This window comes from Heloderma suspectum, chromosome 2 (assembly GCF_057233095.1).
Source record: "Heloderma suspectum isolate Gila_16-S chromosome 2, 16-S_ref, whole genome shotgun sequence".
NCBI classification, from domain to species: domain Eukaryota; kingdom Metazoa; phylum Chordata; class Lepidosauria; order Squamata; family Helodermatidae; genus Heloderma; species Heloderma suspectum.
In genome coordinates this window covers 104,138,019-104,198,966 of record NC_139459.1, presented here as the reverse complement: position 1 = coordinate 104,198,966, position 60,948 = coordinate 104,138,019, and the positions used below count along the sequence as shown (strand labels likewise).

At 42.1% G+C, this 60,948-nt stretch overlaps 1 protein-coding gene across 3 annotated transcripts; it reads left to right on the top strand.

Moving 5' to 3' along the window:
* The first annotated feature begins 762 nt into the window (after positions 1 to 762).
* Positions 763 to 38,719, top strand: PUM3 (pumilio RNA binding family member 3). Of its 3 annotated transcripts, none has more exons than XM_084834402.1 (18): positions 763 to 838; positions 2,266 to 2,357; positions 3,654 to 3,836; positions 4,751 to 4,886; positions 5,751 to 5,826; positions 6,743 to 6,836; positions 6,918 to 6,984; positions 8,171 to 8,345; positions 11,178 to 11,281; positions 11,705 to 11,783; positions 12,772 to 12,870; positions 14,063 to 14,116; positions 17,327 to 17,407; positions 22,893 to 23,035; positions 25,062 to 25,284; positions 26,525 to 26,612; positions 28,026 to 28,116; positions 38,440 to 38,719. In XM_084834402.1, exons 2-18 carry the CDS (start codon positions 2,276 to 2,278, stop codon positions 38,567 to 38,569), a joined length of 1,905 nt encoding a protein of 634 aa, XP_084690528.1. In that variant the 5' UTR covers positions 763 to 838; positions 2,266 to 2,275; the 3' UTR covers positions 38,570 to 38,719. The 3 variants fall into 3 exon arrangements, with proteins under 3 accessions (XP_084690528.1, XP_084690529.1, XP_084690530.1); XM_084834403.1 differs by lacking the exon at positions 38,440 to 38,719 and adding an exon at positions 28,842 to 30,311; XM_084834404.1 differs by lacking the exons at positions 25,062 to 25,284; positions 26,525 to 26,612; positions 28,026 to 28,116; positions 38,440 to 38,719 and adding an exon at positions 24,668 to 24,972.
* The last annotated feature ends 22,229 nt before the right edge of the window (positions 38,720 to 60,948 follow it).

Here is a 60,948-nt window from a genome sequence, read left to right as displayed (position 1 = left end):
AGGCCTTCCTGTCCTGCGCTCTCTCCCGGAGCGTGCTCAAGTCCATATTCATTGCATCGGCGATGCTATCTAGCCATCTCATCCTCTGTCATCCCCTACTCCTTTTGCCTTCAGTCTTTCCCAGCATCAGGGTCTTTTCCAGGGAGTTTTCTCTTCGCATTAGGTGGCCAAAATATTGGAGCTTCAGCTTCAGTATCTGTCCTTCCAATGAGCACTCGGGGTTGATCTCCTTTAGGATGGACTGATTTGACCTCCTTGCAGTCCAGGGGACTTGCAAGAGTCTTCTCCGGCACCACAGTTCGGTTGCTCTCAGGAAAGTCCCAATTAGCTCTACGGACCTTACTCCTACGCAAGCCCGCCTGGGATGGTCCCCCCGCCCGGATAAAATGAAGATTTTCATGCCCCAATGAAGCCGGAAGCCGGGAGGCGGGCATTACTCTCCTCTTCTTTGTCAGTGGATGAAGCGCGCCGCAGCCTCGCCGAGACAAAGCAAGCACCGCCGGCCAAGTGATGGGCGCGTACCTGGGACCATAGAGCTTGCACACAACCCCCCCACTTCCGGTTCCATGCTGGGCAAGAGCCGGATGCGGAACAGGAGGAGGTCTCCCGCTCTGCCTTCAAATCTCTATGGTGCCGGCCTTGCTCTTTTGGTATGGCCCGGCGGAGAACCGGAAGTGCGGCCGTCTTTTCCTTGTTCCCCCAACTCCCACGGGCTGCTTTACGGCAACGCGCTCATGACACTGTCGCGCCCCCGAGCTTCCCGTGGGCCAACGGGGGAAAGCAGCCCAGAGAGGCGGAGGGCGGTGTTCGGCCAGAGGCGAGCACGTGCGGCCGGCGGGTGAGTTTTTCCGCGGGGAGACGACGCGTGCTCGGGGCTGGCGTGGCGGGTCGGGGTCGGGAGCCGCTCTCGTAGCCTAGAGAGCGCCGGGCGGGCCCTGCTCCTTCAGCCTGGCTGCGGCTGCCGCCCTACACGCCAGCCTAGCGCCTGTTGGATTATAACTCCCATAATCCTCCCTCCTAGCTAGCTGGGGGATTATGGGAATTGTAGCCGAACACCTCAGGTTGAGGAAAGCTGGTATTCCTGCTCCCCGGGGAGTACGCCCTATTGAGCTCAGTGGGGCTGCCTTCTGTGTCGCCATGTGCAGGCTGGCGCTGACGGTGAAGGGCTGTTAAACGCCACTTACGGGCACCTAGTGGGTCTCCTGGCAGCGTGTTTGGGTTAGTTTTCCTCCGCTTTCCAATCAGCCTGCCGTAAAGGGTGGCCACCTACGCGTTGTCCCAAAAGAGGACATGCATCACCGAAAGAGGACACCGTTTTGTGTAAAATGTGCAAGTACCAATTTTTATGTAGAAATGCAAACCTTGAAATACAACTGTAACTTGGGTAGAAATACAGTACATCTCACCGTAGCAGGGAGGGTGGTGACGACATGACCTGTTTACTTACCTGTGCAATCTGCTGCCTGGGTACTAACTGATGGACATCTTCGAGGCTCCTGCCTTCCCTTCGTCTAGTTCTTTTATCTTTAAACCAGACTTGGGCTGGAAAGCTCTTTCAGTAAAGGATGCCTCCAAACAGAGAACTGTACTCTGACAGCCCTTTGAACAGAGGACTGTGCTCTGTAAAGTGGGACATGTGCCCACCCTACAGTTTCGACCAACTAATGGCAAGTTCTGCTGGTGGCTGTCAAGGTGCAGCACTCCCCACACCCTTGTTGGGTAATAGGAAGCCTGTGGATCTTGGGGATCCAAACCTTCCCTGATCCACTCCCATGGAACACCCCCTTTTTCCTCTACCTGGGTCAGAGAAGCCAGGGCTGCCGATGATTCTGAAGCAGCTGAGAGGGGGGGTTGTGAGGTTGGACTTCTCTCTTTGCCCTCAGAGGGGGAGATCTGAAACATCCTATGGCCCCTATGTGCTTATAGTATCATGTTATTATTTTCTCCATCGCTTTCTGTTGTCTTAGTAGATTAGGGGTTTTTTTTTTGCCTTTTAAATTGCTTGTCACATCAGGTCAAAGATGCAGGTTCCTTTTCCAAGATACTGTAATGATTCACCGTTTCTCTCTCAGTAATTGAGATGCCAAATTCTTACAAGCAAAGGAAGAGGATTAGCTGCTAAAAACAGAAACAAAAAACAGTATTAACAGATATTTCAAATGAGCCATTGCGGCTTTAAGTTTATAAAATCTCTGCAGTCCTATACTGCATACATATGGGGGTAGGGTATCACAACCAATAACTAACATTTTCTATGTTTTGCAGCACTAACCAAATGGAAGCTAAAGGTAAAAGGAAATTTATAGGCAAAGGTGGAAAAGCAGGCCCTGGTAAAAAGAAGTTTAAAAAGAATAACGGTAAGACGAATACTATCTTTCCTAAAGATGAAACCTTCAGAAATCTTGCGTTCCACCACAAACCTTCAGAAATGCATGATGGACACCAGCAGATTCCCATGGCAAGCCACTGTGCACGAACAGTTTGTCATACGGACACAGCCACTATGGATAGCAATTTAAAGTAGCTTCCACATGGTGGCTGTTCCAGGTGCATTGGCAGTGGCTGAGAGCCTGAATTATTTTAGTTGTTGCTGTCCACTCCATATCCACCTATTGGTGTCTTACATTATCATCTAAGAATTAGTTGAATTAATTCTGTGTATTGCTTTTATTGCTTTTACTTTACCTGACTTTTATGGTTTTGAATGGTGTTTTGTATTTTATTGCTGTTAGCCCCCTTGAAAACTATATGTTGCAAAGGTGGGATACAAATGTAACACAAGTAGGAACAGGAAAGAAATGGTTATACTTTAAATGTGTGCCATTTATAGTCTCCCTGATATTTTCCTAGACCTTTTTTTGCCTTGCCAGAACTAGTGATGGCACTTTTTCCAGTTCTCTTCAAATATGTATTCATGGAAGTAAGTAAATCCAACCTATTTAATTGGAACTCTTTTCCATGTAAGTGTAGTAAATATTGCAGCCGTTTTATATGCTCTGTGTTGCTCATGATGAATAGATGTTGCTGACTGGTGGGAATTTGAATGCATTCCTGAAGACTGTGGGTAGTGAGTAAGAAAGCCATCTTTCTTCCTCTTAGAGTGCAGTCCTTTGCACCTTTAGACAGAAAAAAACTGTGCTGGCTGGGGGATGCTGGGAGTTGTAGGTCCTTTTTCTGTCTAAACATGCATAGGATTGCAGCCTTAACTGTATGTACAAATGGGGAAATGGAAGGCTGTTTGATATGAATTTGTCCACATAGCACTTCTATGTTCTCTAAGATATAACTGTTGTCTTAACCACACTAGCATAAGGAATAGAGGATGGCATCAGATGTATTCTCTGCAAAAACGTTCTCTAATATCATAACTGCATGTATTTAAGACCACCAAATGTTAAATCTTCTTTTTTATCCAACAATCTGAAGAGTCAAGAGGGTTTTCACTTTTTAAAAATGTGTATTAATATCTAAGTACAGTATGAATGTTAATACTTATGTACACTTAAACGTGTTAAATTTATGGGAAAATTAGAAGCAGTTCTGAATTACAATACCAATTATCAAGAGGGCTTGTAAGTATATAATAATCTTAGATATAAACAGGTACAGTTTTGGTTCTAGGATAATTTTTTAAAATTTAAACATTGAAATAGATCCTGGTTTTCCAAAGAGATTCAATAGAAAAGATGGGGAAGACACCAAGTCCAAGTTTAAATCTAAGACATTTGAAAGAGGAAACAAAAAGCCTGGTAAAACTGGTGTGAAACAATTCAAGAGTAAACAACTATCAGAAAAGTTATCCAAGAAGCGTAAACTTCAAGATGATAAAGAAGGAGGTGAGTTTTCTTCTCTTTAAAGTATGTTTATCAAAGGAAAATACACTTCAGTATAATAGTGGATACTACAACAACAACTGTCTTCATGATGCATTATTAAAAAATTATAAGCCTCAGCTGAGATTGTCCAGTGCCTCTCAACATAGCAGCCAAACAGTGACTACTTTGGCCATACTCTTGTACACCACCCTGGTGGTTTATAAATATTCTTAATAAATAATAAAGGTAATAAATCTCAAACCTTCCTCCTAACATTGGAGCTGAGGAGGGTGCAGTGACTGCCACTCAACTGCTGGGATGATCTCCCACCCACCTTTTCAGTTCCAAGACTGGGCCTTGTCATGTTTGTTAGATGGCAGCAGCAGGAGACTTGCCATGGCATGAGCCATGAGTCTCAAATTCAGATTTCAGTTCAAGCTCTTAATTTCCTGAACTTGTCTTGCGCAAGCTCACATCTTTAATATGGGCATGATAAAAGGGGCCAAAACTCAGTGATAAGAGCACATGCTTTGCATTCAGAAGGTTCCTCATTTTTTTGACTTCTGCATTTGATTTTTCTTTTTAAAAAGGCTTGGGTGGAAGAGTTGGGAAAGATCTTGGATACTTTCGGAGTAGACTTGGGCTAGATGGACCCATGGTTTGACTTGCCATGATGCTGCTTCATAAGTTGTAGTTACTGTTTCAAAATAAGCTGTTACAATCAAAAACTGATTCTTTCTTCAAGACTGAAATTGTTGGATTTGTAAGCAGAGGCAAAATGGATGAGAATTGATTAGAAGAGACTTGGTGTTGGATAAAATCCCATAAACAGAGTAGCCTGCACCAAATAATTGGCGCTGTTTAATTGGCTCAGATGGCATTTAATGCCTGTTCATGTGCTAGAAAAAAATTACATTCTAGTTTTTAATCATCAGGGTTGCAGCCTAAGAAGCCTAAGTGGGATGACATCAAGAAGAAAAAGAAGGAACTGAAGCAGAGCCGACAGCTGAATGACAAAACCAACTATGATGCAGTGCTGAAGGGAAAGCAGATTTGGGAAACTCTGCGACGGTAATAATGACATGAGTTGTATTTTCTCTTGCCTAACGCTGCACTTGGATTTCTGCCTTCCGCATCACTGTAGTGCATGTGCAGACCTTGTTTACTCCTGTATCTTATGGATGGACTATAGGATGCAAATTGGTATGTTTGTTTTGTTTTGCTTATTATTGATAAGCAAAGTAACATGTGTCAGGGTTTTAAAAAATGTAGGTAAAGTATTGCATACTGCAAGGAAAATTTTGGACAAGGTGATTATCTGTGAACTGAGCCTCCCGTGGGGTTGGCCATCTAACAGCACTACTGAGGGTTTGGCTTGAATGTTGGAAGCCCAGGTTCAAATCCCCGCTCAGCCTTGAAACTCTCTAGATGACCTTGGGCAAGTTACTGTCCCGTGGCTTGATCTACTTTGCAGTGTGGGTATCAGGATAAAATGAGAGCCCCCTCCCCACATCATTCACTTCATTGTACCAATGTGACAAATGTTGATTAAGACCTTTGTCATTAGTCACCCTGCAGATTTCACTGAAGTGACTGAACCTTCTTTTGTCATTAGAGTTGAAAGTAGAGGGTATGCAGCATTGCATCTTCAATACATTTGGCTATTAGCCGTCTTTCCTGGCATGTGTGTGTTGTCCCCAAATCATGATTTTTATTGTAAATTTTTGAGCTCTAGAATGGACAAAAAGCGAGTAATGAAATATTGTAATCTTTATACTGCTGACATATTGCTTTTTGCTTCTGAACAACGCTTTAACAATTTTTTAGAATGGTTTCCTAGCATTAGATGCCAACAAACTTCTTAAAGTTCAAGACATTCAGTTATCAAGAAGAAAATAATTATTGACTTTCCTTTGGATCTGCTTGTTTTGGTAGGAAAAACTGTGACAAGGAGAAGCGCAAGAAGCTGTTGGGTGAACTTCAGGAGCTACTTCGTGGGAAAATTAAAAATGTAAGAAGTGTAGCAACATTTACAAAGCAAAAAACAGCAACACAATTTTGTGGGTGAATAGTGAAAAAGTGTTTGTTGAGTTGCACTGCCCTTGCCCATATGATGATGGCTAGGATCCAGAACTGTCCCTTTTGCAAATAGAAGGTATTTCCACTTGCACAATTGTTTCTCTCTCCCCCCCCCCCATTTCATAGAATCGTAGGGTTGGAAGGGACCTACAAGACCATCAAGTCCAGCCCCCTGCTAAATGCAGGTAGCCTGATTCCCAGGCAGTGGCCCATCCAAGTACTAACCAGGGCTGACCCTGCTTAGCTTCTGAGATCAGACGAGATCATCCAGCCCTTTGCTCATTTCCACCAATTCTTTCCTCCTGTTGGAGCCTGTACCACATACCACATACCGTACCAGAAGGTCCCCAGCCCTGAGGCACAGCTTTCCAGGTGGGACAAGGGGCTACAGAGGTAGGAAAACCCTAATTCTCTGGATCACGCCCATTTTTTGCCCAGTACTTCACAGTTAATCGTGATCTTTGCAAAAGTAGATTCCATGATATCTCTTGGGGCGTGTAAGAAGAAGAAATGTGATACTATGTAACAAATGAGGTTATAACAGATATTTCTTTTATACGTATTGGTGGTAGATAACACTTGAAATGCCAAATACTGGAGTGGTGAAAATATTGAAGCAATTTTCTTCAAATTGGGTTAGCTTATTTCTCACCCAGGGCTTTACCACTCTAAGTGCGCCCATACTGTTTGTTTCTCTGTCGATGTATTATGTCGTTACAGCCCCAATTGGCTTTAGTCTCCTTTCAGGGATATCATTAATAGCTATCTATAAAGACAAATGTACTAAATTACACAGAATATAATGCTGCCTAAATGGCTTGAAGTAATGGGTTCATTTATCTCCACAGATGGCATTTGCACATGATTCAACCCGTGTCATCCAGTGTTACATTCAGTTTGGCGATGAGAAGCAACGGCAAGAAGTGTTTGATGAATTAAGAGGTATAATTTTCAGATATTTAGCCTTTGCATGCAGAGCGCTTCGTTATTGTTAGTTTCTCAGTGTGATTTCTCATCCCACAGAAAGCTTCACTGAACTAAGTAAGTCCAAGTATTCCAGAAATATTGTGAAGAAACTTCTTGTGTACGGGTAGGTATCTTGCATATCCATATACTCGATTCTTGTTTTGCTTGCGTGACTTCCTCTCCAGTTTGAAGTACCCAGGCCTGCCACAGAGACCCAGTGTGAAAGGACAGAATGTTGGAGTTGAACTTGGGATGCCTTTGTTCAAATCCTTGCTTGGCGAGCAAAGCTAATTAGAATGACTTGGCCCAAGGCTACCCATCTCCTTCTGACCTATGTTGGAGCAGTCTTGAGAGGCTTAAAATGGGCTTTGCTAGAACAGGAATTTGTAATCCACTTGTTCCATTTAATGATCCCGCTGAGGTCATAGCCACACTTTGGAAAATCCTTGTCTGTTCAAAGGCCTGTTGCTCAAGAAGGCAAATAATTTTTTTGGTCTCCTCCTAGTGTCTGGCTACTGCTAATGCCTGCGCTTGTCTGAAAAAAAAAAGGCTGGCTTAGTTTATATTAATAATTGAATTTATATTTCTAAAGCAGCTCCTCATAGCAATAGACATAATCTACTGCGGATCAATACGCAATGCAAATAAAACCCAGTTTGTTTGGCAAGGTTGTTTCTATAGACCAGAGATGGGCAACATGTGGCCCTCCAGGTACTGCTGAACCATCCCTCCCCATTGGCTCTGCTGGCTAGGGCTCATGGGAGTTGCAGTCCACCAACATCTGGAGGGCCACACATTCCCCGCCCAGCTTTCAGGCTGTGTTCACCCGTGCAGTCCTGCAATGACCAGGTCAGTATGGGAGACTGACAACCCCCCGCCCCATGTTGGTACATGTGCCAGCAGACTCCAGAGAAGGGCAGGCTTGATAACAAGAAGCCAAAAGTGATAGCTTGCTACTAAGCAGAGCCAAAGTGTGTGAGCCCTCGTCATTCTAGGATAGGCCTGTGATTTAGACCTGCTGAGTAGGGTGTGTGTGTGGGGGGGGCAATTTTGGGGGGATGTATTTAAAAAGTGATCACTTACAACAGTCTTCTGCAACCTGGCACCCTCCAGATGTGTTGCACTACAACTTGAGTCAGCCCCAGCCAGCATGGCCAGTGGTCAAGCATTGATAAGAGTGGTAGGCGAAAACATCTGGAGGACACTAGGTTGGGGAGCGCTGATCAAAAGTTGCTCACCTGCTTTTCTTTTCTTTTGTTCTGATCTGCTGGCTGTTCCTATCCATATATTCACACTTCTTTCTGGAACAGAACAAAGCCACAAATTGCAGAAATAATCAAAAGCTTTAAAGGTGAGGTGAGAAAGATGCTACGCCATGCTGAGGCATCTGCTGTGGTAGAGTACGCATACAACGACAAAGCCATTTTGGAGCAAAGAAACATGTTGACAGAGGAGCTTTATGGGAATACATTCCAAGTCTACAAGGTAATCTATTTTGACAGCTTGCTCTTTCACAAACGTTTTTGTAGCTTTTCCCCACATTATCATCTAAAAATAGGGCGAGTTATGAGAGAAAAAAGGAAGGTCAGGCAAATGTAAATGGAAAATGCAACAACTTAGTTCTGGAGCAGGAGTCCTGAAGGAGTGCCCATCTGTCTTTATTCAGTACATGCATCATCACTGGTGCCCATGTGACTTGCCCCACCCACAAAACTGTATTTCTCTCCTGCATTTTAGAACCCTTCTTGGAGTAGATAATTGTTGGGGCCAGAAGAGATCTGCCCAGTTTGTGCATTAGAGAGAGAATTCTCCATCCACCCTGCAAATAACTTTGCAGTGATGAAGACTAAGAGATCTTCTATTTTTAAAACAGATCTGTGGTTCACGTGATTCTAATTAATATCTTTGTACCTTCATTAAAGCTGTAGTGCGGTGCAGCCAGATGCATAGATACTTGGTGTGTGTGTGAGTGAGTGTATTTAAGGTAACTGTAACATGCCTATGGGGCCATGGTGGCTTAGTGGTTAAGACGCTGAACTGCAGACTGGAAGGTCGGCAGGACAGCAGTTCGAGACCCGAGTGCTGCATGACAGAGTGAGCTCCCGTCTTCAGTCCCAGCTCCTGCCAACCTAGCAGTTTGAAAGCAAAAAATTGCAAGTAGATAAATAGGCGGGAAAGGTAACAGGGTTCCATGCACCTTGGTGTTCAGTCACGCCGGCCACATGACCACGGAAGCGTCTTCGGACAGCACTGGCTCTTCGGCTTAGAAATGGGGATGAGCACCACACCCTAGAGTCAGACACGACTGGTTGGGGACACCTTTACCTTTAACATATGCCTGTTATATTAATGTATGTGTTTGCATTGTTAAATGCGACACAGATAAGATAGGATTAATAGAGTGTTAGAGAGTGAGTGAAAGGTGGGGGGGGGGCTGTGTGTGTGTATTCTGAGGATATAAAAAGAATGAACTGACAGAAGTCAGATAGGTCCTTGGGGATTGAGGAAACTACGTCTAGTGAGTGGGGTATTGGGAATAGGATTTAGAAGGGATGGAGTAGGCAGGGAGGTTAGGACCAAGGGTAGACTGATTAGTAATAATATATAATTCTTGTATTGATTACATTTTATTTGCTTGTTTTTAGTTTCAAAATCCCACGTATTGGTTTGTCTTACTGTGTTTCCATTAGAAACATATTTCCATGTTACTCCTCCTGTATTGGGTAGAGGGAGCCAGTTAGGCATATTGGGCGTCTCTTTAACCCAGAGCATAAAAAGGGCTGAAGCTTGGAATGTTAGTGAGAACAACTGACCCAGCAGAGGCAGACATCCCAAGGTGGTTTTCTTCTCAGTTTCATCAAGTGGAAGCTGGAAAAGGTAGAATCCAGGGCAGGAGCATCACAGTAATTACTTCAGAAATGTACTGGACTTTGAACCTATGCTGTGTTGCTCTTCTTTGGAGGTTGGCATTATTTGGCCTTGGTCCAAATTAATGGCAGAGGCTGACTTTCAAGGCTTGTACCTATATTTTAACTTGTCTGGTGTGAAATGTTCAATGCTAATCCTGCAGGCAGAAATACTGAAGAGTTAGGGAATTTTATAGTAGCATTTCATATTTATTTTTAGTTTCAGGTCATTTCAGGTCTGCCCCCCCACCGTGCATGCCGCCCCCCCCCCCCATTGATCAGAGTGTTCAGTTTTAAAGTTTTAAAAAGTAATCCTTGGTTTACATTCAATAAGGGGTTGATTTATTAGATATTTTAGTATTTGGGGATCTGAATAGCACTATTCTAATGTCTACTAGAATTTAAGGTTTAATGAAGTTCTTTGAAAAACTTTGAAACCATGAATACTAATGTGCCGTTACTGAAATTCTGCTTTCATTGTGTGTTTTATCATATTCTTCAAGAGCTATAGATTATGCTTTGTGGCTTTCTTTAATAAGAGACCAATTAACAGGAGTTCTACTTCGCACACTAATGAGAAACCATACCTTCCTTTGAAAATGGTAGCTATGAAAATGAATGTAATGAGTACTCAGACCTGCTGTTCTAACCTTTTAAAAAGCTGGATGAATAAAGGCTGCTTCAGCCACTTTAATAGGCACCACCCCACCCTGCTGATTCCATTTGCAGATTACAATGTGATCCCAAACGTACTTACATAGAAGTCATCTCAGTGTGACTTAATTCTGCATTGCCTAATTTGGAGTTCAGTGGGACGCTGTAATGTAAGCATAGGCTTTTTCGTTCAGTGCAGTTTCAGAGATGGCTCTCCTTAGTCTCTTGGGATATGTGTGTGGAGTTGCCCCCAGCATTACTCTTAGGAAACCGGTTTTCTTCAGAAGTCCTATGCATGTTCTGAATCGCTGAATTGGACTTAATGAAGTCACGATGCCACATTTAAGAATATCTGTCTGCAGATACAGGGCAAAATCCAGCAGGGCACTTAAGCCCCCACTGATTCGTTTTGCAAGCGGGGGGTCTGGGAAGTGGTGAGCAGAAATTTTCGTTTCTTGATTGGGGTACATCGGTAGATCTCCCTTATGCAAGCTCCGACCTACCCTGTTCCAGAAACAACCATTTTCGCTCATTTCCAGTTGCCCTAGAAGTGCTAAATTTTCCTTTCGCAAGCAGTGGGTCCTGCTTGTCGATGGAAATTGGTGAGGAGTAAGGGAATCAGAGCAGGCGTAAGCACCCCTTTAGATTCTGCCCAAAATTGTTTTATAGTGTGGTTAAATTTCTTCCTTCCTTGTCCCTTGGCTCCTGCAACTTTGATGTCATTAAAATTCAATATAGTGGTTTGTCTTCATTTCAGTCACCAGATCACCAGACTCTGAATGAAGTGTTGGAAGCTCAGCCTGAAAAGCGGGAGGCCATTATGGATGAAATGAAACAGATCCTTACCCCAATGGCTCAAAAGTAAGAACAACAACTTATGGCACGCTTCTCTCAGCCGATTGTGTGGGGCGCTTGTAAGGATACATTTGAAGTGGTGACATTTAAATTGGCAAAATCAGAATAATTCTTACCCTGGTGACTAATTAAACACATAAGCGCAACTTGCCCCTTTTAAGTTTGTGGTAAGACCCAAAGGTTCTTCAAAAAAACAAGCTCAAACTTCTTCCCCTTACTGTCTCTATCCCTACAGACAGACACTTGATACTCATAACTTAGCTAGGTCCTGCTGAGAACTTGTTTTTTTTGGCAAGCACAATCTTGAATACTACTGCAAATGACAGCCTAAGGCCTCTGGCAAATACAATTCCATGTGCTGTTGAATGCCAATATTTCACATTACTCTGTAAATACAAATGCCTGTTTACTTTTTTCCTTATCTTACAGAGAAGCTGTAATAAAGCATTCATTGGTACATAAAGTTTTTTTGGACTTCTTTACTCATGCAGTCCCTAGACAGAGATCTGTAAGTAATGGTACTTTGACTTTAGTTGTTGGGTGGTATAGAAATGAAATAAATAAATAAATAAGTAAAATTTTAATGATCTGTTTTCACATTAATGAATAAACTGCGGAGTTGGGCACCAAGTATTCAGTGCCATCTTGTTATTTGGGCATTTTAACCAACAACTTGTCCACTCTGATCCAACTAAAGAGATCTGTGTGGATTAGCAGGTTTTGTGCATTCTGCACCGGCTGGGTTAGGCATTAGTGATCAGCATGCCTATCGTGTCTGGTAGAATGGAAAAAGATGAGTTGGGCTGCCACGGTAATGAGTAAGATCACAAGTTATAAGTTGCTATGGGAGGGAAGAATGAACTCCATCCAGACTTTCCAAAGAAGTTGGATACCATTTATCAATTATTGGAATAAGTTATGACCAGGTTATTTAGCAACTGTAGAGATGCTATATATGTGTTAAGTTGAAGTATTGAATTATGGTATTGGGAAACAAAATTTTAAAAATTATATAATTAAAAAGGAATCGGCAGTGTAGCTTTAATGCACATGCGAGTATAGATATAGCCTTACCTCCATTGTTTTCAGTGGGATGCACATCCTTATCCTCTTTCTTGCACAGCTAGTCATGAATAATATAATCTTTAACCATGACTAGAGTTGAATCAGGGTGGTCACCTGCATTTATTCCGTTCTGGTTGTATTTGGATATCTGAAGTTAGAAGTTCTTATTTACTGCAGGCTGCTATCAGTGTAATGACAAGGAAAAGAACACACTTGCATTTTTGGTAGTAATCGTTACAGAAGACAAACTCTCCTCTGTGTTAAAAATGGGATGCTGAGTTCTAGGAATTTGAAGTATTTTTCCAGTCCTGGTTGTAAGAAGAGGCAATGCAGGTTACAGATCAGATCAAATCGTGTTCATATTATTGTAGATTGTGTGTTTTTGTTACATTTCTCAATCCATCTCCTTAAAGTTATTGCTCTTTGTCTAGGAAATGATTGAAGCATGTAGAGAAGCTGTAATCTACTTGGCGCACACACATGATGGAGCTAGAGTAGCCATGCATTGCTTGTGGCATGGGACCCCCAAGGTACTGTATGAGAAGTAGCTTGTCTGTGTCAAAGTCCTACTCTAATTAATGTGAGTCGGTTGAATAAAAATGTGTGTGGCCTCCCTCTAAAAACTTGCACTAGGGAGCCTTTTCCCAGACACGAGGAAGCCATTTCCCTAACAAAGTCAACTGTGCCTGACTTTGGCAAATGTGATTGTGGTGCAAGGAAGTATGGAATCACCTACCCATTTTATTATAGTATTTGAGAGATCCTAAGGATTATAAACTAGTTTTGGCAAATATTACATGGTAGTCTTTATCATGGTGCCCTATAGGCATGCTGTAAATCCAGACTAGAGAGAGATTTGTCTTCCTTCTGTAAATTACTTAAAAGCTGAACCTTGTATGTAAACTGTGGTACTGTCGGGATATGTGGTCCAGCTTTTCCAGAGCTGGAGAGGGGGTTGGTGGGGAGAGAGAGTTCTCAACACAACTCCCTGTTGCTTGCTTTTATGGCAGGCCAGCACAGCATAAGACCTGCAGGCTGATTGCACCTCCCTCCCGTGTCTATTACTAATCCCTTGAGGGAATTCAAAATACATCTTTGTGGGACGTGTGATTTGAGTTGTGCATCCCTGTGTTATTGTTTGTCAAGAGACAATGTTGGAATCTTCTAAAGCTCCCCTTTCTTTAGACTGCAGTATTTATGAATTGAAAGAGGCAGAACAAAGCAATGACCCATTGAATACCCTCTCCTAAAAGTAGCCTGCATGTCTGCTTAGATTCAGTCCATGAGACTGCTCTTTGGGATTTAATAAAGGAAGATTAGGTATGCTAAATCCAACTGTGATGTTTGGCAATAAGATTTTAGATTTATAATAACTTTTGAAGCGCACTCTGGGGAAATGTTGATAGATCTGGTATTCATATATGATGTGCTTTCCCAGTGAACTACTGGCTACATGGCATTTGAGAGCTCAGCAAAGTAGGAGTGGTTGAGGGATATTTTGCAGTGCACTGGCCAGTCCTTAAAAGAGCTCTGCAGGATGGTTTTCTGTTCCTCATATAGAAGAGGGGCTGATAAGTCACTTGGACCTCTCAAGGGGTCTTTGGCCCCAAATGTTTTGTATTTATTTAATAAGTATGTTACGTTCTGAAATTTATATAATGTAGCAGTATATTCCTTTCTAAAGTTACAGGCTCATCACTGTTTCTCCATTTCCTTTGCTAGGATAGAAAAGTCATTGTAAAAACCATGAAGACGTACGTAGAAAAAATAGCTACTGTAAGTATTTTTGAAGTACAGTCTGGGTAATCACATGTAGTGCAGTCTTGTCCTGTGCATGTTAACTAAGAAGTAAATCCCACTTTGCTCAAGTGAGGCCTGCTCCTTAGTAGGTTTATAGTTGCAGCCTAAAATGATCTCTTCCATGGTGTTGTGAGTTGCAAAGCCTATGATCTATGTGGGGCTATGAATTCAGAAGTTAATATAGGAAGCTCCCTGATATGTTGTCAGACCTTTGGTCCATCTAGCTCCGTATTGTCAACATTGATTAGCAGTGGCTCTCCAGGGGTTCCGGAAGAATGCTTTCCTAGCCCTGCGTTAAGATGGCCTGAGACCTTCTGCATGCAAAGCATGTGCTCTACCACTAAGCTATGGCTCCTGCAGGAGTTAACTGTAAGAACAATCTTTATAAAGGGCACAGGCACTATGTGAGAAACATCAGTATACTGTGTTTTTAAATATGAGTTCCAAGAAATCATATGAACCTAGACAAAAGTAGAAGAGAGTTCCATAGCAAAGGACGAAGGACAGGACGCGTGTAAACGCATTTTTGTGCAGCTGAGGTTTGTGTTAACTTCTATCAAAAGCTTGCATTCATGGCTTGTGTCTTGCCTAAAACAAATTTGTATTCTTCTGAGGCTTGATTCCTAGCTCATCTACTGAATAAATAAACTTTATTCCGTAGAACAGGTCTTCAGTTGAAATGGATATGTTTCACTCAGAACCAATGTAGAGATAACATAGTTGCTTCGAAGTTAACACAGCATCCTTCACAACAGTCTAGCATTCTTCACAACAGTCTAGCATTGCAATCTAAAGGATGTTTACTCTGAAGTAAGATTCACACAGTTTAGTGGGGTTTAATTTCAAATAAAGGTACATAGATTGCAGGCTTTATTTGCTTTGAACAAAATATAATTTAAATATCATAGCATGTTAATAAAATCACTTATCGGATCTTGATGGATCTTGTCTCAGTTGAGATGAACAGTCATTGGTGTGTGTTTTTTGATATAATTATTTTTATTTTTTTTTAAAGAAAAACAAAACACAACAACATAAACATAAACACACAATACACATAAACTAAAATATCTCTTAAGATTGTAAGATATTGCCTTTGACTCCCCTTACACAACAAATGCTTACTATTATTCTCTAGTTCTTATCTTAGTTGAATATCATACATTGAGTTCACAGACATTATCTCATTTCTCTCCTAATTTTGACAACAACAAAAAAAGAACCATCTCATAAAAATTGACATACATAGTTATCATTTTTCTCTATTTCTTGTACAAATTCTATAAAAGTTTTCCAATCTAACAGAAATTTAGTTGTTGATCCTTCTTTATTTATAATAGTAAGTTTTGCCATCTCTGCCAGCTCCATCATTTTCATGGTCCACTCGCTCACAGTTGGTATTGTTTCATTCTTCCACTTCTGTGCATACAATAACCTTGCAGCTGTTGTCATGTAGAGAAAGAGGGTTCCCCCCCTTCTCTTTTACGTTTTTATCTGTTAGTCCAAATAAAAAGGTTTCTGGCTTTAATTCTATAGTAGTCTTAGTATTCTTTGAACTAATGACTTTATTCTTTTCCAAAATGTTTTAGCTTTTTTACAAGTCCGCCATAAATGGTAAAATGTTCCCTCTTGATCTTCACATTTCCAACATTTTCCAGAAACACCTTTATACATTTTAGACAATTTAAATGGTGACATACACCACCTATACATCATCTTATAAAAATTCTCTTTAAGACTTGTACATAAAGTAAATTTTAAATCTTTTCCCCACATACTTTCCCACTCTTCCATTGATATTATGACCAACATTTTGTGCCCATTTTATCATACAATCTTTTACTTGTTCATCCTCTGCCTCATACCTTAACAGTAATTTATGCAGTTCAGCAATAACATGTTCATCATTTATACACAGTGCTGTTTCAAACTCAGATTCAAATCCACCATTTTTCTCATCTATTTTAAACCTTTCTTTAATTTGCAAATATGAAAACCACTGACATACATGACCTTCTTCTAATAAGCTTTCCCTTGATTTTAACTTATATTCCCCTTGTTCCAGTAAATCATTATATCTTATCCATTTATATGTGCTATCAAATTCTGTTCTATGCATTGCTTCTTGTGAAGATACCCAACGTGGTATTTTTTGATAGAACCTTAATTTATATTCCAAATTCTTAATACAGCCCTTCTTATCTAATGATTATTAAAATCTACATTCACTTTTGTTTTATCATACCACAAATAACCATGCCACCCATATTTCAATTCATGTCCTTCTAGTTCTAAAAGTCTTCTGTTTTTCAATGTCACCCATTCCTTCATCCACATCAAGCAGCAGGCAGAAAAATAGGTTTTAAAATCTGATAATCCCAAGCCACCTCTTTCCTTTGCATCTTGTAAAATTTTTATTTTAACTCTTGGTTTTTGTGCTTGCCATATAAACTTCGTTATATCTCTCTGCCACTGCTTAAAAGGTAAATCCGATGTAATAATGGGTATCATTTGAAACAAAAATAACATTCTAGGTAATACATTCATTTTGATCGTTGCAATTCTTCCCAAAAGTGATAGTTGTAATTTTTTCCATTTTAATAGGTTTTGTTTAATTTCATTCCACACTTTAACATAGTTATTTTGAAAAAGCATACAATTCATCTTTGTCAAGAAGACTCCCAAATATTTTACTTTCTTTTCAGTTTGGAAGCCAATCTTATTCATCAACTTGTTTTTTCTTGAACATTCGTATTCTTTGTTAAAAATTGTTTTCTGTTTATTAACTTTGAACCCTGCCACTGCTCCAAATTCTTTTAATTTTTTCATTAAAATTTCAGTTCCCTTTAAAGGTTCTTCCAACATAAACACCAAGTCATCTGCAAAAGCCCTCAGCTTATATTTCTCCTTTTTAATCTTTATTCCTGTAATTCAATCATCCTGTCTTATATCTCTGTTCAATAATTCTAAAACCAATATAAACAGTAGCGGTGACAATGGGCAACCTTGTCTTGTTCCTCTTTGTATCTCATAAGGTTTAGTCAAATCCCCATTTATAATTGTTTGAGCCTTTTGATCTGAGATGAACAGTCATTGTTGATGATCTTTAGTGTGCCTGGCCAGCCCGGTTGGCTAACCGGGTTTTTGTATCTTACTGTGTTCTTGGTTTTCTGGTTCATATTTCAGGGTGAATTCTCACACTTGGTTTTGCTGGCGGCATTTGACTGTATTGATGACACCAAGCTTGTGAAACAGCTAATTATATCTGTAAGTAATCTAATTTCTTAAGATTCTCAAGATTTCCCAGTTCACTTAACATAAAAATATACATTATGTTGGAGATATTGCAGTAGGTTTTATGCTAGATTTTCAAACTGTTTTTTTTCTTTTAAAAGTCATGTTGTCTTTTCCTGTCACTTTGATTTTGTTAATTAGAATGCTATTGTTAATTACCTGCTGCTTTGACTTAATTTTTTTTAATGTGCTGGAAACTTTTAAAATGACTGTGGTTGATTATGCTTGGGATTTAAATATGTCTGGCAGAATGAAGCTTTTCTTTTTATCTTGATACTAAAGGAGGATAATTCAAGTTACGCTATTTCAGACTATATTAAAAATATTGAGGTCCAGCATAATGTATTATCCATAAATGCTTACACACACACATGCGCACGCGCGCACACACACACACACACACACACACAAAGGGCTTGAGTGTCCGTGTGCAAGAGAATATCCACAGTACATAAGAACCTCATTTCTCTCTCCCATCCCCAAATATATTGGCACTCGGCACACTCCTCTGTCAGTTAAGGAATATGCTTACTTGATCTTGTACCAGTGTGTGTTTGCACAGGGATGGGGCTGGAGGAAGCAGGATGGAAAACGGGGCTCTCCTGTGTTATGAGGATCCGATTAACCCCTAGAAATGTAATTTTTTTCGGGTAGGCTTTTGTATTCTACACTGCTTAAAATTATTTAAGCCTTAAATGATTTGTCTCAAAACTGCAGCTAGAACACCTTGGCTTGGTACACACAATCAAAACAAACCACTGTGGCTTAAATAATAATTAACTGCATAATCACTGCCTGCCGCAGCTTATTGTGTTGTCTGAATCTGGGCAGCATGATTAAACAACCCTCAAATAACCAATGGGTTGTTGGAAGGTTGTTTAACCCTCCAACAAAAGCCAAGCCGGCCAGGTGGTGATTGTGCAGACTGGCCCATTGTATGTTTTAATCCTGCATAAATTTCTGCCTCAGTAGGAAATAATGTATAGCTAATAATACTATTATGACAGGGCAGCATGAAAAATGGTTGTCAGTAGGGTTGCTAATTTCTCACCCCAGAAATGTAGAACTATCTTAGTCAGAATGGCAGTTTATTTTTGATCCCGAAAAAAAATATTTGTGTCTAGTTCACAGGTACTGATTTTTTGGTGTTTTTTTTTTTTGCTGTTCTGGTATATTTATCTTATGTATATGCTATTGTTTAACTGCCACCTTTAATGAAATCATCCTGCTCATTTAAATGCTTTTAGCTATAATCCTATTTCAGCATTCTGGCCAAAGCTGAAGATCAAATTTTAAAATCCTGATTGAATGGGGAAATGGATAGCTTTTCTTTCTACTGGTGGGGGAGCCATGACGACAGGCCAGTTAGACTTGCATCTGTTCTGGATAAATTGGTGGGCGGCATTATTAAATATTAGACCGAGGGTCATACTAGACAAGATTGTGAGAGAGCCATGACTGGATCTTCTGTGGCTTTGGACAGTTCCTAAAAGTCTTTAATGGTTGTGCAATATAGCTATCCTAAGAAATATATGGCAGCTGTTTCTTAATGTAAGCAACAAGTTCCAAGAAGCAGATTTTCAAGTGTCAAAAAGATAATTCGGTAGGAACTGTAGTTACTCTCAGAAGTGGTTGTAGTGGCTGTTGTAATAATGTCCTGAAGCTGCAGTCTTAAATGCTCAAAATATTACACTTTCGCACAGAGAATCTGCTGTTTTATTTTTTAATCCCACAAGGCCTTAGCAGCTATCATACCAAACGGTTCCAGGGAAAATATTGCAGAACTTCAAAGTACTGTAAAGAATTGTGCTGTAAACAATAGAAGTCCCAAAAGACTTCTAGCCATACTAATGATTTCAGAGGTAGCTGTGGTGATAGTTTTATTATATTACACAGTCCCATAGAGGCCTTTATTACTGATAATTATAAAAGCCTTTGAATACCTTTATGTATGGCTACCACTGAAAAGTTTTGAACAAGTAACTGAGCCGACTGAAGGTGATTTTGAGAATCTAACATCACTTGGGCATTTGAGGACTTCTTGAATGCTTAATTCATTATTAATGTTTGCCAAGTTGTATCTATATCACTTAACCTTTAAACAAACAAAATAGCCACTAGGAGAACAAGCACCATATAACCCCCAGAACCACTGGCTGGAAAATCCACCGGCAGTTTCGCTGCTGGAAGTGGGCCCCAAAACAGGGTGTTCCAGGGCAGAGGTGGCTTGGGGTCCGCCAATTCCAAGGCCCCCCATTCCTTATGAGGCCCCAGGACTGGGCTCCTTGCCTTCATTAGCTTCAGAGTGGCAGAGGTATTTTCCCTCCCACTACTTTCACTGGGAGGGGGGAGCATCTTTTTTTTTTAAAGCAGCTAGCAACAGGGGAAAAGATGAGCCAGTAGTCCTTTGGAAGTGGCGGGTAATGTGCCAGTTCACTTCCCCCCAAACCTAGGATTGCTCTGCCTGATACTTCATCCCTTAATTTTATTGTGTGGTATCTAGTTGTCATGTACAGTGAATTCTTAGGAAAGTCCACAACTGCAAAATGCACCAAAGGGAATTTCTGTCAAAAAGGTGGATAAGCACCTTCTTCCACCATTCATAGAAGATGGTAATGCTGTAATTTGAGAGCTACTTTATTAAAATAAAGAGTAAAACTATTATCTACAATATTGCATTAGTATTGTCCCTGACTATTCCCATCTCTCTGTGATAAATATACTATTGCTACATACGCCACCTGGTTGTGTTAGATTAAGCTGATTTTCTGGCAACATCAGGAGACACAGTCCTGTCATGGTAGCAGCTGTCGTTGGAGGTTTTGCATTCACGGGCTGCTGTGCAGAGCAGATTAAACTTATACTTACAGCATGTACGCATGCACCTTGTGGTACCGTTGCAACTTATCTGCTGCACACATAAATCTGGGACAAGGCATAAAGATGGGTACAAGGGAGGCCTTTTCTATTCTCCATCCCATGAACTCGAAAGGGCAACTTTGGGATTTGCAAGTGTTAAAGTCACCATGCTGCTGCTTGATACTGTGAGCATTTAAGGTGAAAGGCTAAAGCATAACTTGTGGCTGGAAGGGCCTCTGGTGTATAGGATTTGCCAAACATAATTGAACATGCCTTCTTTAAAGGGCTTGTGCGTGCCCCATTGAAAATCTTGCAGATGTACAGGTCTGCATACTTGGCAGTGTGGCTATCCGAGTCACGCTCAACCAGGTATTTGAGATAATTGCGCTGCTGGAAACTTTCCAGCATATTCCCTGTAATGCCTGAAATGTAAAGAATGGCTTCTAACATATCCTGTTGAAAGGATAGCTGCTGCACAGTAGTCTGGCTTGGGATATACTTTCCTTGGCTGTTCCATTCTTGAGCGGTACTTCTGAGCATAGGGGAAATGAGCCAAAAGCCATACTAGGTCATCATTGTCTCATGCAGCTACCACAGTGCTTGTTGCTGATTTGCTGTGACAAAATGAAGAATAATCCTTGGCAACCTCCTAATGCCATGCTTCTAATTTCTGCTGCCTCCTGTGTCAGTGATTCCACTCTCTCCATTACTGAAGCCACCTGCAGCTACAGTAGTCATGTTCTTTGGTGCTTGGGATAGCAATTGCTTGGGGAGAATTTTTGTCACATCCATTTTGTTTCCTGGATGTGCAGAGAATTATCCCTTTTGGATGGCAAAGGAGCATCCCTCCTCTCTCCCCCCTTTCTAACTGCTTAAAGCTCTGGCTATATATTTTCCTGGTTCCATTTATGACTCATATCTGTCAAATACGATACCTGAACCATGCAGAACAGGCAGCCAGAGGCAGCTCCTCCATTGTGCAGGATTTCTGTACCCTCAAGCCTTCTTTGCTCATTGATGGAGCAACAGGGGTGGGGAGCCTTCAGCTTTCTCTGGCTGCTGGTGGGAATTCTCAAGAGGCGGAAGAGTTCTCCTGTGATGAATGTGCCATACATAGCTAGACTCTAATAAAGATAACCCTCTGTGCTCATTCATGGCTAAATAATGAGTTCAACAAACTTCCTTGATGAATTCTGTTGTATTACTAATTGGATGGATGAACTGTATGGATTTGATTTGTTGCTTTGATACGGGATTCTGTTGAAATATTGTGGATTGTGATCTATTGCTGTTCTGTCTCTATTGTTGCTGGTATTATCATTTTAGTTGTGAACTGCCTTGAGCATCTGCCGAAGGGCATTATACAAATAAAGTGCTTGGTCTATGGTCAGTCTTTGCCTTTGCCTTTTGTCTTAATGGCTGCTCTCAGAAATGATGGCACTAGCTGTCCCATAGTTGGGGTGAGGGGACATGTTCTTGGAAATGCCTGCAACACTTGACAGACTGTAACATACTATATACTGCAGAAAACTTTTGAAAAATGGATTTAGCTAGCATGTGGTATGCTACAATGTTGTCACAAGTCACTGTGTTCACAGTATTGTCTTGCTTTGCCAGAAGTGTAAAGAAAAGTCATCACCCTGCAAAATAAGATCCTTTACCTTAAAGTAACCTTGCTGAGTGAGGAGGTAAACTGGCATCTGCCTGAATGTCAATTAACAGGAGGTTCTTCATTTCAGAATTTTGTCACCACTCTTGTGCTATTGAATGATAACTTAACTATAGTAGTACTTCCTGTATAAAGGTCTTGAGGCACTTGTTTCATCCTGGTAAGGTATACTGATCATTCTAGTTTCACAGAAGAGGAAATTGAGGCTTAGGGAACCAGTATATTGTTGTGCAATGCCATAGAGAAGATTAAAAAGCAGGTGTCTAGACTTTGCACATATGATGAACGTCTTCCTTCTAACTTGAGAACAAAATAAGTCATGATAAGCAAAGCTGGAATCCTCAGAATTACCTGTATCTAAACAGAAGTAACCTGTATCTAAAACATTCATACTAATTATACCTACAGATTTGCCTAAAGGTGTGTGAATACTTTTTATCTTCAATTTTTAAAAAATATACTGAAAGGGGGGAATAATCATACATAGGAAGGGGAGTATCAATCAGGGTGCTGTCATTTATATACATAAAGTTAAGTCTATTCTTGTCCTTGGTTTGGAATAGGCGCACCTACATGCTATGCATTACCTGGGGAGGTGGTGGGCTCTCCCACACTGGAGGCCTTCAAGACGAGGCTGGACAGCCATTTGTCAGGGATGCTCTGACTTGGATTCCTGCATTGAGCAGGGGGTTGGACTCGATGGCCTTGTAGGCCCCTTCCAACCCTACTATTCTATGATTCTATGCATCAGCAAAGTATCCTACTTAGTCCTAGGTGAGATTCGCTTCAAGGTAAATGTATTGCAACAGCAGTTTAAACTGTGGGCCTAAATTTTGACCGATCTCCAAGGAGTTGAAAATAGAACTGTGAATTGAAAACTATTTTCCCGCTACTAACAAGGTTTTTCCTCCTCTTTCCCCCAACTTATAGGAAATGAGCGATTCCTTAACCAGCATTGTAAACAACAAATATGGAAGGAAAGTGTTGTTGTATCTATTAAGTTCAAGAGATCCTACATATTTCTCACCAGCGATAATCAAAATCCTGCAACAGGGTGATGGAAATGCATACAGGTGACTAGGAAATGCAATTTTTTCTTGAATTGGTAGCTTAATTGGTTGCATCTTGTCGTCTGTATATTATGTCTGGATTTATGCTGCCTACAAGTATCTTCTCCCTCTAAATCTCATAAGGATGAATGGGAGTTGTTCATGAGTTACATAAGAGATGTGCAATCTGGGATTTGAGGTGTGTATTTTTAATTTTATGTAAGTTGCCTTGAGATGTTAAGAGGCAAGATATAACTACCTTCTTAAAAAGTACTTTCTCTGGGGCTTGCATCATTTTTGTTTTTAGGGCATTGTAGTTGTTGCTTTATAAGCCTCCTGACAATAGGTCCAGGTAGTGGGCCGATTCAAATGATCATCATAGGCTAAACAAGCCACGGTGCATGCTGGTCACGATTTGTGTTATTGCCCGCCCAGCCACCGCTTGTTATGTCATCTGAACTGGGCAGTGTGGCTTGTTTGAGGGGGAAACAACCTCAAATAACCCAACAGCAGTCCATGGGTTATTTGATGGTGGGTTCCCCCCCTCAAATAAGCCATGCCACCCAGGTTTGGATGACACAAGCTGCAGCCGGGCAGGTGATTACGTAAATCACACCCAGCATACACCATGGCTTAAACAAGCCGCCATAGCTTATGGCCCACAGTGATTATCTGAACCAGGTCACTGTTTCTGTTTCAAAAACACCAAGATTTTCCACTTCAGGTTTTATATACAGTTTACTGTGCCATTTATGATAAGGGGTTGTCATACGTGTACTGTATGAAGCTGCTGTTTCCACATTTCATTTGTTTCAAGATAGCCCACTGAACGGCTGACTGTCTTGACTTCATACATAAGCAGGTTCTTCCAATAAGATGCTTATTTGAAAAGGTTATAAACCAGTCTGACAGAATCAAAGCACATTCTGGCAATTTGAAGGATATTTATTGTACTGTGTGACGCTGTTCGTCAAATCCAAAGGAAATAGTAATCTTACGAAGTCTTGTGGGTGTCAGTCTTAAACGCTGCCAGTTTAAGAGACAAATACTTCGGTGAGGGGATATTAGCACAACAAACAGGGTTTATCCATTAATAAAAGAGTGGACTGGAGAGGAAAGCAGTGAGATGAGAATTGTGAAGAAACAGTGACTTTCATTCAGTTTACATTTATAGCAGTCCCCAGGTGGAAGCAGTTGCTGGCCACCCCCATGTAGAAATGCTGTTTATTTAAAAGATCTTTATCCTACTCTGTCAGATGCGAGCCTCTCAAAAGCGCTGACTTAAGACACAACTATCATACATAAATATCCCACAGAATAAAAGGAAGCCACTTCCTGCCCTCACCACCACTGGAAGCATCCACCTGCCTCCAAAACACTTTGAATGATTCCACCCCAAAAGTAAATTAAACACCACCACCCCAGCAGCCATCTCTAAATGACATAACAGCTGGTGCACCTCCATGCAGGCCATACACACAGCCACTGTGGCAGCCCATTTCTCCAACCAATTGTGGCAGCTGTGCATATAGCCCAGATTAGGGTACTGCATCTTAAAGATGGCATCTCCGTGCAAATGGAGCCTGGCTTGCCCCTTGTAAGCACTTGCATTGGGTGTTGCTGCAAATGTGTCTTGACAGTATGCTCTTCTGACAGTTGTCTTCAACTTGAAGATGAATCCTCAGATCCAGCCATTTCTGATGGGAGCGGAAGGTCTCATGCAGGCATGGATCTCTTCTTCATTGATTCTGGTGGAAAGGACAGTTCTGCATGTACGTTCTCTGATGCATCTACATCAGCTCCTTCCCTTACAAGAACAAGCACATATTCAATGATTGAGATCTCTGTAGGGCATTGGACTGAGGTGTAAAACAAAACCAATTTTCTGTATTTTGCTGGTTATAGTTGATTTGCTCTGGCAAGAAAGTGAGGGGGTGCTGCTGTCAAAATGGGATTTTTAAGCTGAGCAGCAAAGATGGTTGAACTATTTTGTACAACACAGTTTTCTGTAGTACAAGGACTGCTATTTATGTGTCCTTCATTTCACCAGTAAAAAGGATGTAGATGTTCGCCACCGTGAACTGCTGGAAGCTGTTTCTCCACCCTTATTAAACTACCTGCACCTACATACTGAAGAAATGGCGATGGACAAAGCTGCATTCATTGTAGTGACTGGCATCCTCAGGACTGCTACTGGTGACGTCCAGCCTGCTATGAAAGCCATTGCTACCCTTGCAGCAAGAGAGATGGTTCCCGGGGGTGAAGACGGGCAGGTAACTGCACCTAACAAGGGGCAAGCAGTAGAAATATGAATTGTTGTCATTTTCCTTTTTTCCTGTGAGGTCTGTTATAGTTTCGCTGTAGAATACAAGGGTTAGGGGTAGTTTATCCCTATTTTGGGATAAACTAGGATAGCCTTCCCATAGCTGGTGCTTTCCAGGTGTGTTGGACTGCAACTCCCATAATTCCCAGCCAACATGACCAATAGGGCCAATGGCCATGCTGGCTGGAATAATGGGAGTTGCAGTCCAACCGATCATGAGGACACCAGGTTGGGGAAGGCTGAACTGGGAGGTCACCTAGTTTGTCCTGATTCAACAACAAACTACAGGAAAGAGCTTGTTGTGCTTACAGGGAGGTTCTAAATGTCTTAAATACTTGGGTCTAGTAAGAACAAAATTTTTAAAACATACTTACATTTTTGTGATAGAGAAAGAAGAAGCAAGAGGTCACTGTCAACCAGTTCCTGAACCTTGTAGGGAACAACATTTCTAGTCGTTAGTGCTTACAATGTTATTTCTCTCACAGGAAGTAGTTTGTTGGGCTGTTGGGCTTTCATAGGTGTGTGAGCTTACAAATACATATGCGCCTATATATAAGGAACGTCCAATGTAGAATTTCTTATTTCAGCATATTTATCTTCTAGATAGATTCTAGGAAACCATTAGAATTTATCCTACATTCCCTCTAGGAACTCTTAAAAACATTTTAGAAATGCTTCGGGAGGAAAGGAAGCCAATACTTTGGTCTGAGGAAGATAAAATTTGTACTCTGGTCCTAAAACATCGTTACAAGCAGATATTCCAATACAATGTTATAAGCATTTTCCAAAATATCTGAAAGTTAAACGTGTTAACATTTAGTTCTGGAGTTCTAAAATCGCTCAAGAAATGCAGAGGGTAGAAAGATAGAAGAGGCTAGTTTAATAAAAAGTAAAAGTTAGTATTTGAGATTGAAGATGAAGGATAGCTTAAATTTGGATGAGTTTCCAGTGCTTAATGTCTGAACGATCAGCCAGGTCTCTAACTGTTTAACATTCTGAATGACCTGCTATTTGCTCATTACTGACTACTTAGCGTGCCACTTAGTTATATGGAGAAAGCAAATGTGATTGTATGGAGCTCTTCTAATGTGCATTAGCCATGATCTAGTTCTTGAAGAGTTTTAAGATACAGGTTTTGGGACAGTGAGAAGTGAGCACTTTGGGGTCTTGACTTTTCTATTCTTTTAAAGCTTCACATTGCAGAACATCCAGCAGGCCATTTGGTTCTGAAGTGGTTAATTGAGCAAGATGAGAAAATGAGGGAGAATGGCAGAGAAGGTACGTTGGTAAATCTGTAAAATATGATGAACTCATGCATCACAGACCAGTTAGGTGTATGTAAGTGGGAAAAGGGTAAGTGTTGGGTGCAGGTAATATCAGAACTTGTCTGCACCAGTTGTTAATCATGAATCAGTCTTAATTTGAAGCACCCACAATGCACAGTTCTCTTCCCCGCCCCCAACAAAAACCTCTGGGAGTTTGTGTTGTCTTAACTTCATCTTAACAAAAAGCTCCATACCTTTGAAGGTGGTCTTTTTTGCTAGTGCACTGTATTAAACAAACAATATTGGAGTAAATTCCAGTAATCAGACATTTTACGAGTTACTTTGGGGAATGCCAGCTGGGTTCTAATTTCTTTCTTTTTTTTCTTGTTTTTGCATGGTTGCCTTTTCTGGTACCCCAAGTACAAGATACTTTGGGCCTAGGAAGGGAAAGAAGTTGCTGATAGGAATGATGGAAAGGCTTGTTTAGGAGGCAGGCTGCATTACTGCAGCATTCTACTAAGGCTGTCTAAGGGGTAGCCTTTTCATAATTGCAGTGCCAGATGAGTTCAGACGTGGATCTGTTTCTGGAGAGTGTAAAATACTGGGGCATAGAAGAGAGCAAACCCGAGGCAAATGTGGTTTAAGCCAGCCTTCCCCAGCCTGGTGCCGTCCAGGTGTTGTTGGACTAAAACTCCCAGCATTCCCAGCCGTTGGTCATACTGGGTTGAAGTTCAAAACATCCTGGAGGGCACCAGATTGGGGAAGACTCTCTAAACAATACAAACCGACACCCCAAAGAGTATAGCCTATATCTACTTCAGTGTAACTGCAACTGTAGTTGATTTGACCTTTGTATGTGAGTTTCCCATTTGAGTATCTGAATGTGCTACCTTGATTGCCGGGGGTGGTGGTGGTGTCACTGGTACCCCCTCCCTGCCAATCAAGATAACACACTCATTCTGGTTCATGACTTTTCAGATCCTTATCTGCCTTGTGAGCCCCCATGTTAAACTGATAAAGACTTATATTGTGATATAAGCAAAATGGGCATATCTCTATGGACAAGATGCAAAGAACCACACAGGTAGTTTTGAGTGCCTGGGTGAAGTTTGGGTTTGTCCTTTGAACTCTGGCTCTCCATGCTGGGCTGCAAGTCACTTCTGAAATGAAGATTTTCAGAAGCAGTTTGGGATATGGCACTGGGTGTGTGGGTAGGGGCAGCTCTTCCAAGTTTTCTGCTGTTACAGCCTGATTATTTCTCTAGCATTGCTAACAATTAGTAAATTAGTCATGTAAGTACAAATGTATTGAATAGTCACATCTTTTTGAGGCTGGCCATAGATATTCACATCATGAATGGTTAAGAATTTGTTAAGTATTTTAATAGGTTTGTGTGATGTCTGGTCTGGTCTCTCGCCCATAACAGGATGTTTTGCAAGAATATTAGTAGAGCACGTGGGCGTCGACCTTCTGAAAACCTGGGCAAATGTGAATCGTGGAGCAATTATTCTGTGTCGGTATGTAGAACACTTATATCTCTTACATTTTTGAACATCTAGTGAATGCTACTTAGGTTTTAAACAACAAAACAGATTCATTATAATTCACTTCCATACCTTTGAGTCATTTATGCTATTTGTAAGTGTCCTGTAAACTCTCCTGATTGCAAGCAGGCAGGAGCCATGTTGCTTAGCTTTGTTAAATATTACTGCACTGCCATCAAAACAAGACTATCTGTCATCTTGTTTTCGACTGGCCTGATTTAAAAAAAAAAAAGCTAGGAAATCCCCAAACACAGGATGCGGTATGCCAGCCTGCCTCAACTTGGTGCCAGATGTTTTGGACTTCAACTCCCATCAGCCCCAGCCAGCAGTCAGGAAAGCTGGGGGTTGTAGTCCAAAATATCTGGAGGTCACCAGCTTGGGGAAAGCTGTTGTATGCTTTTATCTGGAACCAAGTAGAAGTACAGAGATTGCTTTTTAAAGACTTCTAAAATCTGCCTGCAGTCTCCTCCCATTGCATGCTCTGTTTCAAAGCATTATCTGGTGCTACTGGAATATATGACTTGTCTGGGGGCTTAGTTGTCAAGACCTTCAGGAGCACCTGATTCTTATAATATGGTAATTCCATTTACTTCAGTGAGGCAGTACCAAGATGTATATAATAACCACTAATGAGGCACCACCAAAATGTATATTATTAAATACAACTCTCAGTGATATATATAATAGTTCTCTTACAGTCATTGGCACACATCTGGAGCAAGCAACTTGGAAATAACAGCTCTACACTTCTGTAATTGTCTGTTTGACAACCCAGTTAAACTGAACTATTTGCGTCCTCATTAATAAAAGTGTTTAAAATATAATTGGTGTATAGGAATAAAATGCATTCTAAGTTATGTTTGTTGTGAATATGTGCTTTTGTAAATAACTAAAATCATTTTTTGCATTGAAACTGCTATAGATTGTTTCCCTGTTCAGTTTTAATTTCTCCTTTGCAAATTTTAGCAGACTGGGTGTTAACGGTGGCATCACTTTGGCAACATATACTGTTAAATTAAAACTGAGCCATCAATGAATGTATTCAGAGAATCATTAAAATGTAGGAATAGTAAGGATCTAAATGTCATCTAGTCCCAGCCCCCTGTACTAAAGCAGGCTCCTTAATACTTGACTACCACTGTTACCCCATATTGTCCAACACAGAGAGATCCCTTCAGGGCTAGGAATATGTTCAGTAAAAGCAAACTGAGATGGTGAAAGGAAATAAAAGCTTTTGTTGGAGGAACAGTTGAACTAAAGCCCTACAGTAAGCAGCTACTCTGACCTGATAGAAAAATATATAGCCTGAGCAAATAAAATCTGTCTGAAATGGATTGACCTTACTCTACAAGTCCTCACTATCTGCTATCCCATCTCTAATTTTTTCCATTTCTAGTGCTCCTGACACAGAGTAAAATAATGTCCTTGACTCTCGGGGTCACTGCAGAAGTGTTGGGCTTAAATCAAACATCCGTTCATAAGGTTTATCATTGTGGCGTTTTAATGCTCAACTGATGGCTTTATAATATAAATCTATAGGGATTTTTCATGACATTTTAGAACAGATCCCTTCCATATGACAAGGATGCTTAATTCCTTTTAAAATCTCTAATCCCCTCACACAGATATTGAATAAAGATTTGTGAAGAGCTGCTTCAACCACTATAGCAAAGTTTCCTTTTTTCTGTAAGAAGATGTGAAAAATCTGGTTTTCAGTGAAGATGGATCAATTGCAGTTGCTTGACTTGTAGAAATACAGAACTTTGGTGTTAAAAAAAGAAGAGAGAGTTCATGTCAGCACTCTTCAAGTGCACTCTTCTTAGTGTAACCAGTGATGTCGATTAGCAATACTTCGATCTCTCGGTCTTGTTCACATGTGCTGTGTTTTGTCCATTTTCTCTATATCTTGGAGTTCAAGTGAATCTTAAAGGCTTCCAGACCAGAATAATGCGTAGATGTTCTTCCCCAAGCCTCTAGTCTCTCTTCCTTGCTTTCAATAGAATAACACTACACCCCAATTCACTTATAGCAGAGACTGACATGGACGAAGTAGTGACTTTTCTGATTGTCCCCTCTGAAAACTAATATGACTAAGATATATATATATATTTTCATGACTTCACGCAAGTCCTACAAAAATACACGATTCCGGACAACTTTGGCCAGTGACAACAGCATTTGGAGTATTATTTATTTTATTTTATTTATTTCATTTCTATACCGCCCAATAGCCGAAGCTCTCTTAGACGCTCTTGCACATCCCCAGTAGTGAATTGTCTAGGTTCCAGGAGCAGATACAGCCCATGCAGCTCTTCTGGGAGAAAAGAGACAAGTTCCCTCTCGTGAGGTTACACCAGAGCACAACAAGAGAATCTGTGATCCATTCATGTTTCTGCTCCGACTCTCTGTAATCTCAGAATCTACATTAGCTTCTGCTTGCCCTTCCCTAAAATAGCAACAAGCCCTAAAAAGTAACAAGCATCTTGGAAGGACTTATAATATTTTGGATGTGAAAGGCCCCAGGTTCAATCCCCAGCATCTCCACTTAAAAGGAAAGATCTCAGAAGAACTGGGAGAGGCTTGAGGCCTTGGAGAGCTGCTGCCGCTGTGATTAGGCAGTTGTGGGCTAGGTGAGCTCATGGCCTGCACCAGTATAAGCAATATCTTCACTGTTGATCAGGAAATTAGATGAGTAAGTAGATGCTCTGCAGGATTTATATTTAACGTGGAGTTGTAAGTTGGATAACTTGGCACTCGCAGAATATGCATTTGCACAGTGAAGAAGAGTCTCCCAGTTGTCACCTTTAAGCAAAGGCTCATCTGCAGAAGCGGGCAGGAGGAAGGGGGCGGCTCGGGAAGAGTAACAAGGAGCGCTTCCATGTTGCTTGCAGTAGAATAGCAAAGGGGCCCATGTAGAAGAATGGCCTGCTGCTGCTCAGATCTCTCGTGGCTCCGTTTATATAGCAGTCTTAATAAAGATGATATTCCTACTGTTTGCCGGGGGGGCGGGGGGATGATCCTGCAGCTTGTGCCAGTGCTGAAATGACTCCTCCTGACTGAGGAGGAATGTTAGTTGTTAGGTTTCTCAGTTTCCTGGTTGTTTCATAACAATGCATTTATCAAAATGCTTTAAAAACGTGACCTCTCATAGTTCTGAGCGTATGTTCCTGGTGCAAGGTGGCACTCTAAATCAAAGCTGTAATGGACCGCAGAGTTTGGACTTCTTATCCTCTATGTATTCATTTAATGTGTGTTAATTCATATTTCTTGCTTAATTGTGAGCATTTGGTTGTAAAGCTTTTTGCCCAGATCGAGCAAAGGAAATAAGGGCAGATTCCATAGCTGGCTCTGGCTCTATGGTATACGTTGTTGATTTTAATATTTTATTTGTTTTGGGGCTGTTGTTTTTTTAAAAAAACTTAGTTATTCTGTCTTTTCTTCCCTCACACTCAAAAATAATCTGAAAGACTCTAAATAGTAGATAAAGTGACACTGAAGTTAATCCTTTTAGTTTGTGTGTGTAACTGCACACACAAACATAAAATTACATATGTGTGTGCCATTTGTATAGCCTTTACAAATATATACAGCATATGCAAATTACATATAAAATTGTACTGTGTAATGGAGCAAACTAGTAGTGCTGTGTGTTTGGATAAGACAGAAGTAATTTAGGTCACACTAAGAAACAGATTTTTAATCACTCCGCAGGCCACATTAATTCTTCTCTCATTCTGTTTGGTTTGGCAACATAAACCTCATTATGTATCTTTTTGAAAAAAGGCAAGGCGGGGAATGTGGCTGTTAAGTCAGAAGGTTACAATAAAAATAACATTGCAGTTACAAGTTACAAATGAACTGCCAGCCCAGCGAATTACCAGGGCTCAGTGGTTCTCTATAGAACAAGGCACTGCCATCCACTCCCACCTTAATATGGAAAGAGTTCTACAAGCTGGTCTCCAGTGGTTTCCCTGGAACACTGTGTGGGATACTGTTTCCATCTCTGATTTTTCAGTTCTACTATTAATTCTGCTAGTTAGTGCAAACATTCCCCCCGCCCTCTGCCCAGAAAGCCAGATTTTCCTGACTGAATTGAAAAGTAACAGTGCATTCTCCAAGACTTTTTTTTTTTTTTTACTGACCATTGACTTGCCTCCTGTATTTGCAGTCATGGAAATGAAGGTCACTTTGCTCTGCCCCTTTTTAAAGCATGCTTTTTTAAAGAATGGGTTTAAATCTGTCAAGTCGTTCAAAATGGAACCAAGGGGCCAAATGTTAATACAGAAGATGTACTAAATATAATGTCCAATAGTGTAGTTTTGTGAGTGTTGCCTGGGCTTCATTGTGAAGATTCTTGAGTGTATGGAAGGCACTTCGTATGTGGCAAGGGAGGGGAATTCTCTCCCCCCTCTCTCTCCCCCCTTGCCCCCATAGTACACAATGCTGCATCACATGTTTTTCTGGTAAGTCACCCAACTCTCTGGGACAGCTCTTCGGGAGAACTGCAGCCAGGGAGAATCCCAGCCATGCAAACAGAGATGCATTTCAGTCATGCCTGAGAGGGTTGGATCAAAGCCCTAGTATGCTGGACTGATCTGCAGTAGGTGCAGGAACCTTTGGGTTCTGCTCTAAACCATAGAATCATAGAATAGTAGGGTTGGAAGGGGCCTACAGGACCATCAAGTCCAACGCCCTGCTCAATGTAGGAATCAAAGTCAGAGCATCCCCGACAAATGGCTGTGCAGCCTCATCTTGAATGCCTTCAGTGTGGGAGAGCCCACTGCCTCCCTAGGGAATGGGTTCCGTTGCTCTAACAGTCAGGAGGTTTTTCCTGATGTTCAGCCAGAATCTGGCTTCCTGTAACTTGAGCCCATTATTCCATGTCCTGCATTCTGGGATGATGGAGAAGATATGCTGGCCTTCCTCTCTGTGACAACCTTTCAAGTACGTGAAGAGCGCTATCCTATCTGCCCTCAGTCTTCTCTTCTCAAGGCTAAACATGCCCAGTTCTTTCAGTCTCTCATAGGGCTTTGTTTACAGTCCACTGATCATCTTCGTTGCCCTCCTCTGAACCCTCTCCAGCTTGTCTGCATCCTTCTTAAAATACGGTGTCCAGAACTGGACACAGTACTCCAGATGAAGCCTAACCAGTGCTGAGTAGAGGGGAACTAGTACTTCCCGGGATTTAGAAGCTATGCTTCTATTAATGCAGCCCAAAATAGCATTTTCCTTTTTTGCAGCCACATCACATTGTCAGCTCATATTTAGCTTGTGATCTACAACAATTCCAAGATCCTTCTCGTTTGTAGTGTTGTTGAGCCATGTATCCCCCATCTTGTAACTGTGCATTTGGTTTCTTTTTCCTAGGTGCAGAACTTGGCATTTATCCCTATTAAATGTCATTCTGTTATTTTCTGCCCAGCGCTCCAGTCTATCCAGATCACTTTGAATTTTGTTTCTGTCTTCCAAAGTATTAGCTATCCCTCCCAATTTTGTGTCATCTGCAAATTTGATCAGCATTCCCTGCACCTCCTCCTCCAAGTCATTAATAACAATGTTGAAGAGCACTGGGTCCAGGACTGAGCCCTGCGGTACCCCGTTCATTACCTCTCCCCAGTTTGAGAAGATCCCATTGATAAGCACTCTTTGAGTCCGATTCTGTAGCCAACTGTGGATCCACCTGTTTCATCTAGCCCACTTTGAGCTAGTTTGCTCATCAGGCTATCATGGGGCACTTTGTCGAAAGCTTTGCTGAAGTAGAAGTATCTTATGTCCACAGCATTACCACAGACCACAAGGGAGGTTACTTGATCAAAAAATGAGATCAGATTGTTCTTGACAAATCCATGTTGGCTTCGAGTAATCACTGCATTGTTTTCAAGGTGCTTATGGATGGATTGCTTTATAATCTGCTCCAGAATTTTCCCAGAGATTGATGTCAGACTGACTGCTTTGTAGTTCCCAGGTTCCTCCTTTTTACCCTTTTGAAGATAGGGACAACATTAGCCCTCCTCCAGTCATCTGGCACTTCACCCGTCCTCCGTGATTGCTCAAAGAGAATAGTCAGTGGTTCTGAGAGTTCTTCTGCCAGTTCCTTTATTACTCTAGGATGCAGTTCATCTGTCCCTGGAGATTTGAACTCATTCAAAGTAATTAGGTGTTCCTTGACCATATGCCTATCAATCTCAAGGTGCAACCTTGCCCCTTCAGCCTGTACTTCACCTTTGCCAGGGGGCTCATAGACCCTCTTTTGAGAGAAGACTAAGCCAAAGTAGGAATTGAGCACCTCTGCCTTTTCTTTGTCATGTGTTATCATTTTGCCATCCTTATTTAATAGCTGAACCACCATTTCTTTTCTCTGTCTATGCACGTAGCTGAAGAAAGCCTTTTTGTTGCTTTTAGCATCCCTCACTAACCTCAGCTCATTGTCAGCTTTAGCCTTCCTTACGTCATCCCTGCAATTCTGTGCTACCTGCCTGTACTCTTCCTTTGTTGCTTGGCCTTCCTTCCAGTTCCTATATGTGTCCTTTTTTGTTTTCAGGTCATCCCTAAGCTTTTTGTGAAGCCACATTGGCTTCTTCTGTTGTCTTCCACCTTTTTTTTCTTGTTGGAATTGTTTGTAATTGTGCCTTTACAATTTCCTTTTTCGAAAACTCCCATTCATCTTGGACTCCTTTTCTCGTTAAAGTCGCTTGCCATGGGACCTTACTTATCATTGTTCTGAGTTTATTAAAATTGGCTTTCCTAAAATCCAGGGTACACGTTTGGCTACACTCAGCTTTTGCTTCTTTTAGAACCATGAACTCAAGTATAACATGGTCGCTTTCCCGCAGAGTTCCCGTAACTGCTACTTTATCCACTAAGTCATCTCTTTTGGTTAGGATCAAGTCAAGAATAGCCAATCCTCTACTTTCTGTAGGAGGAAGGTATCCAACATACAAGTCAAGAATTTTCTGGAGGGGCCATGTTTTGCAGAATTTGTCTCCCAACAAATATCGGGGAAATTGAAGTCCCCCATTACTACTACATCATGCTTCCTTGAAACATTGGCTATTTGCTTTTCAAAAGTTTCATCCTCGTCTTCTATTGGGTGGCTGGTAGTAGATTCCGACCACCATGTTCCTTTTATTCTTTGCTCCGTTTATTAACCCAGATGCTCTCGATGGGGCTACCAACTCATCCTCCTGTATTTCTGTGCAGAGATAAGTATTTTTAACATACAGTGCAACCCCACCTCCCTTTCTGTTCCTCCTGTTCTTTTTGAACAAGTTATACCCTTCAATTGCTGTATTCCAGTCATGAGAGTCATCCCACCAAGTCTCAGTTATACCTCTCAAGTCATAATTTCCCTCCTGTATTAAGAGTTCAAGTTCATTCTGTTTGTTTCCCATACACTGAGCATTAGCATATAGACATCGAAGACCATGTGTTTTATGGTCTGGCTTTCTTCCTACATGTTTGTGAAGACTATTATTGGGTGCTATTAGATCTGCTCTCTCCATCGTGGTGCATGAGCCTTCGTCCACTTTACCCCCAACTTTACATATCCCTTCCCCGTAGGATTCAGGTTAAAGCCCTCCTGATGAATTTCTTTATGCTGTGGCCAAACACATTCTTCTCAGCCTTTGTGAGGTGCAACCCATCCCTTGCCAATAGTCCATCTTCCAGGAAGTATAGCCCGTGGTCCCAGAATCCAAATCTCTCTCATCGGCACCACCTTCGTAGCCAGTCATTCACCCGGAGTATTTTTCTTTCCCTTTCTGTCCCTCTTCTAACTACTGGAAGGATGGATGAGAAAACTGTCTGGGCCCCCATATTCTTGAGTTTCCTTCCCAAAGCTTCAAAGTGTGATGCGATTTCTTCGTAGCTCCACTTGGCAGCTTTGCAGACATTGGCATTTATTTTCAAACACGATGCTGATGCTTACCTTAAAGCTCTACAGGTTTTGGTACCCAGATGCCTGAATGCCTGCTCCATATTGACCTACCTGTGCATTGAGGTCATCTGCCAACAAGTACAGTGGGGAGAGGTCATTTTTGGTTGTGATGGCCCATTTGTGGAATTCTTGCTGGTATCCTTGTACCTTTTTGATGCCAAGCAAATACTTTCTTACTCAGTCATTCTTTTAAAAAAACGCTTTAAGGGCACATTCTTATCCATTTGTGCCCTCAATGATCGGGAGCCTCCAGAACTTGGAGGCTTCCAATCATCCAGTTCACAGTGGGAGGAGTGGTGAAGGCGTTCTTTGTCTCCCCATCCTCCCACCCTGCATATTTCACTAGGCAGGTTTTTTAGCCCATCTAGTGACGACACTTTGGAGGGGGAGGGAAGGAGGTTGGATGAGTTTCAGGATAACTTGTATCCTGGCCTTCCTAGTCTCCTCCCCTCCCCGCCCACAATGCCCCCACTCCGAGGTCGAGTTTCTGACCTGGCACAGGGGAGTGGGGTCAGATAACTGACTCACCCTTCTGAGGTTGGAGCACTGTCTCCACCCCTGGAGGGGGGAATACCCAGTATCTTATGGCCCCTCAGACAATGTCTAAGGGCCATAGGATTGCACCCTAAACTGTTTAAATTGATTTGTACACTGCCTGTAATTCCTGTTCTCACTTAATTTTTCTCTTTTGTTCTGTGATTTTATTTTATTTTTTGTAACTGCAAGCCACCCTGAAATCTTATGATGAATAATTAATCTATCATGAAAAGCAAGTTGAGCCCTGAGTCAGAATAGACCTCACTGTTAAGCTGCCACTAGGACGAGTTAGTGGTCCATTTTGATGTACAAGTGCTCATCGTGACTGTCCCCATAGCCATTCCCCCAACAAGAGTTGCATTAATCCATATCAACAAACAGTTCTAGGAACTTCCTTCTGCTAGGAGCTGCCTTTTGTATACCTAATGAGTTTTAATTGCCCATTCAGCACCAGGCTATCACAAAATACTTCACATTACACCAAAGATCAATATGTTGTTGCTGGGGAAATTCGTCCCCCCTCCCCAACTACTGTGAGGATTGTAGCTAGGCTCAGAGGGAACCAGGGATTCTGTGGGGGGTGGCAGATGATGTGCTCATCCTTGCTAATAAAAACCTGCTGGCACGGCATCCCGATGAGCCCTGGCTCCTCTACGCCACCGACTAGGACCCAGGAACTGCTTCCATTTTGACACCTTAGATTCAGACAGTTGCCGGAGTTCACAATATGACTGGGATTTGGAGAAGATTGTGGCTACTTCCCTTAAAGTGAAATTCTTTGCCTTTCAGCTTCTCTCTTGTAACACATAAATGTATAGATTGAGCTGTGTTTTGGCTACAGCGGCCCTTAAAATGCTTTGCAATACAATCACGATAACTTCAGTTAGGAAGATACAGTTATGCGGCGTGGAAAACAACGCTGCATGAGCAGAATTCAGTTTGCGCAATGGGACATTCTCCTCCCCCTGAAGCCCCCTTCTCCTCCAAAATCTGCTCCAGCGGGTTCCCAAACCTTAAACAGATTCTGAGGGCGCCAGGAGGGGCTGCAGGGGGGAGGGGGAAATAGACCCCCGCCTTTCTGCTGATGGGAGCTATTCTGTCAGCAGAAGGACCTAAGCGGATTCCATACACACACATACATACACCAGCAGCAGTCCACCTCGTATTAAAAACAAGGAACATTCCACAGCCTGGTGGAATAAAAACACATTTACAGATTTCTGAAAACTGTAATGAAAGGGACATATCTTCACTTTACTCTTTGTATCAAGAAATACATCTAAATACAATCTTGGTTTTGAACTAACTTAATTTAAAATATTTAAAATATTTCTGCCAACCTAGCAGTTCGAAAGCAAGAAATTGCAAGTAGATAAATAGGTACCGCTTCAGCGGGAAAGGTAACAGCGTTCCGTGCACCTCGGTGTTCAGTCATGCTGGCCACATGACCACGGAAGCGTCTTCGGACAGCGCTGGCTCTTCGGCTTAGAAATGGAGATGAGCACCACACCTTAGAGTTGGACACGACTGGTTGGGGACACCTTTTACCTTTTTAATTTAAAATATACTCTGAGCAGAAGAGCGTTTGAAGGGTGGAAAAAGGTCTCATGGGGAAATGTTCAACTTTCAGTAAACTATCATTTACGCTGAATTGCCATGCCCAGATGTGCCCTGTACACTTATTTGCTAATGGATGATAACCCCAATTTGTACCTTGGCAAACTACACTCAATTGTTTACATTTCCTTGTCTCTTGTTGCATTTTATTCTGATTTTATTTTAAACATTATTTTGAATTTTTTCTTTTTCTTCCCCTTTTATAGCCTTCTTCAAAGCTCTGACCAAGAAGTGGCATCTCAAGTCAAAGATGGATTAAAAGATCTGGTTCCAAAACTAAAACAGACTAAAAATGATGCAGCAGGAATAAAGGCACTGTTGGATAAATTATCATAATTTAACGTTATTAAATGGACAACTTTTCTAATGTAAGCAAATTCCTCCTTTTAATACATTTAAAGGAAATATTTTTGGACAGGTTTGGGGTAACTCTTTTTAAAACAAACCCTCACATAATTAATTTGTCAATAAACACTTTCAACTTTTTCTGAATGTTGGGTTATCTTTCTTCTTGAAATTGGTCGATTGGTCTCTGAAGGTTGAGATCTTTTTATGAAACTGCGGTTCAGAACGATTATATCTTTGCTTTAAAAAATCCCTTCTTCATAAACCATCTTCTGCATTCCACGTCACTATTTTAATCTTTGGCAGCACCGCTCTACCCAGTAGCTGTGCTCCCCTCTCCCTTTCCCCGTTTAGACTGGCTCTCCTCACCTTTGCTTTAATGCCATTCAGTTGCTTGGCTTTTCTCACTGCCAGATTTTCCTCTAACATTTGCAGGCCTGTATTTCTATTGAGAGCAAAAACTTTGACTTTGGTTCGCATGTTAATTAAGCCATGATTTGCCGGATACTAGCAGGAGCACACTCTGGCTCCCTTCTCAGTCCCTCTTTCATTTTACAACCTATGAATGCTCTGATTGTAGCTTCCTCTTGTGACATCCAGATTAAACAACCCAGAGTTAACCTGTGATTTGTTCTTGGGTTAACTCTACGTTGTTAAGCTCTTAAACAACCCAGAGTGCCCAGGTTCAGATGTCACAAGAGCAACCTACGATCGGGGTGATCGTAGGTTGTAAAATAAAAGCAGAAGTAAGGAGCGTGCCAGAGGCAGTGTGCTTGCTCCTTCTCGTGCCTGGCAAATCGTGGGTTAATTAACCATTTGCCATTACGCGCAAACCAGGCCAGTGGTAATTATTTTTTATTCTTTGGAATAGCATAGATGTGAGCTCGGTGTCCGAGTTGGGGGGAAAAGCTGATATGTATAGCACCGGTGAGCACAGCACACAGACGCCTCTCAAAGCTGAAGAAAAATAACAGCACAGCACAGAGAATAAACACACACAGCAAGTGAATTGGTTGGCCATCATTGGTTGGTCCAGCCAGCCATGTGCGCAGCCTGAAGAGAAGCATGGGTAATTGTGAGAGAAGCATGTCCAGTTGCACCAAGTCATGGATTAATGTGGCTACTCAGCCTGCATTGTGCAGTTGATGGTTCACAGCCTATTCTACTTGCAGAACATCATGCATACTCCCCTTGCTCTCATAAGGGCTGTGGATTATCGTTAATGTGTTTTTTAATCCTGGAAATAGTTATATAGATGCTGTTAAAATTCAGATCTCTTGAGTGTACAGTACAGATTCCCATATAGCTGTTGTTGACTGTGTTCTATATTGGAGTTGCATTGAAATTGGAGAACGTTTGGGTCCACTGAGTTCAGGACCTCACAGTGAAGTTTTTTATGATCAAATCCAGACCCCTAGTGGATTTTCCACTTGGGGAAGCCAAAGTTTGGATTCACCTGCTCCTGTAGTTTTCAGATTGAAATTTTATTTTTTATTTATTTATTACATTTATGTCCCACCTTTTTTCCTCCTTAAGAAACCCAAGGTGGCATACATAATCCTCCTCTCCATTTTATCCTCACAACAACAACCCTGTGAGGTAGGTTGGGCTGAGAGTCTGTGACTGGCCCAAAGTCACCCAGTGAGCTTCCATGTCTGAGTGGGGACTAGAACCCAGATCTCCTGACTCCCAGTCCAACACTCTACCCACTACACCACACTGGCGTCTTTTAACTAATAAGTCATCTAAGCCTTTGCTATTTTGTGTTAGGCTAATTTAATATTTATATTAAAATTGTTGGTCTAGCGATTTAAAGAGGAACCCGTGGATCACTTCCAAGCTTAGGTGAATTTAGGAAAGCCTGTGCTGGCTTGGTTCAGACATTACACTTTGTGATTGCTAGACCGTCGTCAAATACTCCCACAGGCTTGCAAGCACCTCTCTACTGCCTGTGCAAGCTTCCCCTTGGCGTTACTGGTTAGCATTTAACTACAGCTTACCATAGTTTGCTCTCAGACCAGAAGCTGAAACCTGAGTTAGGGCCCAGTTTCAGTCTGTGGTTCAAGAACAAACACGTTAATGGCAGCAATGGCTACAACTGGCTCTGATGTCACTGCAAACAATAATTTGCTAACAAGGGGAGGGGAGGGCAGCAGTAAAATGTGAGGCCAGGAAATTACAGGCCGGTTAGCTTAACATTTGTTCCGGGTAAATTGGTTGAAGGCATTATTAAAGATAAAATTAATAAGCATATAGAAGGACAAGCCCTGCTGAAAATGAATCAACATGGCTTCCACAAGGGTAAGTCCTGTCTCACTAACCTTTTAGAATTCTTTGAGAGTGTCAATAAACGTGTAGACAGGGCTGATCCGGTAGACATTGTTTACTTGAACTTCCAGAAGGGTTTTAACAAAGTCCCTCACCACAGACTCCTGAGCAAACCTAGCAGTCATGGAATAAGAGGACAGGTCCTCTTATGGACAAGTAACTGGTTAAAGAACAGAAAGCAGAGAGTAGGAATAGAAAGTAAATTCTGCCAGTGGAGAGAATTGTGGGGTCCCACAGGGATCTGTATTGGGACCAATGCTTTTCAACCTGTTAACAAATGGTCTGGAATTAGGAGTGAGCAGAGAAGTGCTGATGACACCAAATTATTTAGGATGGTTAAAACAAAAAGGGATTGTGAGGAGCTCCAAAAGGATCTGTCCAAACTGGAAGATGGGGCATCTAAATGGTGAATGAGGTCCAATGTAAGCAAGTGCACAGTGGTGCATGCTGGGGCAAAAAATCCCAACGTCAAGTATAGCCTGATGGGATCTGAACTAGCAGCGACTGACAAGGAAAGAGATCTTGGGGTTGTGGTGGACAGCTTAATGAAGATATCAACCCAGTCTGTGGCCGCTGTAAAAAAGGCAAACTTCATGTTAGGCATAATTAGAAAAGGAACTGAGAATAAAACTGCCAATATCATACTGCCCTTATGCAAATCTATGGTTTGTTTTCCACACTTGGAATACTGTGTCCAGTTCTGGTCACCACACCAAAAAAAGATATTGTAGAGCTGGAAAAAGTTTAGAAAAGGACAACTAAAATGATCAAGGGGTTGGGAGCATCTCCCCTATGAGAGAAGGTTATAACAGCTGGGATTGTTTAGCTTGGAAAAAAGGAGGGTAAGGGGAGACATGATAGAGGTCTACAAAATTATGTATGGTGTGGAGAATGTGGATAGGGAGACATTTTTTCCATCTCTCAAAATACTAGAACCCAGGGTCATCCTATGAAGCTGACTGGTGGGAGATTCAGGACAGATAAAAGGAAGTTCTTCACACAGTGCATAGTTAAACTATAGAATTTGCTAACACATGAGGTATTGATTGCCACCAATTTGGATGGCTTTAAAAGGGAGTTGGACAGATTCCTAGAGGAAAAGGCTATCAATGGCTACTAGTCTTGATGGCTATGTGCCACCTCCAGACCAGAGGCAGTGAGCCTATATATACCAGTTGCTGGGGAACATGGGTGGGAGGGTGCTGTTGTGCTCATGTCCTGCTTGTGGGTTCCTGGTCGACAGCTGGTTGGCCACTGTGTGAACAGAATGCTGGACTAGATGGACCCTTGGTCTGATCCAGCAGGGCTCTTCTTAAATAGGCTTGTGGTGATTGTTCAGCAATCAGGGAGCGTTATGTCTGAACTGTGTCTCTTATCTCCTATAAAAGTGTTCCACATTTCACATCTCACTTCCCTCATTTGTTGAAAAAAATGCTTTTCTGCATAGAAAGATATTATTTATATTATTAATGCATGTATATGTTGTTGCCATGGAAATACCATTTTTTAAGACTGCAGAATACGTGCTAGATTTCTAAAAACAGTTTGGTGGAATAACTAACCTTAATAGTAGTATGGCTAAAAATGTGAGGTTTTTCATGCAGCTCAGCTGATATATTCAGATATTCAAACTCAAAAAATGAATAATGCACAGACAGGCCAGGTGTGTGTGCCTCCACTACTTTGGAAGTGTTAACTTGTGCCATGCTGCTTGGCTCAGTGGACAGAGAAGAATTTTGTCCAATGGGCAAAATCCAGTGGGTGCCTCCACCCACCAACTGGAGCAATTCAATTCCTCTTGACTCTGAAGGAAGCTAACTCAGCATCTGTAAATTACTGGAAGTTTGTAAATAACGTACTAGCTTTAAAATCAACAATATTAGCATCTAAATCGCAGTCTGGTAGTTGGCTGCAGCACTGCAAATTTCTGTTTTTGCCTTTGTAGATTTACTTCTAATTTGCTAAAGTGGCCAATGCTGAGGGCAGAGATCTCTATTGCAAAATATGATTGGCCAGAGTTGCATTTACACATAAAGAGCTCAGAGCTGTGAGCTGGCAACTATTCTCACTAACCTTGACATATATATGTTGCGCGGCCAAAAGGACTTGGACCAACGAGAGCAATCTCTACTGACTGGGTAGTGTGGGGCCGAGTGTGCCACTGTGCAACTTGCCTAAGCTTTATTACCCTGTATAGCATTTAAAGGTTAATCGCAGATCTAATAGGCAGTGACAGAAGTAATGTGCACACAGAGCCACTCTGAGCGGTTTCTGAAGGTGCCACTGCAGCTCATCAGTTCTGCTAAAAGGATTGTCCCTTGTGACAGTGAAAGAGAGAACTTGGATTAGCATTGGATAATGCTTCAAAGTATTAGTTGCTGTCCTGTATAGCAGCAGCTATATAGGAAATGTGTGGCAGCAGTTCTGAGGGAGCAAGTAAAATGCAGAGGTGACAAAATGAAGTTGAAATGTTGCTTCAAAGCAGGGTGGGATGTGGGATTTAGCCCCAGATGTGGCAAAATAAGATAGGTAGCTTCCCCCGAAACCCAGCATTTGTCAGGATCTCCTGCATATACTTACAAGGAGCTGAAGAAAGAAGGGAAGCGAAAAGCAAGGGAGAAAGGGGAAGATATATCCAACTGAATGCAGAGTTCCAGAGAACAGCAAGGAGAGACAAGAAGGCCTTCTTAAATGAACAATGCAAAGAAATCGAGGAAAACAACAGAATGGGAAAGACTAGAGATCTCTTCAAGAAAATTGGAGATCTCAAGGGAACGTTTTGTGCAAAGACGGGCATGATAAAGGACAAAGAAGGCAGGGACCTAACAGAAGCAGATGCGATTAAGAAGAGGTGGCAAGAATACACAGAAGAACTACACAGGAAAGATCTGAATGTCCCTGATAGCCATGATAGTGCGGCCACTGAACTTGAGTCGGACATCCTCGAGAGTGAAGTCAAGTGGGCCTTAGGAAGCATTAGTAACAACAAAGCTAGCGGAGATGACAGTATTCCAGCTGAGCTATTTAAAATCCTAAAAGATGATGCTGTTAAAGTGCTGCATTCAGTATGCCAACAAATTTGGAACACTCAACAATGGCCGCAAGACTGGAAAAGGTCAGTTTACATTCCAATTCCAAAGAAGGGCAACGCCAAAGAGTGTTCAAACTACCGCACAATTGCGCTCATTTCACATGCCAGCAAGGTGATGCTCAAAATCCTACAAGCTAGGCTTCAGCAGTATGCGAACCGAGAACTACCGGAAGTACAAGCTGAGTTTCGAAGAGGCAGAGGAACTAGAGATCAAATCGCCAACATTCGCTGGATCATGGAGAAAGCAAGAGAATTCCAGAAAAACGTTTATTTCTGCTTCATTGACTACGCTAAAGCCTTTGATTGCGTGGATCACAACAAACTGTGGCAAATTCTGAAAGTGATGGGAATACCAGACCACCTTACCTGTCTCCTGAGAAACCTGTACGAGGGTCAAGAAGCAACAGTAAGAACCAGACATGGAACAACCGAGTGGTTCAAAATTGGGAAAGGAGTACGACAAGGCTGCATATTGTCACCCTGCTTATTTAACTTATATGCAGAGTACATCATGAGAAACGCCGGGTTGGATGACTCACAGGTCGGAATTAAGATTGCTGGGAGAATTATCAACAACCTCCGATATGCAGACGATACCACCCTAATGGCAGAAAGCGAAGAGGATCTCAAGAGCCTCTTGTTGAGGGTGAAAGAGGAGAGTGCAAAAGCTGGTTTGAAACTCAACATTAAAAAAACGAAGATCATGGCATCTGGCCCCATCACTTCCTGGCATGTAGAAGGGGAAGAAATGGAAGCAGTGACAGATTTTACTTTCTTGGGCTCCAAGATCACCGCAGACAGTGACTGTAGCCATGAAATTAAAAGACGCTTGCTCCTTGGGAGGAAAGCTATGGCAAACCTAGACAGCATAGTAAGAAGCAGAGACATCACCTTGCCGACAAAGGTCCGTCTAATCAAAGCTATGGTTTTCCCAGTAGTAATGTATGGCTGTGAGAGCTGGACTATAAGGAAGGCTGAGCACCGAAGAATTGATGCTTTCGAACTGTGGTGCTGGAGAAGACTCTTAAAAGTCCCCTGGACTGCAAGGAGGTCAAATCAGTCAGTCCTAAAGGAAATCAACCCTGAGTGCTCATTGGAAGGACAGATACTGAAGCTGAAGCTCAAATATTTTGGCCACCTAATGCGAAGAGAAAACTCTCTGGAAAAGACCCTGATGCTGGGAAAGACTGAAGGCAAAAGGAGAAGGGGACGACAGAGGATGAGATGGCTAGATAGCATCACTGATGCAATGAAGATGAACTTGAGCACACTCCGGGAGAGAGCGCAGGACAGGAAGGCCTGGCGTGCTATGGTCCATGGGGTCACGAAGAGTCGGACACGACTGAACGACTGAACAACAACAACCTGCGTATACGCAAGTTTGTTCTGCACTTCAGGCCGAGCAGAAGGCCTTGCTCACCATTCTGCGACCAACAGAATGCCGCCACATGACCTCTCAGAAACTGGCTTTCTCAGCAGCAGAACTCCCTCCTCTGTGCGGTTAGGGAAGCAGAAAAAGTGTTGTGTTTTAAACGTCTCCTGAAATTGCACTGTGTTTAAACAGGATTTCTCTGGCTTGTAATTAATCATAATTAGTCATGCTGCTGCTCCATTTTATTGTTCTTCTGTTGCTTTTATTGTTGTAGCTGAAATTGTTTTAATCATGTATTTTAAGCTGTGATTTTTAAATATTGTTATATGTAAACCCCTTAAGGATTTTATTATATTAAGCAGTATATAAACATTAAAATTAATAATTAATAAATAGCAGCCCTATATATGGGGTGCTTGTGCTAGTTTTGTGCTGTTAATGCTGCCTGCTCCACACGTAATGGCTGGTGTTGCATTTGAAGGTTGTTTCTATTCGTTTAAAAAACCAAAGGTAAGCTAGCTGGGTTGGCCTTTAGAAAAATTCCAAAATCAATATTAGTGTAATAACTTTATTAGGCCAGCCAAAAGGTCACCTTTGGTTGACCTAATAAAGGTAACAGTCATATGTATGGATTATGAAATCCATCCTTTTAGTTAGGTTCTTTTTAGTTGAAGACAATGCTATATTTTTATAGCAGGGTTGGGCAGTTTATGGCCCGCCAGGTATTTTGGCCTACAACTCTTATGATCCCTCACCTTATCTGGAAGGCAACAAGTTGGCCAACCCTATTTCGTAGGCAGATAGGTGAAAACTCGGGTGGCTTGGCAGAATATTACCTTAACTGCTTCACTCTGCCCATTACCAAAGGGACTCTTGTTTTTTTCTTCATAGTTCCCAGGGCTAGCTGCCATTTCTTGTTGTTTGATTTATATTCTGCCTTTCCACCAAAACATGGCTCTCAAAGCAGCTAACTAGACTAAAACAAAAATTTAATTAAACAATCATAAACAAATGAAAAGCACAATTAAAAATACAACAACAAAAGAAATAAACAGCACCCAACCCAGGGCCAGGTGTTGGTACTGCAGTAGGTTCCAAGGCTGGGTGCTCTCTTGAAATAAAGCAGGCTCTGATTTTTCTTTCCAACATATGTCAAATGGGAAAATATATAGGTGGCGTAGCTTTCCTTTTTTTTTGCCTTGTTTTTCAAGGCTACCCTCTTACTTATGACCAAAGCAAAATATGAGTTTCAGTGCTGCTGTCTATAAAATGGGATTTTCTCCAAATATTTCCATTAAAATCATATTTAGAAGTATGTACGATAGAAAATATAAAGTTCATTCAATGATATAGTCCCCCATGGAGGGTCAAAAGAATATTTAATTTACCTGAATATAAGTGTTGATGGGGTGATTTTCAAGAAGATTATAAGCAAACGTCTTGAGATATATCCCATAATGTACTTTTGGAAATAAATAATTAGTTGAACAAATGGTTAAGATCCAATGAATAGTTAAGAGATAAATACTGTGCTGTCATTGGATCTTACATGTTGTAACAGCTTTTCCTGTCCTTTGCCCTGGGAAAGTAGAGAGAAAGTGTGTGTGTGTGTTTTAAACTTTGTTTTTGCCCAAATAAATTTCCTGCGGACACCTCAAAGGGAACCAGAAGAAACAGGAATGGACTGTGAGCACTGTACGTTCTGTGCCTTCTGAATTTCGGAGTGGGCAAAGTGGTGCTTCAGTGTTCCCTGATCATGGAATGAACTGTCCATTTACACAGACTTGCGTAAACATGAGCACGGAACTGTTCGTTTTCAACTGATTGGTTTTATCACTGTTTTTAGCAAGGGATGGCTCCCTAGAAGATTCTATGATTTATTCACTGCATTGGATATCTTCTTATTCTAGCTTTTCTTTCTGTAGAAGTTATGTAGAAAGGTGATAGCTTTGCTGCCTGTGTGTCATGCATAATTTTGGGTCCTTTCTGTTGCACATCTTACAAGGTATGTGTGTGTGTTTCAGTAAAATGACCTGGGTTGGCTACTGTTTTTTAGGGTTTGGTTACCTTGACCTGACTGGATCCATTTTCCTAAGCACCCCCAGCCCAATTCTCATCTCCGCCTCCTGTTAAGGGATTCTAACTTGGTTTGAGTGTCCAGTGAGTTTCTGTCAGATTACCCTACTGACCATACCAGTGTTTGGAACTGGGAAGGGAAGGGTTTATTGCTTCTCACGAGGACCCTCTGGTGTTACACGTAAGGCAATGATTTTAAAAAAAATGCTATGTAATGCACAATTAAATCATGTGTGAGGATGATATCTGTTGTGAAAATGGCACATCCTGTCTGCTTGTGTAGATATTATAGGTGTTCCGAATACACAAGAGGCCACTGAGACAGTTGCAAAAGTAAAATGACAGCTTTTTTCACCTCCAAGCTGAGAAAGATCTGTTGACTGAACTTGTGTGGCACAGAGGAAGTCCCTCTCTCTGTCCAGAATGCTTCAGAGAAGATAGTGTAAGGCTTGCCCTAAAATGGTACATTGCGGATGTGTTGCCCACCCACCTCAGTTATCCCACTTGGTTGTCTTTCTCATTCTCCCATTGTATGTTTCACTGACTATATTTTTCATCCCTGAAAAAGTGCAATGTTCTCTTTTTTCTGAAGTCTTTCCTTCAGCTGAAAAATAACCATTTGTGACCCGTCTGTGTAGGTCTTTTGTTTGGAGGTTTGGTGCAGGGCTGACCTTGGGGGTAGGCGAGGTGGGAGGTTGCCCTGGGGCGCCAAGCTGAAGGGTGCTCCAAGCTGAGCTCAGTGGCTGTGTTTTTTTAATGTACTGTCTGCAGTGAGCTAGGGTCACAAAAAGCAAATGTCTGTAACTTTTCTTTCAAGGTTCTACAGGTTGTTTGGGTACTAACTGCAAAAATGATCTTCAATCAGCTTTAAAGTATGTTTCTTTTTCAGTTTCCAGTTTGATGTCATATGTGCTAGGTAAAAATCAGTGGAACATAGCTTTACTTTGCGGCAACATTACTGAGCATTTAGCACTTCAAATACTGGAAACACTATACACACTATATAAATAATAATAAAATAAAGCCATAAGCTATAAGAGGTCAGCTGGATACCCTTTTTATTTGTAACTTTTCTTTATTATTTTTAAAGATAAAAATAATGGATATTCTAAAATAAAGAATGCTCATCAAAAGATATGGACTGCCACAAAACAAAACAAAATATTAAAAATAAAACCTGTGATATTTCTGCTGTGTTGCATATTGCGCTGCCACTGCTCAGAACGTGGCTTTTCGAACTTTTGCTTGTGCAAACTGCAGCACGGTGGCTGAGAGATCAAGGTTTGGGGCAATGTCATTCTTGATGGACACCTACACCGAGCCCCATAAATCCTCTGGGTGGCCCTGCAGATCTGACCACTGAGGGGTGGGGCACCAAAGGCACTCCTCGCCCAGGGTGCTATTTATCCTTTGGCTGGCCCTGGTTTGGTGCTAATATCCCTTTATATTCCTATCTTTATAAGTGTGTTGTACCAGGCTTCGTGTGTGTGTGTGTGTGTGTGTGTGTGTGAGAGAGAGAGAGAGTGCAATCTTCCATTTTATGGTATGCAAATATTCCTACATTTGTACATCTCCCCCACCCCCAGATCTGATGGCAATCTTAAAGGACTGACAGATTTTAACAAAAGTAGATGGGGCTTTGTCAGAAATGCTAGAAAGTCAGCTTTGGGTTGCCATTTCCTGGATTATGTGATTATTGTAATGAAAGTTATGGGTGAATAAAACCCAATATTCATACGTTAGGATATTATAGTTTGTTTGTTTGTTTATTTATTTATTTATTTCATTTCTATACCACCCAATAGCCAAAGCTTTCTGGGCGTTTCACAAAAATTAAAACTAAACAACACACAATAAAACAATTTAAAATATATAGAACATTAAAACCACAATATAACAATACAACCACAATAAAACCTAGCAGCAGTACAGGAGTTTAAAATACAGATTTAAAACAGCAAAGATAAAAATTTAGAAAGCTAAAATGTTAAAATGCCTGGGAAAATAAAAAGGTCTTCACCTGGCGCCGAAAGGAGTACAATGTAGGCGCCAGGCGAACCTCACTAGGGAGCTCGGTCCAGAGCCGGGGTGCCACAACAGAAAAAGCCTTCCTCCTAGTAGCCACCCGCCTCACTTCCTTTGGCAGGGGCTCACGGAGAAGGGCCACTGATGATGATCTTAAGGTCCGGGCAGGCACATATGGGAGGAGGCGATCCTTCAGGTAACCTGGCCCCAAGCCGTTAAGGGCTTTAAATGTTAACACCAGCACTTTGAATCGGGCCCGGAAATGGACTGGCAGCCAGTGCAGCTGGAAAAGTAGTGGCATAATACGAGCTCGCAGGCCAGTCCCTGTTAACAATCTTGCTGCCCTATTTTGGACCAGCTGAAGTTTCTGGACCGTTTTCAAAGGCAGCCCCACATATAACGCATTGCAGTAATCCAGACGAGAAGTTATCAGAGCATGGATAACTGTAGCCAGGCTATCTCTGTCCAGATAAGGGCGTAGTTGGTATACCAGCCTAAGCTGATAAAAAGTGCTCCGTTAAAATGCTTCTAAGCTTGCTCAGTCATTCTGTATATTGTCTTTTAGAGATGTTTGCTTAATGCAATGCCCACTTGACTGTTCCATTTAGCTAATGTAGTAAACATCCAATATTGTCAATATGCTCTATCGGACTACAGTATTTAGCAAATCCAGTCTGAAGCATTAAGACATTTGGCTATTGAGACCATTTCTACTTTCTGTTTCAAAGGGCCATGCTAGATAATGACATTGGTGGCGCATGAATGCACCTCCTGAAATCTTTGGGGGTAAAAGCAGCCCTGGGAGAGCCTGCTTTGGACTGGGACTGTGGGGCAGGGGGATGCATGTCCCCCGATGCATGTCCCCCGATGCATGTCCCCCACTCTCAGAACAGTAGCTTTAGTAAGCCTGGGATATACACACACCCAGACTAGCTACTAGCCAAAGAAAGGAAAACTTGCAGATATAATAAAACTGCCTGTATGTTTTCCCCTCTGTGGCTAATAACAGCTGGGGGTGGGTGGGTGAGTTTCTGCACTGGACAATTGGCGCTGGGGGAAGGTTTAAATCTCCCCTCCCCCTGCACCACAGCCCTGATCAAAATCATGCCACCTTCCCACAGCTGCTTTTAACATGCCCACAGAAAGATATTGGGAGATACATGTATCTCTGAAGTTGCATCTAATTTTCACCCTTAGATACTGCAAAGTTTGTTATGGTTACAGTCATCATTAGAGCTACAGGGCTGGATCCAGACATACCTTTCTGTGAATGGGATGGACTCCAAGCCAGCAGAGACTCCCGCTGGAGGAAGTGGAGAGGCAATTTTTGCCAGTTCCTCCTTCAGCCCTAGCATCACCTCCCATGCTGTTTCAGGGGGCGGGGTGGGGGAGGGGCTAACTCTCAAAGCATATTTTGCAGGGTAAAGGGGGTATCTGCCCCAAATCACCTCCTTCTTTTTCTCCAGCGTGAGCATCTTGTGGCGGAATTCTGCTCTTGGGAAGTCTGGATCCAACCCAAAGTGTTTAGTGGTGGCAGGTTGGGAGCTGTGGGGACAGGCCTGGATGTAGGGTGAACAAGTGGTTAGGCAGAAGTGGCACTGGTGAAGTGATTGTAGTAATAAAAACGTAGAAGGGTGCTAAGTGTGTGTGTACACGTGTGAAATTAACCACTGGTTATGTCAAAGTTGGAGTTGGCCCTGTTTATAAAAGAACTTGGTACAAATAAAGCTGGGGTAAGTATTAGTCAAAGTGATGCATATTACAGTTAACACCTGTGATCTCACAAGAGACAAAATACCAATGTTTATCAAATACCAATAACCATGCTTACTGGGGATGATGGGAGTTGTAGTTCAACACATCTGGATGCTTGGGGAAGGGTGGATTACTAAATTATCCTTGCATATTGTGGATTTTTCCCTTGTCCCAACTCGTTAGCTGCATGAATGGTTTTATGGAAATCGTAGAGATTCGTGTAGGTTTTGCCACCAATAGACCTTTTCTCAGTGCATGACCAAAAGGTCAAGGTTTTTAACTTCTCAATGAGAGCTGCTGGCTCACTTGCCTGCTAACCAAACAGTAGTCTTAGCTAAAGTAAATCTTGGATATACAGGCAATGGCACCTCGTGTGCCTGGTGCAATTCTAGCTTCATCTGTAGCCTTTCCAACAGGCTTGTGCTTTCTTTGGGTTACACCGGGGGCCTGATTCCATGTAATGCTGGAATTCCCAATAGCTTGGATCTTTCACATGGTGCAAGCAGAGCAAGGGGAATTTCCTGTGTCGTCCCCCCCCCCCGGCAGCCCTCTGTACCTCCTGAAAAGCCTCTCCAGTTGGCTGAGGGCACCTTCCTGAACAGCATGGGATAGGGCACTGGGGGAGAGGCCAGTTGCCCAAATCCTTTTCACGCACAACTGGCTTCAAGCAAACCCACCTTATGTCATGCTATGTAGCCAATGTGACTGGGTTGCGTGAGGACAAATATTGGCTGAGGATAAATGAAGCCAGCTCAGAATGGGGGCAGGCTTGAAGAGTCGAACACTTTTGCCGTCTTTGTTATTACTCCTCTCCCAACATGGCTAAAAGTGGGGCACCTTTTGCAGCCGCTGAAAGTGTCTGTGAAATAATAAAATAAGGCTCTCTAATCATGTACACGGCTGGTCAGTTGCCTCCTGACTATAATGTATTTATTTTTAAATAAGAAGAAAGGAAGGATGGTGCAGTGACCAGCGCCACCTCTGGGATGCCAATGCTGGCCCAGGGGCTGATGCCAGGCCTGTTTGCCACGGCCCCCATTATCTGCCTTCTCTGTTCAGGAAGGTCTCCTCTGCTATTCTCTGGGTGGTCATTTGGGCTCTCTGGACTTTGGCCTCATGGTCCAGCGCTCACTGCACCACTGAAACCTACATGTTCAGCACTTCCTTCTCTGACTATGCCTGTGGTTATTTTTCGTTGCTCATTTTCTGTGTATCCGTGTTAAATTGCCTTAACAGATGTATTCCAAAATATAGTTCCTGTGGTATTTGCGAGTAGTAATCCAGGATAAAAGAGGCAGATTACATTGGTATGTTGTGTAATTTCTGCACTACTGTACAAAGAAGTTAATAAAGGTTATGTAAACAGCAGATCAGTGCAAGGCCGTATTTTTGTATGTTACAAGAAAATGGGACAAAAATATGTCATCTAAGAGGCTAAATATATATTTAAAGCCACATTTAAAACAAGCAGAAGAGATTGTTGCCCAGAAATGTTATGCTGTCCCTGTTTGACGTACATAGTGTTTAGAGCATAGCTATTTTCATGGTTCTTAAGCTAAAAATGATGAAGATTTTAAGATCAAATGTTACTATTTGCTCAGAGCCATGAGAATGGAACCAACCATCCAGTCAGCTGTGGATTGTTCTGTAGTCACTCTTTCAACAGCTATATTTCTAAACTGGAAAACAAAATTTGCTGCTGCTTTGCCTCCAGAGTAGTGGTCTTTTTTGCAGAATAGCATCTGTGCCAAATCTGCTTCCAATGGGGATTTTCTTTTTCAAACTCTCATTTAGTAATGGCACCTTCTTAGTGGGATGCCTCCACTGGGACACCAGTAAAGGGCAAAACGTATGTTCTTGAGTACTTTTTCTCTCTTTGCTTAGCTCAAGGATAATCATCCAGTATTAGTGAACCATATTGCTAGACTTACTTTCAGTGTCCCTTAGGGTTTCATTAGTCTCTGCAAAAAACAAAAACAAAAAAGTGTAACAAATTCAACTAGGGTCATAAAATGCAGCAGAACATTAATTTCCCCGTGCTGTACAGCCAAAGATATAATGGTGTGTCAAGGTACCCTGGCATATTAACAGTGTTTGACTAAGGTCTATCCAATAGGTAGTGTGATAAGTTATACATGGCAGATTTAGGGGGACCAAGATATATGCAGACTTGGAAACTGATCCAGCCGTACTCATTCTGTGTGTCTTGCCTGGGCTTTCAGCAGTGCATGGCAGTAAACCTGTGTCCGGACAGTAGCACTTCAGACTGCAAGTGTAGAATCACATGATTTAATGTTCATAGAATCATAGAATAGTAGGGTTGGAAGGGGCCTACAGGACCATCAAGTCCAACGCCCTGCTCAATGTAGGAATCAAAGTCAGAGCATCCCCGACAAATGGCTGTGCAGCCTCATCTTGAATGCCTTCAGTGTGGGAGAGCCCACTGCCTCCCTAGGGAATGGGTTCCGTTGCTCTAACAGTCAGGAAGTTTTTCCTGATGTTCAGCCAGAATCTGGCTTCCTGTAACTTGAGCCCATTATTCCATGTCCTGCATTCTGGGATGATGGAGAAGATATGCTGGCCTTCCTCTCTGTGACAACCTTTCAAGTACGTGAAGAGCGCTATCCTATCTGCCCTCAGTCTTCTCTTCTCAAGGCTAAACATGCCCAGTTCTTTCAGTCTCTCCTCATAGGGCTTTGTTTACAGGCCCCTGATCTTCCATTTTTTAAAAAAAATCCTTGGACCTAGACAGCTAGGTATTGTTTTATGTAATTTAATATGCATCACTTTGAATAATACTAACCCCAGCTTTATTTGTACCAACAAGTCTTTTATAAGACCCCACTTATACTCTACTTGTATATTTGTAACCAAAATATCACAAAATGCCACGGAGTGTCCAGTGCTGTTTCTTTCAAAAGTGCTCAGGGAAGTGATGACATGAAATATTAGTGTTGCCCTGCATGGCTACCTCTTTTGGCCGTAGATTAGGTTAAAAAAAACAGGAGTTAGAGCAGAAGGACTCCTTGAGGAATGCAAGGACCACTTTGCCTGCGATGTGCTTTCTAAGGCACAGGAAGAGTTGGTATAGCTGGTCAAGATGTACTTATTTCAATATTTTAAAATTAGATCCATTTGAAACTTAGAACCTGAAATCCTTCTACAGTGCAAAGTCTCTCTGGAAAGGAGTTAATGAGAAGTGTCAGTGCAACACATTGTAGCAACACATTTGTATATATCAGAACGGTACCTCCTGGGGGAAATAATACGTATTAAATTCAGAAGTAAAAGCTTAAAATGTTTTGGCTTTCATATGACCAAACTGCGGGTAGGGAGTGGGGAGTGAGGATCAAAAATGTTGAATATTCACTATAAGATGTTCAAGTGAAAAAGGTGGGCATGTTTCTTAGGCCAATTAAGAGAAACATTTGGAGGGAGGAGCATAAAAACTAGGACTGCCAGATAAGAAAAAATCCCTGTCAAATTATATGCATTCGGATCTCAAGCACATAAGCAGAGCTGTGCTGGATCAGTCCAAAGATCCATCTACTCCGTCACTCTGTTCACAGTGGACAACCAGGTGCCTGTGGGAAATCCACAAGTAGGATGTTTGTACAATAGCACCCTCCCACTCATGCTCCCCACCAACTGGCTAACATGGGCAGATTGCCTCTGATACTGGAGGTACCATACAGCCATCAGGTCTAATAGCCACTGAAAGCCTTATCTTCCATTACAGATTATCACTAGAGAGTTATGAGTACAGTAATGAGTTCCTCAGATGTACACAGGCTCCATGAAGATAATTTCTAGAGAAACGGTTGACTTGATTTCTTCTAATAATTGTTGTGAACTGCCCAGAAAGCCTCAGCTGTTGGGCAGTATATAAATGTAAAACAAACAAACAAACAAATAAGCAAATAAGGGCGCTGTGTAGTGGAAACAGTTTAAAGCTTGGCAGGACCCTCCATACACCGCTGGTCTCAGTGGGGGAATGACGATGAGCGCGGCAGCCATTTTGCCCAGTGACGCTTTTTGCAGTGCTAAGCTGAGCACTGCTGCTCACCCCCACCTGCCCCCAGGTAAGCTTGCCAGGCGGCAGCACTGAGCCTGGCACTGAGAAGCACAAGGTGAAGTGGCTGCAGTTGCCACCATCTTTATTTTCCCAGAATGCCGCTGGGTTCCAATGTAGTGGGGCCCAAAGGGATTCTGGGGCAATGAAAGTAATGGTAGCTGCAGCCTTGCCCAGCACTTCTCTTCACAGCACGCGGCTGAGTGCCACCATCCCTGATTTTTTAAAAGAAGAAAAAAAATGAAGGGGACTAGCATGTCTTGGTGAGCCCCAGCATTTGCCTGAGCATACTGGGTGGCAACATCAGGCCTAAGTTTAGGTTATGTGATAGCGAGGAATCATGTATACCTTTTGCAGGGAGTGGGAAGGTCTTCTGAAGAAAGTAAGTTTCCACCATTATAAAATGCAGACACTTGATAAAGTGCCCTGGCCCTTGAACAGCAGACCTACTTGTGGGCCAGGCACAGGCAGCTGGTCAGTCACTGTGTGAACAGAGCGCTGGACTACGTAGACCTTGGTCTGATCCAGCAATGCTCTTCTTATATTCTTTTGAAGAGACTCATTATCAATGCAGTTGTTGCTGGGCTGGCCCTGATAAGGCCTAGTTCACAGGCTGGACCATGCAGCAGAATGAGATGGGAAAATGGACTGCATCACTTCAGATGACAGGTGGGAGATGCCACTTCTCAATGGCCCAGCATATAAATGAAAAGTAGCATGTCAAGAGAAAAGGTTATAGGCCAGCCTTTCGCCTGCTATGGTTTTCTGTTCACAAGGAGTTTTAATGTAGGTAAGCATTAGAAAATGTGATTTCCCCCACCTGCAGTCTGAAGTGGTGCAGTCCATGCTACCGCCTCATGTAGGCGTATGTATTACTACCTCACAAAACAGCAGGGGAGGTGGTAACCTATACCTGGAGTGTATCGCTTGAAGAACGTTCTTACACACAGAAAACTAGCCTGTCAGGGCAAAGCCTAGGTTACAACCATTCTCCACAATACCTAGCTGCCCATCCATCCTGGATTAATTAATATACTACCCTGCAATAGAACTAGGGCCGATCTACATTGCGCCCGCCATCGCAATGAATTCGGTGTCCCGTCAGGTTAAACGCTCTCACATTAAAATGTGATTATTCACACTCACCCATTTTCCTCGTTGCAGTGCTTCATCGAATGCGCGAGCTTGGTTCACACTCGAGCGCTGTGCTGTTTTCCTGCGTGCGCTTGTCTGACCTTGGCTGCTAAGCGTGGTCGGCCCCGGTCAGTAATTGGATGGGTGACCGCCTGGGAATCAGGCTTCCTGCACTGAGCAGGGGGTTGTTCTATCCCTTCAAATGAAATTAAGTTTTACCCCCTCCTATCCCCCGCTCCGGATGTTTTTTTTAAAAAATTAAGGCATTATCCTCGCAGAATCGGGGCTTCTCCACAATGTTTTTTTTTCTAATTCAGGCATGATCTTCGAAGCTTCAAAGTTGTGAAGCTTCACAACTTCGATATGGGGCCATTGAAAGCTGTGATTGGACAGGAGGGAAATAGAAATACCGCCGTATATGGACTGGCGGGGTAGGGGACTATGAGCGGACACGGTAGCGAAGGTGGAAAATCAGAGCACATTAAGGGGAAATACCAGGATATCAGGGTATTGAAAGTGGGAGCACGGAAGTGGGAAATTCTGGTTCCAATCCGAGGTGGGTACTGCGTAGTGTGAAAGGCGGGCGGTGAAACCTCATTGGAAGCAAAAAAAGGCGGTAAGTGTAGATCCAGCCCTAGAAAATAACGGAGGGGAGAAGAAGAATCCTGAAACTGTTTGAGCTGGGGGAGGGGCTGAGGAGGGATTTTGAATTTAATATTAATGTGTTTCTTTGTAATGTCTCTTGAAATATAATTAACTTTTCAGGAGGGTTTTTGTGTAACATAGGCTGGAAACTCAGAATGTTAAGAACATTTACACTTAACATGAAAGTTTCCATATGACCACCACAAAATCTCTTGAGAAAGGGGAGATGTGATTGTTTATCTTGCAAAATGGTACCTTTTGCAAACTCTTCAAGTTCCTCAAGTCCAGATCTCGAGAACTGAGACAATTTGATAGCTCACTATACATACACACTGGCTAGTGTAGTGCACTGATTAAATGGGCGTGGGGAAACCCTGCTTCAAGCCCCTGCTCTGTCAGGTTTCTCACTATGATGTCACGATAATGAAGCTAGATATTCCCCTCCTCCTCCTCAGAGGAAGGATGGGATGTGAGGCTGCACCTTCAACGACTCTCTCCCCATGCAAATATCTGTGAGTCTGTGTCAATTGCATTTTCATAAATGCATTTCTGGATTCTCAAATTCCGCTTGGAAACACACACGGAAGTGTGGTGTGTACAGAGAACCTGCTAATACTTTTCTTTAGATATGAATATATAACAACTTACTCCTTTGTGTTACAAGTATGGCTGAACGGCAAATGGTTATACAAGTATGGCTGAGCAGCAGGCAAATTGCATGGCTGCCATGTTTTACATTGGGTAGTGGCAGAGTGAATTGGCCTTGTGAATTCTCAGAACAATCTTCCAAAGGAGGATTGAACCAGGGCATGGTGCACAACAATTTTTTCCTATGTTTGTTGACTCATAAGCAGTATTGGGCATGCCAAAATCCACTTGAGAAGTCAACCTACAGGGTGACCCTATGCATATTTACATAGCTTGAATATAGTATGAAGGTTGAATCCAGTAGAACCAGGAATGTGTTTAGGATGTTTAAGAAGATTGTGTGAATCTGGCTGCCTTAGACTGGCTTCAGCTGCTATTTATTTAGAACATTTATATTCCACCTTTCCTCCAAAGAATTCAGAGTGGTATATATTGTTGAAGGGACATCAGTTGATACAACCCTTCATCCTCCCATCTACCCTGTGAGGTAGGTTAGGCTGAGAGATAGTGACAGGCCCAAGGTCACCCAGTAAGCTTCTTGACCGAGTGGGCATTTGAACCCTGGTCTCAAATCCCCACTCCAAACTTTTGGAGTTCTAATGTTGCGTCACCAGATATTGGACTACAACCCCCAATCATCCCTGACCATTGGCCATACTGGATGGGGCTGGCGGGAGTTATAGTCCAAGTCCAAGTCTGGAAGCCTAAAGTTGGGAACCACTGTCCTAGACCAATATTTTAACCATTGCACCCCACTGCCTCTCAGATTACTTCACAAAGTTGTCTATACATTCAATAATCTCCACAGACATTTCTTTCATCCCTTGTGTATAGGAAAGATGTGACTGCATTGACTTGCAGTACAACATGTGAACTGCGCACACACTGAAGATGACATCAGTTCTTCATTGAGCAGGAGGTCAGCAGCTAGGGAGGCTGTTCAGTGGGAGCGGTAGATCCAGTCAGTGTGTGTTTTACCACGCTCATTCCCCTTTTGAAAACAACAGTCTTGCAGCACCTCAAAACACTAAGAAGATTGATCGTGTTCTAAGCTTTTGTGGAATGGAGCTCACTTCATCGGCAGCATGAAGTGTTTTCCTTTAGATGGAAGGGTGATATACATGGGTAGAGAGAGAGAAATAATATTGTAAACAGTGAAGCCAAAAGGCCAGGAAACTTGAGGGAGTTAACAGGAGATCTGTGACATTTGTATGCTGTTCCGCTTCTGCAGTTAATGATTGACATGCATTGTCTATAACATCTGCAGACAATGAACTCACAACTCGGTACGTGCACAAAGTCAACACATGCATTTAGCTTGGGTTTGGATGTTATAGTAATCATTCTTACACATTCAGAATATGCCAGTCTGTCAGAGACCCTCTCCAACGCTTTCTGTTGAACACACTGCTCTGGATGCTGTTTTGGAAGTGAAAAACAGCAGATGGTTTTATTTGGGTAAAGAAAGAGGTGGTGGTGGTAGCAGTTTAATTAATTGCTCTCCATTGATAGATAAGTGTAGTCTCCTGAGTCTGTAAGCAGTGTTAGATTCTGTAGATACTTTACTACGCTGAAGAATGGTACATTTCCCCCCCCACCCCCCACTTGTCCTTGGCTGGCTTCCAGACAGTGCTTCACCCTAACTTCTAGAATGTGGTGACATGGATTCAGCAGTTCTAACTGAATTTGATTATTTGAAGTGCATATGGCCTGCCTGAACTGTTTGGCTGGAAAAAACATCGCTCCTGTGCTTATGAATAGACCCTCAAGCCACAGCCCCTGGCTGTTGTAATCACGCCTTCTGAAGATTTGTCTTTCCATCAGCTTTCTGCTTCCCTGCATCCCATCCCCACTAAAACTGTTCTGAAATTTTTTCCACCTATATTTATTAAGGAGCTATTCACTGCTGCACTTCAAGGTACAGGAGCCTGTGCCAGCGGAACCTTCATTGATACTGCAAATATGCAGAAGAGTAGTTGCAACATATTTCTCGGCCAGTGATTTTTGGCTCTTCGCTTTTATGAATAATCTATTGGCTTGACTGGGAGATGGTGATTTATAAACCTTTTTCAACCATTGTGATTTTTTAAACAGCTTTCTTACTGTTTATGTGCTGGCCTGGTTCAGATGTAATGATCTTGATCCAATAAGCCATGGTTTATTAGACGGAGTGTTGTGCCTGTGTGTTTGCCTACCCCACTCTCATGTGCTGTATTGGAAAATTTCTGGGATTTCTTAAACCACAGTTTCCTGTCTTACTCTTTGGCTACAGACTAGAATATTGAACAAGAATCCAGGTTTGTATTAAAAGATTAAACTACTGTTTCCCAGTTTAGGCAAGAGAGTGGAGGAAGGCGCACTTGGGCATAACCACCCTCCTTGGTCTAATAAACAATGGTTATATCTGAACTGGCCCACTATTTCAACATGTGCTTAGCTCATTATGACTCAGGTGCTATCTAGAAACCTATGAACCTAATTCCTATTCATCATAATCCCATTTTTAACGGATAGTTGATAATGATAGAGATGCAGCTGGGTGACAATTGGATATTTGGAGAGCATTCACATGTTGATAGATATCAATGGGCACTGAGCACACAACACTTAGGGTTGGATCCAGTTTTAGTCATACTTACAGTAGACCTATTGACATCTATGAAGCTTCAGAACCATGGGAGTTCTCCAAGAGGGGTCCCTGAGCAATTAGGGGACACTCTTTGCATTGGATAATGAGTTTAATCCAATGAGGGGGCATTCTGTGGGTTTAATCATACTTTGAGTAGAGCCACTGAATCAATGCTTCTGCAAGCATAACTATGTTCCATGACTAAATTAGGCATTTCAATGGCTCTACTCTAAATATGACTAAGTCTGGATCCATCCCTATCTATTTACTGAGGGGAATATGAGTGGAATACCAAGGGACTCTGGCTGCCACGTGAAATTTGCTGAAATAGTCCTCAGCTCTGCAGTTTCTTTTGAACTGTGATTTGTGGTCATTCATACCATCACAGGCTTGGGAGGGATCCAAGTTTACTTGGTTCAGCTACAGCTGAAGGGCAGGATTCTGCCTGTGCATTGACTGTTACCCTTCTGAAGCCTTTGGATGGGGGTAGAGCAATAAATAATAAACCACAGCCACGTACCCGGCCTCTCTACATAAATATTCGCATCAGGCTCATTTCTAGCATATGCCGCAGACAAGCTGCTCCTGGCCAAAG

Coding starts and splice junctions, on each gene's coding strand:
- PUM3 (XM_084834402.1), top strand. CDS start 2,276: ATGGAAGCTAAAGGTAAAAGGAAATTTATAGGCAAAGGTGGAAAAGCA. Junction 14,117..17,326: donor ACGTAGAAAAAATAGCTACT/GTAAGTATTTTT, acceptor TTCATATTTCAG/GGTGAATTCTCACACTTGGT. Junction 28,117..38,439: donor GGAGCAATTATTCTGTGTCG/GTATGTAGAACA, acceptor CCCCTTTTATAG/CCTTCTTCAAAGCTCTGACC.